Source organism: Sciurus carolinensis, assembly GCF_902686445.1.
Source record: "Sciurus carolinensis chromosome 14 unlocalized genomic scaffold, mSciCar1.2 scaffold_114_arrow_ctg1, whole genome shotgun sequence".
NCBI lineage: Eukaryota > Metazoa > Chordata > Mammalia > Rodentia > Sciuridae > Sciurus > Sciurus carolinensis.
Genome location: NW_025920106.1, coordinates 808,188 through 876,661, shown reverse-complemented (window position 1 = coordinate 876,661; position 68,474 = coordinate 808,188). Strand labels below are relative to the sequence as shown.

Here is a 68,474-nt window from a genome sequence, read left to right as displayed (position 1 = left end):
CAAGAAAAAATAAATTTTACTACTTGTAATTCTACTTCATAAAACTCATCCTTGAAATAAAACAATAAAAAAGGACATCAGAAAAAAAGAATAAAAGAAACAATTATGTGTACATACATATGTCCATGAACCAATTGACACAACACACACACACACACACACACACACACACACACAAAGAAATTCTTAATGAATGATTAAGGCATCGTTTCCACTGAGTTGGTCAAAATTGTCAGAATATATATTCACTGTAGTGCTCAGTGGTCTGCCTGGCAAGCAGATGCAGCAAGGCAGGCCTGCGTGAAACTCCCAGGTGTCACCTGGCTGTGGCAGGCAGGAGGAAGGCACTGGGTTTGCCTTGATGTCTGGCTCTAACCTTGGGCCTTGGGCTGCCTACAACCAGCACACCCTAGGACCTCACGGGGCTCCTTCCTGAGTGGTTGGACACAAAACACGCCTGCGGGGGAAGGCAAGGAGGAATGACAGCATCCCTAGCTACTATCCTAGCCAGTCATTGGTCCACTTGTCAGCTTGTTTGGCACCCATTGGCTTAATCTGTAGACTGCAAATTTTAACTGCTCAGCAATTGCCCCGATCATCCTTAGCCCAGGCAATTCAAGTACTTAAGCGAAGCTCCATCACCATGCTATCTCTTGCAGGCTCTCTCTCTCTCTTCAGGGCAGGCACTGTTAGTCTGCCTAATAAAATCTCTTGTGTGAGTTCCCATGTCTGGAGTGGTTTGTCTGCATGCCTTTTCATTTTTCATTCAGTGTCTATGTCCAACTGTCTTTCTTTCCATTTGTTCTTGAATGATGTACTGAGCATGAGCATAAGGGTAAAGTATTGTTTAAACCTTCCTCTTTTTGTGTTGCTCACCAAGTTACCAGTTGGAGTTCAAAAATTCTCTGCTTCCCTTCTCACCAGTAAAAGGTATGATGGGATGGGAAATCCTGTCAGCTGTAGTTCTGTCAGCACAGACCAGATTACTGCACTCTGAGGCATGGCTGCTACAGAGTTGTAAGAGTGGAGTTTCTGCAGCTGGGACTTAGGTCTAATCAGGTCTCAGGGGTGGTGACTGCTCTGGAGAAACTGGATCAACACGTAGGGCCCAGCACTTACCCTATCTCTGCTGGGAGACTGGATTCCAGGAGTCACCAATTGTGGGACAGGGTAACCAATCCTTCACCCCTCTGCTGCCCATGGACACAGCCTTTCCAGGCTTCTTGGGTTTGGTCCTTGAGTTTATCACCTATCTGTTCAAATTCCTGACCTGTTCTGCAAGCCACCAGACTCAAAGGGAAAAGTGAGTCAGGCTCCCCTTCACCTTTCCAGTATGAATTCCCCTGGGTAAAATATGCTCTGGGCCCCAAATCAAAGGGCAGGGTGCAGTTGTCTAATAGGAAAGCTAAAACAGACACACGGACAGAGAGGAAACCAACTGATAACAGTGAGGAGTGTGTAGACAGGGGAAGAGATAAGGAAAGGAGAAAATTCCAGAGACCATTAAAAAGAACAGTCCAAAACCCACCCAATGGATTCCCAGTTCTGGGGCCCCTTCTCTACAGAAAAATATATCTCTCTTACCTTTGGCAATAAACCTGCTTCTTGCTTGCTATCTCTATGTCCTATTCTTCAATTCTGTGTTGAACATAGACAACAAATCCAGCACCCCAGATAGTAACATAGCTGTGTTTGCTCCAATCTCCCAGCTCCTGCAGCAGGTGATGCTCCATAGCCACCTCAAGATGCCTCTCACCTCAGCTCTTTGGCACTAGCTGGTAAACATCATGTACAGTGCAGTCTCTGGATCATCTGCGGGCAGGCTGCTTTTCTAAACTCAGAATTTTTCTTACAAAATCTATTGAGTTTCTCTGCATTCTCCCTCCCTCTGTTGAACCAGCTCTGCAAAGTGATTGGCTCTAATGTAGTTTTTTTTTTTAAACTACTTATTTATTTTTTAACAGACTGCATTTTGATTCATTGTACACAAATGGGGTACATCATTTTGTTTCTGTGGTTGTGCACAATGTAGATTCATACCATTCATGTAATCATACATGTACATAGAGTAATGATGTCTATCCCATTCCACCATTTTCATACACATCCTCCCTCTCATTTCCCTCTACATAATCTTGTATCCAAATTTATGAGTCTCTAAGATACTTTGATGGCCCAATACTGTTTTAGTGAAATCCCTCTTTCACCAACCTCTCAAAGCAGTATTCCTGCTGCTCAAATCCCAGTTCATGGAACAACAAGAAATACAGCATTCCCCTAAACCACCATCTTGAATTCCCTGCATTTTTCATTTTTAAAAGCCTTTTTCAATATGCAATGGAGAAAAGATAGCCTCTTCAACAAATGGTACTGGGAAAACTGGAAATCCATATGCAACAGAATGAAATTAAACCCCTATCTCTCACCCTGCAAAAAACTCAACTCAATATGGATCAAGGACCTTGAAATCAGACCCGAGGCCCTGTATCTTATAGAAGAAAAAGTAGGTCCAAATCTTCAATTTCTTGGCTTAGGATTAGACTTCCTTAACAGGACTCCCATAGCACAAGAAAAAGAAAAAAAGCAAGAATCAACAACTGGGATAGATTCAAACTAAAAAGCTTTCTCTCAGCAAAGGAAACTATCAGTAATGTGAAGAGAGAGCCTGCAGAGTGGAAGAAAATCTTTGCCACTCATACTTCAGACAGAGCACTAATTTCCAGAATATATAAAGAACACAAAAAACTCTACACCAAGAATACAAATAATCCAATCAGCAAATGGGCTAAGGAAATGAGCAGACACTTCACAGAAGAAGATCTACAAGCAATCAACAGATATATGAAAAAATGTTCAACATCTCTAGTAATAAGAGAAATGTAAATCAAAACCACCCTAAGATTCCATATCACCCCAATTAGAATGGTGATTATCAAGAACAAAAGCAACAATAGGAGTTGGCAAGGATGAGGGGAAAAAGGTACACTCATACATTGCTGGTGGGGTTGCAAATTAGTGCAGCCACTCTGGAAAGCAGTATGGAGATTCCTCAGAAAGTTTGGAATGGAACCACCATTTGACCCAGCTATCCCACTCCTTGGCCTATACCCAAAGGACTTAAAATCAGCATACTACAGAGATATAGTCACATCAATGTTCATAGCTGCTCAATTCATAATAGCCAGATTGTGGAACCAACCTAGATTTCCTTCAATTGATGAATGGATAAAAAACTGTGGCATATATATATACAATGGCATATTACTCAGCCATAAAGAATGATAAAATTATGGCATTTGCAGGCAAATGGATGAAATTGGAGAATATCATGCTAAGTGAGATAAGCCAATCTCAAAAAACCAAAGGATGAATGATCTCACTGATAAGCGGATGATGACACATAATGGGGGGTGGGAGGGGTTAGTGTTAGTGTTAGGGTTAGGGTTAGGGAGGGGACAAGAATGGACAAAGGAATGACTGTATAGAGGGAAAAGAGGGGTGGGAGGGGTGGGGGGAGGGAAAAATGACAGAATGAATCAAACAACATTACCCTACGTAAATTTATGATTACACAAATGGTATGCCTTTACTCCATGTACAGAGAACCAACATGTATCCCATTTGTTTACAAAAAAAAATTTAAAAAAGACTTTTTCATTTGTTTCATTTTGAGTGGTTTGTACTGTTTTGCAATTGTTAGCACAAAAAGACTGGTGTGAACACAGACTTCACAGATCAGCTCTTTATTCAGGAATAAAGTCTTATGCAGGACTGGATGAGGGGTGGGAATGGGGTGACACCATTGGACTCACTCTCCTTGTGGAAAAGGGGCCACTGAATAAAGGAGAAGACTGGGTTTATAAAGGTTATGCTGAAAGGTGACTTAAGTAATAAGCATGTCTGCTCAGGCACTCAGAAATTTGGGGTCTGTCTTACTGGGGTGAAATGGGAGGAGGTCTGGAGTCAGCAGTTTGAGCACTCAGGAAACAACTTTGTGAAAATTTGAAAATTTATTTTTACTGGGCAGTATTTTTACTTGAAGAAGAATGGAAGGTCTGGGGTTGGTATTCAGTAATTTTCTCTTTCCCTTCAGGGTCCCATTGCACTGCCACTGAGAAAGGATTTATCTGGGGAAGGATCACTGCTTTGATTTCTTTCTATGGGATTGTTCTTTCATTAGGCAGGACTGCACTGGGAATTCATCAATGCTATTAATGTATGGCTTTCTTTTTCACTACCTTTTCTCAGGTCTTGCAATTTTAGGGCTTGTCATTTTCCATATCCAACAGCAATGTCTAATGTTTATCTAAGTATTTTTCCTCTCATGATTTTTAGTTCTAATCTCTTGAAGCTCAAGTGATATAAATATGTACATGTGTGGACATACAGTTAATCTTTTCAAATATGTAGAAAAAAATATGTCATTCAATATCTATTGTTGACTGTGTCTACACTCTAAGTTTTGAGTCAAATTCAATTATTTTTTTCTCATTATGGTTTAATTTTCCTACTTTTTGAATGCTTCATAATTTTCTATTGGATATCAGATATGGTAAATTTTATATTGCTCAGTGATAGGTATTTTTGTTTTCTATAAATATGTTTGAACTTTGTTCTTTGATGCAGATATGTTGAAGTAACTTGATCCCCTTGACTTGGCATTTTAAGATTTAGATTTTGCTTTAGTTTTTCTATGCCCACTGTGACAAATTACAGCAAATTCAGTGACTTAAAATAATACAAATTATCTTACACTTCTTTGGTTCCTAACTCCAAAATGAGTCTCTCTGAGTAAAAATTAAACCCTCTCTTTCCTGGAGGCTCTAGGAGAGAATCCATTTCCTTAATTTCTAGCTCCCAAGGGGTACCTACATGACTTGGTTCATTATTCTCTTTCTCAAACTTCAAAGTCAGCAAATAGGTCATGATATTTTCTGAGAGCTTCTTCAATTTATAATTGGGTCCAACTGAATAATCCATGGCAAACTCCCCATTTCAAGCTAACCTTAATTCCATCCATAATCTTAGTTACACTTTGACATATAAGTTAACCTAATCATAGATTCTGGGAATGAACACAAAGATATCTTTGGAGGGTCATTTTTATGCCTACTATCAGCATTCAGTCTTGAGAGAAATGTTCTCTACTACTAATGAAAAACCCTTCTGATCTGTATTCCATGTTCTCAACTTAGGAAGTTCAGTAGGCTGGAAAATCAAAACTTAGAAATTTCCAGTCATAACTCAGAAATAGTCTCAGAGTAGTAAGCTGAGGCAATCAATTAAAGGGTCCACCTCATTTGTGTACCATATTTCAGAGATCATCATTCTTCATTGCTTGGTATTTAATATCTATGGTAATTTGAAGGTATCTCCCAAAAAGTATGTTACAAAATTAAATTCCATTATAGTAAAATTAAGAGGTGAATAGGTCATGAAGATTCTGCATCATAGTGGACTAATGCTGTTACTGTGAGAGTGGGTTTATTATCATAGGAGTGAATTCCTTATAAAAGATTGAGTTCCATCCTCCACATGGGATGACATAGCACAAAGGCCCTAGTCAGATACTAGCCCCTTATTCTTGACTTCCCAGTCTCCAGAACTGTAATCAATAAATGTTTTATATGTGTATGTGTACTTATACATATATAGTGCATGTATGTGTGTGTGTGTGTGTGTGTGTGTGTGTGTGTGTGTACCTGGGATTGAATCTAGAGGTACTTAACCAGAGCCATTTACCACCATTTTTAAAATTTTTGAAACAGTTCTCACTAAGCTGTTCAGGACCTCACTAAGTTAGAGACAACTGGCCTTGAACTTGTGTTCTTCCTTCCTCAGCCTCAAGGGTTTCTGGAATTGCAGGTATGTATCACCATGCTTGACTTCTTGGCAAATTTCTGAATCTTCAGTATTCTGTTACTGCTATACAAATAGTCTAAGACAATGCCTGAAAACTATTTGTTCTTATAATGTGTGCAGAATGTTGTTTTTGGTGGCAGGGTAAATCTAGTTCATGTTATTCCATCTTGCCTAGAAGTCTTCCTAGTAATTTTTGATTGGTTGTCAATCATGGTAACTGTTTATCAAGTTGAGAGGTGGATATTTTTGATTCTGACAGGTATTCTTGAGTTTTGTTCTGGTATTCAGTTTGCTTCTTCAAAAACTTTTTGGGAAGCTCTTTATTATAATACTCTACCTTACATTAATACTTGGAAAATGATTTGGAACCATGTGCTTCAGTTGAGTCTCCTTGCTTTAGTTAGTCTTTATGACCTTAGTATCATACATCTTTATGAGATTTTACTCTGCTTCTTATAAGATTTTGTGGTGTCTCTCTACACTTCACATATAGTAAGAGTCCTTTGGGGGAAAACTGGCTGCATGTCTGAAGTCCCTCATGTTTCCAACTCACCCTCTATTAGCTCATACTGCTAGGAGCTTTATTACCTTAACAGATATCCTCTGACTAGTCAAAGGACATACACAGTCCAGACCCATAATCAGCAAATGGTCCCAGAGGATAAAATGACTATTGATCTCAGTTCACCATGGACAGTTCAACCTTTTCTCCTGAACTTTTAGTTCATCTAGTTGTAGTTGCTACCAGAGTTCTCTGCTGTATCAGAAAACAAGATGCTACCTTCAGAATCTTCTGAGCTCAGACTAGCTCTTGATCTGGTGGATCTCTGGATTGTCAATTCCTTTTATTTCATCTATAGATATTATAACTGTAAATCACTCTCCCAGACAATCTATAGAATGCCACCCTACTAACTGGGAAAGAGAAACACCACCTTCAGGTTATCACAAATATTTCCAAACATTTGTGTATTTAAAATGTCCTTAGCCTGTCCAAACTCCCTTTCTCTTATTTTATAAGGCCCTGTTAAGACAAAACCCATGCCATTATTCAGTTCTAACCCACAACTTGTGGTTAGGACCCAAAACTTCAATTTTATAATTGATAACAGAAATCCCTTGAAGTAAGAAGAGTTGTAGGGTCACAGTTCTGAGTTACCAATGGGAATGGAAGTCAGAATTGCCCCCCTTAAGATCTAGGTACACAGGCCTGCACTAATCTTGATTTATTCAGATACCCAATATCTTTACTTCATCTTCTCAAAAACTGTCACTATTAAGGACTTTGGAAGCAGTAGTGAAGGGAAATTAGATCCCAAGTAGTAGAGAAGTATGTGAAAAACTACTGGGGTCTTAAAGTGCATAGCATATTACCTTAGGCCTTCTGATTTCTGACAAAAGAAAAACTCAAGACAGGAGCTTCTTTCAGATTATGAATGAGTGTGTGAAAAGTGCTAACTTGACAGAAACATAATGCACTTCATCTTCAGTCAATTTAAGTGCCCTGGAGCCAGGGGATGTTAAGCAAAGGCACGTGGCACTTCAGAACTGCATATGTGCTGCTTGGATGGTTACCAGAGAGGCCAGAGGGAAAGGGGAAGAGAGATTCAGGATGTCCCTGAACCACCTCTGTCATTGGTCCTTGTCACTGCAGGAGAGTGGGGTGGGTGTAGAAGTGATAAAGCAAAAGGACACAAGTCAAGTAGACTAGAAAAAGATGCTTTAGAAAGCACAAGCCAATTCAAGTTTGGCCTAAATGGAATCATGGTATCATTTATTTCAGTAGCCAAAGAACCCAAGTCAATCTAATTTAGAAACCAATATATTTTCCTACCTTCCCCCCATACTGTATATTATCCATAATAAATGCATCTCAGGTTAACACTTTCACCAGAGTATGCTGACACATAGCCTAAATATGATAGAAGGTGGGTAAAAATTCAAATTAAGATTGGGCATGGTGGTGTATGCCTATAATACTAGTTCCTCAGGAGGCTAAGGCAAGTTCAAGCTCAGCCTGGACAACTTAGCAAGATCCTGTCTCAAATTAAATAAAAATGCTGAGGTGGAGCTCAGCACATGCCTAGCATTTACATGCCCTAGTAAAACACACCAGCACAAACAATCCCAGCAAAAATTTTGTAGAAATGAGAAGCAGGTCAAAGAAGGACCTATTTGGTATACCTGGCATGATGACACAAAGAATATAATATGGAATTAGGATAAGGAGACTGAACCTCAGCCCTTTCTGTTAATTGCTAGAAATTTGACCTTCTCTGAGCCTTAGTTTATCTATTAAACTGGGGTAAAAAAAAATAGCTCACAAGGTAATTATAAAAGTTAAATTCAAAAATATATTTCTAAATTTTCTAATATAACCATATAATCTATTACGGTCACTCTACCAATGATATCCCTAAGATAACTACACACATCTAAGAAATAAAAGCAGTGTGCCATGCATGGTGGTGCATGGTGATAATCTCAGTGACTTGGGAGGCTGAGGAAGGAGGATCGGAAGTTCAAAGACAGCCTTAGAAACTTAGTGAGACCCCATTTCAAAATGAAAATAACACAAAAGGGTTGGGATGTGCCTGGATCTCGATGTTCTTATTTGAAATCTTTGGAGATGGAGCCACTAAATCTGTATGCTCAAAACATTTCCCAGGTCATTGTGATCATGATTAGCTTAGTTTGACAATCACAGAGTTTTATAAGTTTATTATAACAGCCTAACCCCAGACATGACAAGATAGAACAGAACATAAATTTTCATCCCAGAATCTAAAATAGCACAGAAAGCAAGGAGGACTCTAGAGCTAGAGGGGACAGGGCAAGTCTGGTCACATTTCTCCTTTACCTTTTGTATAAGACAGAAGAAAGCATTGGGGTATATACAATAGTGGCACCCAAAAGTAGCTCAATTCCACACTTAAAATGGGAGAAAGAAGTCTTACTAGGAGAAAGAAGTCTTACTAACACATTCAAGTATTCTTTGAACTAGAAGCTAATCCTGACTTTCTGCAAATGATGTCTTACTGCTATGAACTCAAATAAGGAGGTGGCATAAATGTTCTAGCCACCCAAAAAGAAACTGGGAGATAAAATAGACCATTCAATCTCTGGACAAGTCAGTTAGCCAGAACATAGACACAGAGAATGAAATTAAAAACTAATGACCCACTGGCTAAAAAATAAGTTCTTCTTAACCATTACTGTCACCTTCAGGTAAAATGAAGTAGCTGAGCAAGTACCACTGCACAACATGTTACCCATAACCTTTCATATAGCTGAGATGTGAAGAACCAAGGACATCACTTGCCTTAATAGATAATGCATAGAGATGGTTCAGCATAACATGGGTGGGCTCAGGAAGTATGGTTGGATCACACTAAGATACAAAAAATAAAAAATAATTACATTAGTTGTATGGACAAACCATCAGCTTACTCTTTCTCAGAGCTTTCTGGGATTGTTAAAAACACCTTATCTTTATCTCCTTTCAATAGTGTATGTACTCCAGTATGTAACAATAATACATTCTTATTACAGAAAATTTGGAAAATTCTCAGTTTATGGCAGAAACCCTAAGCATCAAGATCTGCTAATATTAATAGAGCTAAAACAAAAATATTACCTACAACAACTATGGAAGATTTGCATTAAATGGCAAAAGTAATCTTAGTGAGAGTCAATGAGAATAAATACAGAAGTCAATTTTATGCAAGCAAAAATTGTAACTCTTTTGCATATCCCCAAATAATAAGTATTCCTTATCTCATGTTGGAATAGAAATCTCAGAAATTGGTTCTAGAATACACTGTGGTCCTGGTTATTTTCAGGAACAGAGACAACTATAAGCTTTGATTTTATTTCCTGAATAAGTTAACAAACCAGCCTTGATAAAAGGAGTCTATAGTGCTATTCCTATGTATATGATTTATAATCTCAATATACCTTTATAGTAATCCCAACCTCTAGAATTACTTAATTTTGGCCAAATTAATCCTACAGTTTCCCAGATCCTCCAGCAATATTCTCAGAATACTTACAGAAATATTAGTGTCCTTGTTAAGAATAACTTGGAGTAGGAGAGGAGGAAGGATGGGTGGAGTTTGATTCTCTCTTCAGATCAAAATACATATATTTCTTGACCATTAGGCCCAGGGGGTGAGCTGGAAAGATCTAAAAGATATTTCCACAAACATGAGAAAAAGTACAAAAATTAGGACAATGCATAGAAAAATACATGGTCACTAATATTAAATATAGAAGTCATGGATCATAACTTTTAACACATTGGGCCTACAAGTGTCAAGTAGTGCAAGGAAAAATTTGCCTAACATGGCAAAAAGATTCCATGAACAGAAGAGGGGTCATAGACTTGAGCTAAGGAAAGAGCTACCCTATTTATCAGCTTTACAACCTTGAAAAATGCCTTTACCACAATTTCCTCATCCATAAAAATAAAAAGAATCCTTGCCCTATTTCCAATGTTATTGAGGAAACTAAAGAGATAATGAATGTGAAGAGGCCTTGCAAACTTTCAAACAATGTTAAAAAATTAGATTTCATTTTTCCCCCCACCCAAGCAACACATAACAAGGTTACAAATTCTATGATTTCTGATACTACAATGACTGCAGCAATAAGAGCAAGAGCTATGTAATAGTCATTAGGAAAATGCAAATCAAAACCACAATAAGATGCCATTTCATACTCACTAGAATGGCTATAATTAAAATGACAAACTAATTAATACTGGCAAAGATGGAGAAGTTGGAACTTTCAAACTACAGTAGTCCCATTGCCAGTGGGAATCTACAATAGCATAGCCACTTCAAAGAGTTAAACAGAAAGTTACCACATGACCCAACAATTCCATTTCCAGGTATATATCCAAGATATATGTGCCCACATGAAAACTCATATGTTAATGTTTATAATACCAAAAAACAGAACAATGTCTATCAATAACATGAACAAAATGGTATGACTATACAATGGAATAATACTGTGTCATAAATAGATTCATGTTTCAATATGAATAAATCTGAAAACATTAAGCTAAGTGAAAGAGTCTCACAAAAAATACCATGAATAGACAAATCCATAAAGACAGAAAGTGGACTTGTGGTTGATAGTAGTATGAGAGAAAGAAATGGAAAGTGACTGCAAATGGGTACAGGGTTTCTTCTGGGGATAAAAATAGCTGCTCTGGAACTACTGGTAATGTAACACAACTCTGAATATACTAAAACTTATAAAACCATACAATTTAAAAGGATGAATTTGATGGTATGTAAATTATACTTCAAAAATGGAAAAAATAATGCATCTTAGAAGGAAAAATTTAACAATAAAGAAAACTGATTTTGTTTAAAGATTTAAAAAAACTTTTATAGTCTCCAGTGGAATATTATAATAGTTCATTTAAAGAACTGATTTCAGTTAAACATATATTAAGAAAAAGCAAAATTAATAAAAACAGTGATATTTTATAATATCTTAAAAACTTTCCAAAGCACATCCAGTTATTATGTCATGTAATTCACAAAACACTGCTGGGAAGTACACAGAATAGTTTTTTTTTTTTTTTAATTTCCTTATCATAATCATCATTCAAAAAAATACAAATTGGTTAAGTATCTGGCTACACTAAACTTAGTGCAAATTAAAACCTAATAAAAATGTATTCTAAGGCTTACCAGAATGGATTGGGAAATTAGGTGAAAGAGGGAAGTGAGAAATATCAAAAGTATACTGGTCTTCTCTCTATAGTTATGATTGACTATTATTGATTGGTTGCTTTGCCAGAATCAAATAATGAATGCAAAAATATAGTGGGCTGGGGAGATAGCTTAGTCGGAAGAGTGCTTGACTTGCAAGCACAAGGCCCTGAGTTTGATCCCCATCACTGCAAAAAACAAACAAACAAACAAGCAAAATTATAGTTAACAGTGGTCTCATAATTTAATTTGGTGTCTTTAAACCCTTTTAAATATCTGCCTGCCAGTCAAAGAGAATGTCTAGATTAACTTTCATAGCTTATATAATGAAAACATTATTATCAAAAATTTTCTAAATAATAATTATACTATGCAGTTTTAGAAACAACATGTCACCCTTATGCCCTGTGTTTATTAATATGTTCCACTTCAGGACTTGTGATTGATGAGAAACACTGAGTCCAACCCCTGATTTTACTGTTATGGAATACAGAACCAAAAGATTTGAGGGCCTTGTCCACAATGGTAAAACTACTTTGTAGCAGAGGCGGGTTTTGAACTCAAAGCGAGAAGAATACTCAGTGTAAATACAGCACACATTTCCTTAGACAGGCATGGCTCTTACTGTAAAGTAGCAAAACAGTAATTATGAATATGATTTGGAGAATATTTGCATTACTGACATAGTAAATTAAGTAGATATGAAGGTCTTGGAAAAAATAATATTATAGGAAATGAAAGGGGCTGAGGATATAGCTCAGCTGGTAAAGCAGCCTTGCAAGCACAAGACCCTGGGTTCAATCTTCAGCACTGCAAGGAAAAAAAGAAAAAGAAAGAAAAGTATATAGAGATCTTTTCCCATTCCAGGGAATTTTTTAAATCAAAAATTTACAAAATTTTGATTATATGCAAAGAATTGCCTGATATTTTGTGTGTGATTGTTTTTAAAGCTACTTTTCCCCAATGGCTACTCTACTTGTAGGGTCTCATAAAACTACAGAACTGCCAACCGATTTATTGAACTGGCAGATTAAGATGAAGCAGCTTAGTAAGACAAACCAGTCACATCTAGTCTCTCCTGGGTGATACCACCAAAGGTCAATGGAAAACTTGAAATATTACTAGAAAGAGTTTTCAACCAATAGGCTATAGTCCACAAATGGACTGTAAAAATACAATAGCAGCCACATGCTGTGGCATAAGCCTGTAATCCCAGTGACCCAAAAGGCTGAGGCAGGAGGATATCAAGTTCAAGGCAAGTCACAGCAACTTAATGAGACCCTGTTTCAAAATAAAAGGGGTTGTGGTTATGGCTCAGTTGGTAGAGGGTCTCTGAGTTTAATTTCAGTACCTAAATAAATAAATAAAAAATACTTTTAAAAAACAGAAAAGAATACATCACAGAGATTAAAGACAAACATTATACCATATATTACACTTCTGTATATCTGTTATGTGTGTATTGGGCTGCAATGCAAAATAAATGTCTTACTGTAGATACTTGGTTAAAAAGTTAAAGTACACTAGATTGAGACTTTTTGGTATAAAGAATAGGATCTAAATGTTTATATAAGAAATATGGGCACATATATAAAGGATTCAGAAGATTCCTGAGAAGAAATGGAAATAAAAAACAAAATTAAAAGATTACTTCAAGAAGGAAATTTAAAAACCACTTCTGGGTTACAAGAAAGACAAGGCAAAAGAGAGCAAATATTATAAAATTACCTTGACAAGATGTCTCAGATCTTTCCATAGAATCTAGTTTTAAAGCATCAAACACCTCAAAATCAGATTTCTTGACATGGGTCAAATTCCTAATCATGCCAAGTGGACTGATAACCATAGGTTGAAATAATAAGAAGAAAAATTCTTGAATTTCCTTTTCAAATCCCTCTCTTCCACCCATCCTCTCTGCATCTACTAAAAGTTACAAATGATCACACTCAGCATCTCCATCTTTTATCAAGAGGAATCCTTTAGGGTAAGGGAACTGCAACCATCAATTCAGAGAGCAATTATAGTTAAAATAAGGCTGCTATGTCATGGTGACCTTTGGAGATCAAAGCCTTACCTCTGATAGATCATGAACCACAGTCCAACCACAAAAATCTTGTATTGTTTCTCTCCCCACAGGGAGATCCGAGATGGCAATGAAGTCATTATGGCTGTAGAAGAAAACATAAGGTCAGTCAAGTTCCTTTAAGAAGACAGAATATGGTGATCCAAGATGGACTAGAGGGTGACTGCATCCCCAGTCACTCCAGAATCCAGGAGTCAAGAAGGGGAGGCACTGAGAGACTCTGACTAAAATAGAGCCTCGGGTGAGTCTGCCCACTGGGTAAAGCTCGGCCCGGGTGGCAGGCCCAGATAGAGGTGGCTTATCGGAGAAGGGCAGGGCAACTAGAGTCTTCCACAGGCAGCCCTATGCACTCCGGCGGTGGGCCCCTCCCACACAGCCAGCTTCTCCAGGTTCTTGGAGCAGGCCCCCTACTGAGAGCCTTTCTGATCAGAACAAGCTCCAAGTCCCAGAGCCAGCACGGCATGCTCAAGCCCGCAAGCAGCTTCAGGGACAAGGACAGGGCAGCCAGAGACTTCCCCAGGCAGCCCGGCCCCCTGCAGTGGGAGGTGCCTTTCAAGGCTAGCTTCTCAGAGCAGACCACCCAGTGAGAGCCTTTCTACACAAAGCCAGCCAAAGTCCCCGAGCCAACAGAGAGTTTTGATCCACAAGCAGCCTCGAAGATCAGGGCAGGGCATCCAGAGACTTCTCCAGGTGGCTCTGCCTACTTCGGCCACAGGCTCTTTCCATGGGGCTATCCATTTGGCGGCCTAGAGGGTGACTGCATCTCCAGTTGCTCCAGAACCCAGGACTCAAGAAGGGGAGGCATTGAGAGATTTGGACAAAAATAGAGTCACAGGGTGAGTCTCCCCCACTGGGCAAAACATGGCCTGGGCAGCAGGAACAGATTGGAGTGGCCTATCACAGCAGGGCAGGGCACCTAGAGTCTTCCCCAGGTAGCCTTCCACTCTCTGGTGGTGGACTCCTCCCACTCAGCCAGCTGCACGGTGCAGGCCCCCAGTGAGAGCCTTTTCGCACAGAGCCAGCTCCAAGCCCTGCAACTAGTAGGGGGGTAGGGGCAGCTTTCTTTGGAAAGCTTCCTCCAAGACTTCAGGCTACTGAAGACTGGGAGGGGATACACTGGAAATCTACCGGGACACTATAAGCCAATAGAGGAAATCTGCAATATCTCAGGGTCCCACTGACAGCTGACCAATATGAGAAAACAAGGGAAGAAAATGTCCCAAACAAACCTAGATACTACATCAATAAAATCCAATGACAGCACAGCAGAAGAAATGTCAGAAAGGCAGTTCAGAATGTACATAATTAAAACAATCAGGGAAGCAAATGAGGAGATGAAAGAGCAAATGCAGGCATTGAAGTAGGAGATGAAAGAGCAAATGCAGGCATTAAATGATCGCACCAATCAACAGTTAAAAGACCAAGTATGGGAAGCAAGAGATCATTTCAATAGAGAGTTAGAGATACTGAAAAAAAAAACCAAACTGAAATCCTTGAAATGAAGGAAACAATAAACCAAGTTAAAAACTCCATAGAGAGCATAACCAATAGGATAGAACACCTGGAAAACAGAACCTCAGACATTGAAGACAAAATATTTAACCTTGAAAACAAAGTTGAACAAACAGAGAATATGGTAAGAAATCATGAACAGAATCTCCAAGAACTATGGGATATCATGAAAAGGCCAAATTTAAGAATTATTGGGATTGAGGAAGGCTTAGAGAAACAAACCAAAAGAATGAACAATCTATTCAATGAAATAATATCAGAAAATTTCCCAAATCTGAAGAATGAAATGAAAAACCAAGTACAGGAGGCTTATAGGACTCCAAATATACAAAATTACAACAGACCCACACCAAGGCACATTATTATGAAAATACCTAACATACAAAATAAAGACAGAATTTAAAAGACCGTTAGACAAAAGAATCAAATTACATTCAGAGGGAAACCAATAAGAATATCAGCAGATTTTTCAATCCAGATCCTAAAAGCTAGAAGGACCTGGAACAACATTTATCAAGCCCTGAAAGAAAACGGATGCCAACCAAGAATCTTATACCCATCAAAACTTACCTTCAAATTTGATGATGAAATAAGATCCTTCCATGATAAACAAAAGCTAAAGGAATTTAGGAAAAGAAAGCCAGCATCACAGAACATTCTCAGCAAAATATTACATGAGGAAGAGATGAAAAACAATGATGAAAATCAGGATGTGCTAGCCTAAAGGAATAGCCAAATAAAGGAGAAACAAACTCATGTCAAAAAACAAATATGAGTCAAATGACTGGGAATACAAATCATATCACAATAATAACCCTGAATGTTAATGGCCTGAACTCATCTTTCAAAAGACATAGATTGGCAGATTGGATTAAAAAGAAAAGTCCAACAATATGCTACCTGCAAGAGACTCATCTCATAGAAAGAGATACCCATAGACTAAAGGTGAAAGGATGGGGAAAACATACCATGCACACGTACACAGCAAAAAAGCTGGAGTATCCATCCTCATTTCAGATAATGTGTACATCAAACCAAAACAAGTCAGAATGGATAAAGGACACTACATGCTGCTTAAGGCAAGCAAAAATCGGCAACACATAACAATCATAAATATCTATGCCCCGAACATTGGCTCATCCATGTATGTCAAACAAATCCTTCTCAATTCCAGAAATAAAATAGACCACAACACAATAATACTAGGCGATTTTAACACACCTCTGTCACCACTGGATAGATCTTCCAAACAAAAATTGATTGAAGAAACCATAGATCTCAATAAGACAATCAACAATTTAGACTTAACTGACATACACATAATATACAATCCAACCAAGAACGAATACACTTTCTTCTCAGCAGCACATGGATCCTTCTCTAAAATAGACCATATTTTATGCCACAAAGCTACTGTTAGCAAATACAAGAAGATAGAGATACTACCTTGTACTCTATCAGATCATAATGGATTGAAATTAGAAATAAATGACAGAATAAAAAAACAGAAACTTCTCCAAAACCTGGAGATAAAATAATACACTATTATATGATGAATGGATAACAGAAGACATCAGGTGGAAAATAAAAAAAATTCTTGGAAGTAAACGAGAACAAAGACACATCATATCAAAATCTCTGGCAACGATGAAAGCAGTACTTAGAGGACAATTTATTTCATGGAGCACATTCAACAAAAGTAGAAATTAACAAATAAACAACACTACAACTCAAAGCCCTAGAAAAAGAAGAGCAGACCAATACAAAAAGTAGTAGAAGATAGGAAATAGTTAAAATCAGAGCCGAAATCAACGAAATTGAAACAAAAGAAACAATTGGAAAGATTAACAAAATAAATAGTTGGTTCTTTGTAAACATAAACAAAATTGATAAACACTTAGCCACACTAACAAAGAGAAAGAGGGAGAAAACTCAAATTACTAAAATTCGGAATGAACAAGGAAATATCACAACAGACACGAGTGAAATATAAAACATAATTAGAAGCTATTTTGAAAATCTATACTCCAACTAAACAGAAAACCTTGAAGACATCAACAACTTTCTAGAGACATATGAATTACCTAAACTGAACGAGGAGGACATACACAACTTAAATAAATCAATTTCAAGCAATGAAATAGAAGAGGTCATCAAAAGCCTACCAACAAAGAAAAGTCCGGGACCAGATGGGTTCTCAGCCGAGTTCTACAAAATCTTTAAAGAAGAGCTCATTTCAATACTCCTCAAAGTATTCCATGAAATAGAAGAGGAGGAAACCCACCCAAACGCGTTCTATGAAGCCAATATCACCCTGATACCTAAAAGAGATACACATTGAAGAAAGAAAATTTCAGACCAATATCCTTAATGAACATCGACGCAAAAATTCTCAACAAAGTTTTAGCAAATCGCATACAATTATATATTAAAAAGATAGTGCACCATGATCAAGTGGGTTTTATCCCAGGGATGCAAGGTTGGTTCAACATTCAGAAATCAATAAATGTCATTCACCATATCAACAGACTTAAAGTTAAGAATCACATGATTATTTCAATAGATGCAGAAAAAGCATTCGATAAAATACAGCATCCCTTCATGCTCAAAACAATAGAAAAAATTGGGGTAATGGGAACATTCCTTAACATTATAAAGGCCATCTACGCTAAGCCCATGGCCAATATCATTCTAAATGTTGAAAAACTGAAAGCATTCCCCCTAATACTGGAACAAGGCAGGGATGGGCATCACCACTTCTATTCAACATTGTCCTTGAGACTCTAGCCAGAGCAATTACACAAACCAAAGAAATTAAAGGGATATGAATTGGAAAAGAAGAACTCAAACTATACCTGTTCGCTGATGACATGATTATATATTTATAGGAACCTGGAAATTCCACCAGAAAACTTTTAGAACTCATAAGTGAATTCAGTAAAGTAGCAGAATAGAAAATCAATGCACATATCCAATGCATTTTATACATAAGTGATGAATCTTCAGAAAGAGAAATTAGGAAAACTACCCCATTCACAATAGCATCAAAAAAAATAAAATACTTGGGAATCAATCTTACAAAAGAGGTGAAAGACCTCTACAATGAGAACTACAGAACACTAACGAAAAATTAAAGAAAACCTTAGAAGATGGAAATATCTCCCATGTTCCTGGATAGTCAGAATTAATATTCTCAAAATGTCCATACTACCTAAAGTGGTATATAGATTCAATACAATTCCAATTAAAATCCCAATGATGTACCTTTCAGAAATAGAGCAAGCAATTATGAAATTCATCTGGAAGAATAAAAAGCCTAGAATAGCTAACAAAATCCTCAGTAGCAAGAGTGAAGCAGGGGGTATCGCAATACCAGATCTTCAACACTACTACAATGCAATAGTAACAAAAATGGCATGGTATTGGTACCAAAATAGACAAGTAGACCAATGGTAGTAAATAGAGGACACAGCCACAAACCCAAATAAATGCAATTTTCTCATACTAGACAAAGGGCTCAAAAATATGCAATGGAGAAAAGATAGCCTCTTCAACAAATGGTTCCGGGAAAACTGGAAAACAATAATCAACAGAATGAAATTAAACCCCTATCTCTCACCCTACCCAAAACTCAACTCAAAATGGATCAATGACCTAGGAATCAGAGCAGAGACCCTGCATCTTATAGAACAAAAAGTAGGTCCAAATCTTCAACTTGTTGTCTTAGGATCAGACTTCCTTAACAGGACTCCCATAGCACAAGAAATAAAAGAAAGAATCAACAACTGGGATAGATTCAAACTAAAAAGCTTTCTCTCAGCAAAGGAAACTATCAGTAATGTGAAGAGAGAGTCTACAGAGTGGGAGAATACCTTTGCCACTCATACTTCAGATAGAGCGCTAATTTCCAGAATCTATAAAGAACTCAAAAAACTCTGCACCAAGACTACAAATAATCCAATCAACAAATGGGCTAAGGAAATGAACAGACACTTCACAGAAGATGTACAAGTAATCAACAGATATATAAAAAAATGTTCAACATCTCTAGTAATAAGGGAAATGCAAATCGAAACTACCCTAAGATTTCATCTCAACCCAATTAGAATGGTGATTATCAAGAACACAAACAACAATAGGTGTTGGTGAGGATGTGGTGAAAAAGGAACACTCATACATTGCTGGTGGGTTTGCAAATTAGTACAGCCACTCTGGAAAGCAGTATGGAGATTCCTCAGGTAGCTTGGAATGGAACCACCATTTGACCCAGCTATCCCACTCCTTGGCCTATACCCAAAGGACTTAAAATCAGCATACTACAGAGATACAGCCACATCAATGTTCATTGTTGCTTAATTCACCATATCCAGGTGTGGAACCAACCTAGATGCCCTTCAGTTGATGAATGGATAAAGAAACTGTGGCATACATATACAATGGAATATTACTCCACAATGAAGAATGATAAAATTATGGCATTTGCAGGCAAATGCATGAAATTAGAGAATATCATGCTAAGTGAGATAAGCCAATCTCAAGAAACTAAAGGACGAATGATCTTGCTGATAAGTGGATGAGGACATATAATGCAGAGTGGGAGGGGTTAGTATTAGGATTAGGGATAGTTTTAGGGTTAGGGATAAGGAGTGTGGTAAGAATGAAGAAAGAAGGACTGTATACAGGGAAAAGAGGGGTGGGAGGGGTGGGGGGAAAGGAAAAAAATAATAATAATGAATCAAACATCATTGCCCTATGTGAACATATGATTACACAAATGGTATTACTTGACTCCATGTACAAATAGAGAAACAACATGTATCCCATTTTATACAATAATAATAAATAAATAAATAAATAAATAAAGAAGACAGAATATAGAAAACCAAGTGGTAATTATAGTATTATAACAATGAATTCTCATATTTCTAAGCTACTGTGTCCCTTGTGTAAAAAATAATGTATTCATCCAATCTCTTTTTCTATAACATCTTGGACATATTTTTCCAATCCTTCCAACAACTTTGGTTCTTAAACCAATGCCTAGAAAAAAATAATCAATGATCTCCCAAAATTGTTCATCTTGGTATAAATATTTTGCTCCAGCAGAACAGATCCCTCAAAAGTATAAGTACCTTAGCAGATCTGGGATATAGGAGTTCTTAAGGTACTTTCCATATTTTGGTGAACCATTACTGTAAAATGACCTATCTGGTTATCTGGGCTATTCTTGTAGTCCGTTAATTCCTCATTGTTCTGCAAGTACTACATAACACTACCACCTTAAATTTTACGGTGCATTTTGCTTTAGTGCAGAAGTCACAGCAACAGATTCTGTCAGTTATAGGCTTCCTTCAAGCATAGAAAAGACCTGTGAAACACAATCCTAAAGAATACACTCACAAAGATATTATAAATTCCCTTGAGGTAATGATATTCTAAGTGGTAAAGCATCTGACACACAATGAGGTTAAAAACCAATGTCATAGATACTAAGTTGTCACAGAATAGGACATATTCCAAAGAAAGTTTCTAGTGGGTGGAGATGGAAGTCCAGCCTGTTTACTCTTATTAGAAAGGATAACAGGTCAGGCTCTATTCCTGGACCCCTCAGTCTTAACCAAAACACTTAACTTCACCTCTTAATCAGTAGAATCTTGGTGCTCCAGTTGTTGAAAGACCCAGAAATGAAGACCTCCTTGCCTCCCACAGACCAGCAGATAACAGTAGGGTGGGCCTGCTGGGTGGGCTTTATGGAGTCATTCAAATCCTGCTGCCGTGATACAAACTCTTTTTCACCAGGGAGCTGTAAGAAGGAGTAGGTTATCCCTAGAATAAATTGTGACCCAAGAATTCTTAAAAATATCATTTTCCTTCTTAGTAGAGAGGGGTGCTAGACTTCAGCTAAGGAAATAAGCCTTAAAATTAGAATAAATCAGATTTTTACAAGCCATAGAAAAAGAAATCATCTTGAACCCAAAATGGTCAAATGGCTTATGATCAAGTGTTGCATAAATCATAGTCTAACTTTTGAGTTTGCATATATTACTTACCCTTTTAGAGTCTAAAGATTGCCCTTTAAAAAGAAAAGAAAAGAAAAGAAAAAGAAAACCCTTCTCCCTACTGTCAGTTTAATTCATAGGCAGGCAATTATAACATGCTTCTGAGTACCTCTTATGAGAGAGAAAATAATAAAAACAAAAGATGGCTATATTTTTAAAAATTAAGTCAGATATATATTTTTCACAAGCAACTATAAACAGCCCTCAATTATCAACTGTAAATAAAGTTACAGATTCCAAACTTCATAAAAAGTTTATAAACTCTATTTTAGCTAATAAGTTGCACAAAGAAGGGACATTAAAAATTTAATATTAAAGGTCTGGGGAAGTAGCTCAGTGTCAGAGCACTTGCCTAGCCTATGTAAGGCCCTGGGTTCAAGCCCCAGAACCACACGATAATCGGTTAATTAATTAAAATAAAAAACAAGATCATTGATTTTATAAAATGGAGAAATAGTGGGTAGGAATGTAGCTTAGTGGTAGAGGACTTGGCTTAGCTAGTGAGAGGCAGTCCTAGAACAAAAAAGTGGTTATGAAATCATACTTGCTCACCTATGACAGGTTTATTCTATTTGAGGTATAGGAATGCAAATTTTGGCCCCTCAAACAGCAAAAGACAATAAAAGCATTTTCCTTTAACAAAAACAATTATACAATCAAATAAAGTTTGCAGGATTTTGAAAAATATTAACTTCTTAGTTTTTTTTTTTTTATTACCATCCCTTTAGACCAGTAGTTGGTAAACTGCAGCCAGTAAGCCAGGTGCTTTTATAAGGTTTTTACTGAAAAATAGCTACACTCATTTGTATGCCTATTATCTACAGTGTTTTCACATCACCATGGAAGCAGTTGTGAAAGATTGTATTATCCACATAGTCTAAATTATTTACTATGTGGTCCCTTACAGAAAATAATTGCTAAACCCTGACAAAAACTGGTAACAGGTAAAAAGAATTTTACACTGTTAAGTAAAGATATTACCAAACAAAATAAAGTGCATTAAAAAAAAAAGACTAGCTTATTTACTTAGAATTTTTGTGTGTGTGGTGGTGGTGGGAAATGGAAAAGTCTACTTTCTGTACCATCTCTTTCTATTCCTCAAAACTACAGTCTGAGAAACCAGGCACATAAACTAAAATAAAATTCAAGGTCTGGGGATGTAGCTTGGTGGTAGAGCACTTGCCTAGAAGACAAGAAGGCCTTGGGTTCCAGCCCCAGAAACACAGATTAATTACTTAATTAGCTAAAAGAAAGAAAAAATCTGGAAAAAGAAATCTGAAGAGGCTTTTATAAATATTACAAGGAATTAGCATAAGAGAAAAGCTAGTATCCATATTCTAAAAGCAATGCATTCTGTCTGACTGGCTGCATTAGACAGAAAGTTTTGCATATGTCTATGAATAACCTAAGATTCTGATTCAGACATAGGATCTGGGAATCTATTTTTAAAATCATCCCAGATAAGACTGTGATTATGTTAAAAGAGAGAAAAAAAAAAAACTCATCTTTTGAGGTACATCATAATTTGTTATAACATGGAATTTGCTTCAAAAAATTGGTGGAGGAATAGTAGATAAGGGTATGGATGATGTACATTCATTCATGCTTTGATCAATCTCTAAACTTGGTGAGAGGTACACAGAGTTCATTACACTGTTCTCCCTACTTTGTAAATGATTCAAATTTTCCATAAAGTATTTAAACAAATCTCAGGTGATTCCAATACATAAATAAGATTGAGAACCATTGAATTAGTCTGCTGAAAAAGACTGGCCTCCAATGGAGGCCCCATTGCCACTGTTTCTATCAATTATTTTACAACTTAGGATTTTTCATTTAGAATCTGAAAGTCAAAAACTATTAATGCTCCAACATTTGGAGCAAAGAACTTCCACTTGTGACATGTCATTTCTGTGGTAGTATTCAAATGCAGCTGACTAGAAAAAAGGTTGATTACTTTAAGAACACAGCAGAACCATTGATAAAAGAGAAGAAACAACAATTAAAATTACAGTTTGAAGAGGATTTAGTAAAATACAGAGGGAAGAAAAGGGTCAGTCAAAAACCCTTAAATTTGGGTGGGACCAAAAGAATTATATGAACCATTTTCTTGTTTTCCAAATGGCAAGATTGGAGTGAGGGGGATTTTCAAGATGGCGTACTAGAGGGCGGCTGCATTTCAGGTTGCTCCCGGATGCAGGATTCAAAAGAGGAGATAGTGAGAGACTCGGGATCAATTCAAAGCCGCCAGGTGAGTCTCTCCCGTTGGGGAGGCATCAAGATGGGGCAGTAGCCCCGGAACGCAGGGAACTTTGTGAAGTAGAGTTGCCCGGTGAAACGACCCTCCCCCCTGCTGGAGCGGTAAACACGGATCACTGGGAACATCGTAAAGGTGGCTGCTCAGCACAACGCTTGGACTCGCGCAACCACTGGGTATCCGGGCGGCTGCCTGAAGAGGAGCTGCGTGGTGAGCTGTTTGGACTCAGAGCAATCGCTTCGAACACCTGGAGGTTGCGCGGAGGAAGAGGAGAAGCAAGGCGGGTCAATTGGTCTAGGAGTGACTGCATCAGGGCTACAGGAGTTTGCCAGAGGAGGAGGCCAGTGGTGAGTTGTTTGGACCACTCCTGAACACCAGTGGCCTGCCTGGAGGAGGAGCGCTGTGGGTCACTTGGTCTCTGAGCGACCGCTCCTGAACACCCGGGGGGCTACACAGAGGAGGAGGAGGAACATGGTGGGTCACTAGGACTCAGAGTGACTGCCTAGACCTACCAGTGGTTGGCAGGAGGAGGAGACGCAAAGAGAGTTGCTTGGACTCCTAGTGACTGTGTCAGAACACCCGGCAGCTGTCAGGAGGAAAAGGTGTGTGGCGGGTCTCTGGGTCTCAGAGCTAATGTATGGGACTCCAGGTGGCGGCTCAGAGGAGGGGCCGCATAGCCAGACGATTAGGTGCAGAGCAGGGTCCCAGGACATAGGCGGGTTCTTGCTGGAAGAGCCGCACAGAGACACGCCTAGGGGCGGAGTGAAGTTTCCAGGACTGCGGGCAGATTCTCTGAGGAGAGGCAGCCTAAGGAGACTCGTCTGTGAAGGGTGAGGCTCCCAGGCCCAGGAGGTAGTTCTGGGCCCCTGGGAACGTTGCAGAGGAAGGCAACCTAGCCCAGTTGGTAGTTGTAGATTGAGGGGAACCTCTAGGAGGGGAACTGAACAAAGAGAACTCCCCACCGGGTGAGTCTTCCCTGCTGGGTGAGTTTTTCCCACAAGGATGGTAAAACCAGAGACACAGGCACAAATAGGCCTTGCCTCACACCTCAGCCTAGTTCCCTTTTGGATGACCATTGGTCAACAAGTGGAGGCACCTCTGCCCACTATCAGGGAATATACTCCACCTGAGGGTCACCAACCATAGAGAGGAAGGTTCCTTGTGGAACACAGCATTATCAAATTCCTCCAAGACTTCAGGCTACCGAAGGATAAGAGGGGATATACTAGCAATCTTCAGGGAAATTATAAGTCAATAGAGGAAATCTGCAATACCTTAATGACCCAATGATTCCTGAACAATATGAGAAAACAAGGGAAGAAAATGCCCCAAACAAGTCTAGATGTTACATCAATAAAATCCAATGACAGCATGGCAGAAGAAATGACAGAAAGGGAGTTCAGAATGTACATAATTAAATTGATCAGGAAGCAAATGATGAGATGAAAGAGCAAATGCAGGCATTGAATGATTGCACCAATCGACAGTCAAAAGAGCAAATACAGGAAGCAAAAGAGCATTTCAATAAAGAGTTAGAGATATTGAAAAAAACAAACAGAAATCCCTGAAATGAAGGAAACAATAAACCAATTTAAGAACTCCATAGAAAGCATAACCAATAGGATAGAACACCTGGAAGACAGAACCTCAGATATTGAAGAAAAAATATTTAACCTTGAAAACAAAGTTGAACAAACAGAGAAGATGGTCAGAAATCATGAACAGAATCTCCAAGAACTATGGGATATGATCGCCCACCGCCCGTGGGGACAATCACAACACGTACACTCTTGATCACAGGAACTAAAAAGCCGTTTATTCCACAAGTCTCAGACTTATATTGAGAACATCAGCCTATCAGAGAGTAGACTACCAGGAAAGTCAGCCTATCAAGAAAAAGTCTCCAGGCAGATACCAGGATCGCCTCACGTAAAACAGCCAGTCAGAGTAACTTCCTAAAACTTGTTTACGAGTGCAGCTATGTTTGGCAAGCTGCCAGGCACCATCTTAAAGATCAGGCCACAGTGCGGCTCTGGGGCCCTCATAGCCCGCCTCTGAAAATGGTATATCATGAAAAGGCCAAATTTGAGAATTATTGGGATTGAGGAAGGCTTAGAGAAACAAACCAAAGGAAAGAACAATCTATTCAATGAAATAATATCAGGAAATTTCCCAAATCTGATGAATGAAATGGAAAATCAAGTTCAAGAGGTTTATACGACACCAAATACACAAAATTAAACAGACCCACACCAAGGCACATTATAATGAAAATACCTAACATACAAAATAAAGACAGAATTTTAAAGGCTGTGAGAGAAAAGAACCAAATTACATTCAGCAGATTTTCCAATCCAGACACTAAAAGCTAGAAGGGCCTGCAACAACATTTTTCAAGCTCTGAAAGAAAATGGATGCCAACCAAGAATTTTATACCCAGCAAAACTTACCTTCAAATTTGATGATGAAATAAAATCATTCCATGATAAACAAAAGGTAAAAGAATTTACAAAAAGAAAGCCAGCATTACAGAACATTTTCAGCAAAATATTCCATGAGGAAGAGATAAAAAACAAAGAAGCAAATCAGCAAAGGGAGGAATTATCCTAAAGGAACTATCAAATAAAGGAGGAACCAAGTTGTGCCAAAAAATAAATAAAGAAATAAAATTAAAAAATGAACCAAATGACCGGGAATAGAAATCATATCTCAATAATAACCCTGAATGTTAATGGCCTGAATTCAGCAATCAAAAGACATAGACTGGTGGATTGGATTAAAAAGAAAGATCCAACAATATGTTGCCTGCAACAGACTCACCTCATAGAAAGAGATACCCATAGACTAAAGGCAAAAGGATGGGAAAAAACATACCACGCACATGGACTCAGCAAAAAAGCTGGAGTACCAATCCTCATTTAAGATAATGTGGACTTCAAGCCAAAGTTAGTCAGAAGGGATAAAGAAGGACATTTCATACTGCTTAAGGGAAGCATAAATCAGGAAGATATAACAATCATAAACATCTATGCCCCAAACAGTGGTTCATCCACGTATGTCAAACGAATCCTTCTCAATTTTAGAAACCAAATAGACCATAACACAATTATACTAGGTGATTTTAACATGCCTCTCTCACCACTGGACAGACCTTGCAAACAAAAATTGAACAAAGGAACCATAGATCTCAATAACACAATCAAAAATTAAGACTTGACAGACATTTATAGAATATACCATCCAACCAAGAGCAAATACTCTTTCTTCTCAGCAGCACATGAATCCTTCTCTAAAATAGACCATATATTATGCCACAAAGCTAATGTCAGCAAATACAAGAAGATAGAGACACTACCTTGTATTCTATCAGATCATAATGGATTGAAGTTAGAAATAAATGAAAGAGTAAAAAACAGAAACTACTCCAACACCTGGAGATTAAACAATATGCTATTACATGATGAATGAATAACAGAATATGTTTGGAAGGAAATTAAAAAATTCTTAGAGGTAAATGAGAACAAAGAAACATCAAATCAAAATCTCTGGGACACTATGAAAGCAGTACTTAGAGGAAAATTTATTTCATGGAGCGCATTTAATAAAAGAAGTAAAACTCAACAAATAAACGACTTAACACTACAGCTCAAAGCCCTAGAAAAAGAAGAACAGACCAACACCAAAAGTAGTAGAAGACAGGAAATAGTTATACTCAAAGCTGAAATCAACAAAATTGAAACAAAAGAAACAATACAAAAAATTAACAAAATAGTTGGTTCTTTGAAAAAATAAACAAAATTGATAAACCTTTAGCCACACTAACAAAGAGAAGACAAGAGAAAACCCACATTACTAAAATTTGGAATGATCAAGGAAATATCACAACAGACATGAGTGAAATAGAAAACACAATTAGAAGCTATTTTGAAAATCTATACTCCAACAAAATAGAAAATTTCGAAGACATCAACAGGTTTCTATAGACATATGAATTGCCTACACTGAATGAAGAGGACATACACAATTTAAATAGACCAATTTCAAGTAATGAAATAGAAGAAGTCATCAAAAGCCTACCAATAAAGAAATGTCCAGGACCAGATGGCTTCTCTGCCGAGTTCTACAAAACCTTTAAAGAACAGCTCATTCCAATACTTCTCAAAGTATTCCATAAAATAGAAGAGGATGGAACCATCCCAAACTCGTTCTATGAAGCCAATATAAGCCTGATACCTAAACCAGATGGAGACACATCGAGGAAAGAAAATTTCAGACCAATATCCTTAATGAACATCGACACAAAAATTCTAAACAAAATTTAACAAATTGCATACAAAAACATATTAAAAAGATAGTGCACCATGATCAAGTGGGTTTCATTCCAGGGATGCAAGGATGGTTCAACATCAGGAAATCTATAAATGTAATTCACCATATCAATAGACTTAAAGTTAAGAATCACATGATTATTTCAACAGATGCATAAAAAGCATTTGATAAAATATAGCACCCCTTCATGCTCAAAACACTAGAAAAAATAGGGATAGTCGGAACATTCATTAACATTGTAAAGGCCATCTATGCTAAGCCCATGGCTAATATCATTCTAAATGGTGAAAAACTGAAAGCATTCCCCTAAAAACTGGAACAAGGCAGGGATGTCCTCTTCCACCACTTCTTTTCAATATCATCCTTGAAACTCTAGCCAGAACAATTAGACAGACCAAAGAATTTAAAGGGATACAAATAGGAAAAGAAGAACTCAAACTATGCCTATTTGCTGATGATATGATTATATACTTAGAGGAACCAGGAACTTCCACCAGAAAACTTTTAGATCTCATAAGTGAATTCAGTAAATTAGCCAGATATAAGATCAATGCACATAAATCTAAGGCATTTTTATATATATGTGATGAATCTTCACAAAGAGAACTTAGGAAAACTACCCATTCACAATAGCATCGAAAAAATTAAAATACTTGGGAATTAATCTCACAAAAGAGGTGAAAGACCTCTACAATGAGAACTACAGAACACTAAAGAAAGAAATTAAAGAAAACCTTAGAAGATGGAAAGATCTCCCATGTTCTTGGATAGGAAGAATTAATATTGTCAAAATGGCCATACTACCAAAAGTGCTATACAGATTCAAAGCAATTCCAATTAAAATCCCAATGATGTACCTTACAGAAATAGAGGAAGCAATTATGAAATTCATCTGGCAGAATAAAAAACCCAGAATATCTAAAGCAATCCTTGGCAGAAAGAGTGAAGCAAGGGGTATCACAATATCAGAGCTTCAACTCTACTACAAAGCAATAGTAACAAAAACAGCATGGTATTGGTACCAAAATAGAAAGGTGGATCAATGGTACAGAATAGAGGACATGGGCACAAACCCAAATAAATACAATTTTCTCATACTAGACAAAGGGGCCAAAAATATGCAATGGAGAAAAGATAGCCTCTTCAACAAATGGTGCTGGGAGAATTGGAAATCCATATGCAACAGAATGAAACTAAACCCATATCTCTCACCATGCACGAAACTCAACTCAAAATGGATAAAGGACCCTGGAATCAGACCAGAGACCTTGCGTCTTATAGAAGAAAAAGTAGGTCCAGATCTTCAACATGTCGGCTAAGGACCAGACTTCCTCAAGAGGACTCCCATAGCAAAAGAAATAAAAGCAAGAATCAATAACTGGGATACATTCAAACTAAAAAGCTTTCTCTCAGCAAAGGAAACTATCAGCAATGCGAAGAAAGAGCCTACAGAGTGGGAGAAAATCTTTGCCAATCATACTTCAGATAGAGCACTAATCTCCAGAATGTATAAAGAACTCAAAAAACTCTACACCAAGAATGCAAATAGTCCAATTGACAAAAGGGCTAAGGAAATGAATAGACACTTCACAGAAGAAGATCTACAAGCAATCAACAAACATATGGAAAAATGTTCAACATTTCTAGTAATAAGAGAAATGTAAATCAAAACCACCCTAAGATTCCATCTCACCCCAATTAGAATGGCGATTATCAAGAATACAAGCAACAACAGGTTTTGGCGAGGATATGGGGAGAAAGGTCCACTCATACATTGCTGGTGGGCTGCATGTTAGTGCAGCCACCCTGGAAAGCACTGTGGAGACTCCTTAGAAAACTTGGAATGGAACCACCATTTGACCCAGCTATCCCACTCCTTGGCCTATACCCAAAGGACTTAAAATCAGCATATTACAGAGATACAGCCACGTCAATGTTCATAGCTGCTCAGTTCATAATAGCCAGATTGTGGAACCAACCTAGATGTCCTTCAATTGATGAATGGACAAAGATAATGTGGTATATAGATATACACAATGGAATATTACTCAGCCATAAAGAATGATAAGATTATGGCATTTGCAGGCAAATGGATGAAATTGGAGAATATCATGCTAAGTGAGATAAGCCAGTCTCAAAAACCAAAGGATGAATGATATCGCTAATAAGTGGATGATGACAAATAATCAGGGGTGGAAGGGGTTAGTGTTAGGGTTAGAGTTAGGGTTAGGGAGGGGGGCAAGAATGGTGGAAGGAAGGACTGTATAGAGGGAAAAGAGGTGTGGGAGAGGTGGGATGAAGGGAAAAATAACAGAATTAGTCAAACAACATTACCCTATGTAAATTCATGATTACACTAATGGTATGCCTTTACACCATGTACTAACAGAGAAACAACATGTATCGCATTTGTTTACAATTAAAAAAAAGATTGTAGTGAGGGAAACAATGATCCAGAATAGGCCCCAATTCACACAGAACAATTTGGCTTTAATTCAGGACACCAATGACTTCAGTCATGGTTTGAGAAATACAATGTACTTAAATCCTGAGTCATTGATGTAGGAAAAGTGGTAAAAATACATTGAAGTCGATAACCTTGGGAAATCTTTAAAGAAGTAAATATAGATGGCTGTGTAGACAGACCACATGATGAGGAAGAAGTTCTGAATTGCAAGAAGAAAGAAAGGAATGGAGAAAAAGCCCCATGAAATGCCCCTTTCAACCACTCTTATTTCTCCCTGTATGGTGATGTTCTCAATTGGGATCCAAAAAAAAAAAATAAATAAAACGTAGTATCCAAATTCCATGTACTACTGCTATGGAAATAAAACTAATTTTTCTCAAATCCTCAAACCTATCCCCCAAATCCCTCAATACTTCCATTTTTCTATTTCACCCCTGAATGGCCTACCAGAAAGAATTAAATGTATTTGTGCTGACACTTCTAAGTTATTAGAAACATTAGGATGGTAATCTCATTGCTGTCAGCTCCATCTCTTTTTTCTGTTAGGGGGGAAAAATTGACCTCTTCCTGTAACTCCTTCAATTGAAAGCAAGGTTTTCAGGGAAGCAATGAATTATTGCTTTTAGGTTAAGGAAAAACTTTGAAGAACTACTGTTTAGTGGAGCTATCTTGGAATCACTGGCTCTCCCACTTGAGAAGCTGGCCTGGAAGCACAGTCACCACAACTACAAAATATAGGACAAAAACTGAACAGTCAATTAAATGATGCCCTTTATTGATCTCCAAGTCTAGGCACAAGTATTCTAGTTAACAAGTGGTGGGTGCTCACAACCATGCCAAAGGGGAGAAGGATCCAAAGTGCAGAGTTCCTAAAAGAACAAAAAGGATCCAAACATAAAATTCCAGGAAAAAAATTTCACTTAGCCATTTCAAGGAAAATGTAAGCAACTGAGTTAGGACCAACAGCTCAAACAATCTACCCCCTCAAGTATTCCACCATAGCTTACAACCTATAAATTGTTAGAAGAAACAAGGATGGTGAGGGCAGGAGAGGTGTCTATGGTCCCTGCCCTAAATATGTGGCTCAAGGCTTGATCAAACCACCAAGAAAACAAGAAATCCACATGTGCCTTATATTGAGGTGGCACCACAAGAAGAATTTATGATCCAGCCTCCCTTCCTGTAATATCCCTTTAATTAAAAAAAAAATTCCCTTAACCCAGTTTAGTGTGATGAAGAGGAGCCAAGGAAAGGAGGAGGAGTCTGGAAGCCAAGCAGCAACTGCACCGCCACGGTATGGGGCATGGAGTCAAGTACCTTGGAGTCCAGCAGACTGAAGACACCTGGGTCGCTGGTGCTCCCCACCATGATCTTGTGCTCCTTGCCGGGGCATGGCCGCCATTGCCCTTCGCGCAAGCAGCCTAGGCGCCATGACACTCCCCGGACACCCAGTCGCTGGTGGTGTTTTCCATGGCTGCAGCTCTATTCAGGGGCCACTTGGTGCAGAGAGGTACACCTGGCGGTGAACAAACACCCCAGCGGCCTGCATCAGCCCCACCTTTGTGCCTGGGGACCCGGGAAGGGAATCCCCACTACAGAAAACTGTGCCCTGCTGGTCCCCAACCTCCCAGCCTACAGGGTCTCCCGCAACCCCCCCACCCCTGTCTCCCGCCGTCCCCACTCTGGAAACCCGCCCTTGGGATTCCCCCGCAGTACTGCACCCACTCCTGCACCCTGATCAACTCCAGCGAAGTGCTCCCTTTTCCGGGGACCATGAGCATGCTGGTCATTGGGCAGGAAAGGCCACCAACAAATTATTGAAATTGAAGCCGCACCCAGGGCCAGGGATCTGGGTTTCTTCCTAAAATGGCTACAAGGTCCGTGGCTCTAGGCCGCTCCTGTGCGATCCTGCCACCTGATACCGTGGCTCTCCAGCATGCCCACCTCTCTCTAGCTGTCTCTGGCGCCTTCAGCACTGCACAGGGTCACAGGACAGGGACCGCCCCATGGGTATGCCATGCCTGAAGCGCCAGAGCTGTAGCCTGTGCTGCATGGCGAGTTGACAGCTCGGAGGACACCAGGGGCTCAGTGCCAAAGGACCAGTGCAGCTTTCTCTATGGCTGCCTCACATGGCCTCAGGTGTGCCTAAACATTTTAAGAGTTCGTCTCTCTGAGCAGTGACCGGGAGAGGAATAATACCATGGATTTCACCTCCAGCAGAAGGAAGTAGAGGTCAAGGTTAGAAGCTGATACTGTGCAGAGCCACAGGAAGGACTGGTCAGTCCGAATTGGGGTCCTGGGGAATAATTCGAGATGGAGTGTCTAATAGTACATAGACCCTGACAGATTAGTGAACTGTTAGGAGAATGCTCTTATAAACTAAAAATTGCATTTTTGCAATGATTAACTCCAGAAGAAATAAATTCCAAAAGAAAGAGCAATTAAAAAAAAAAAAAAACATTAGAAGGCACACAAAGTGTATAAAAATGTCACAGACTGACGCCGTCCAGTGGAGTCAATTTGGTGCAGGAGACAAACAAGTAGCAAGGCTCTTGAATTCAGAACGGTTTATTGTGGATTCAGGAAACCCGGGACCCAGGACCCGGGGACCGGGGACCCTGGCGCTTGAGGAGAGCTGGCTTATATCCCGTCAGGAGGCGTAAGGTAGGGCTGATGCCAATTATGCGAATATTAGGCGAGGAGTTAGATGTCCAATCACGGTAAAGGTCAAAACAAGCAGGCAGTCAGGAGCACCCTGGAACACATATGCATGCATTGTGTATGAATACTTAATTGAATATGGCCAATGACAAAACACCTGAGTGTACTTATGTTAATTAACTTCCTCACCACCGATGTGATCAAAACAAGCTCTGGTTGGCTGTCAGGTGCCATCTTGACATAGTCCGCATGGCATAGCCTCCAACAACAGACAATTCTAGGTTTTGGAGGAGTCCAAGATTTTATGATAATGGAACTTATCATTTTCTATGAGAAACTTTTATTACTCAATATATGTTATATATACAGACCAGCAGCATTCATGTATCACCTGGGAGCTTGTTAGAATCTAAGCAGGATCCAAGGTCCCATCCTAATGTACAGAACCAGAATCTGCATTTTAACAAGTGTAATTTAAAGTGTGAGAATCACTGCTTTGACAGCTGATAACAGCATAGATACGGATTTGATCCCTTTTCATATTCTGCACACACCATGCAGATAATTAGCTTTCATTAAACATTTGCTGAGTGAAGAGTACAGGAATACTGCTAACTACATTTCTAACAAGATATGCCACTTAGGCATAGTGATGGGGAAGGCAGCCAAAGCTGGGGAACTCAAGTCACACAGGCCATGGTTTCTGAGTGAGTGGCACTGTTTGTTGTAAAGTTCGTTCTTGCATTATGGAGATGAAAAATCTACTTAATATATACTGCACCCCCCATTCTTTACTCTGTTTCTTTATGAACTCATCTTCTTTGCTTCATCATAAACAGTTTAAGGGAAGAGGTGCAATTTTACCACAACTGCTTGCTCACCCCTCCAAATTCTTGACTGCCTGAATACCTCCTTTTGGTTATCCTTACTTTTTCCCTCTTAACTCCAATTCCTTTGTCTTTCCCCAGGTACTCACTGGGGATTGAACCCAGGACTTATGTGTATTTGAGGCAAGCACTCTACCAACTGAACTATATCCTGAGCCTTGCTTCTTTTCTCTTAGAGAAAGAAAAGCAGCAGCAAGATGATTAGCTGACTGAGGAGAGGAGACAAGTATTTGAAGTTTGAACAGGTAGGAGGTGTGAAATAATCAACTAGAAGAGTAGGATAGAGAATTGACTAGAAAACCTAAGTGTGAACGGCAGATTGTACTGAAGGTCTAGGAATGTTTGGTGGCTATGAATTTAAGACAAGCCAATCCACCATAGTGGTATTTTTGTCTTACCACATTTAGCTTTTTGTGTGCAGGCATATACCAAAGGTAAAGTTTATACAAGCAGGTATGGAGAAGGGCAACAAAGGAGAGTGCATAGCAGGGTGGGATTATAATGCTGGGTGGTGGATTTTAAACCTGTTGGTCTGGGAAAAGAAGAGCAGATTGATGGAGGGCCAGTGGAATCAAAGAACTGACTGATGGCAGTAAGTACCAGAGGGAATGAGCTTAGTAGGTAAGAGATGGTTTGAAGAGTAGGAATTTGACATTGATATTTCAGTGATGTTGCAGTTATTAGCATTGTCTTAGATATGACCATAGGTATAGCTAGGTGAGGTGAGATGGATCATAAAATCTTTGGAACAAGGTTACATAACTGAAAAATTAGATGACAGAGTGTTAAAGACCCACTTCAACATTCATTTCCTCTTCCTTTTCAATAACCTTGGTATGTTGCCTTTCTGTATAAATACACATTTCTTAGCTTCCCAGGTAGCTAGATATGTGATTACATTCTTCCAGTGAGATCTAAGTGGAAATTCTATACGGAACTTCTGTTAAATCTCCTTAAAAGAAAGGGTGTGCCCTTACATTTCTCCTCCATTCTATGTGACTGTTCAAATAATGGCTGAAATCCAGCAGTCATCTTGGACCATGAAGTAGCTGACAATAGTACAGCAGAAAAAAAAAAAAAAAAAAAAAAACTACGGAGCTGTTATGTATCAGTCTACCTCTGGACTTTTTTATGAGAAGAAAATAAGTTTCAGTCTTGTTTACATCATTTTTTGGGGCTTCTCAATTATATATAACCAAACCTAATTCTAACTAATATGTTGGATTGATGAAAGTTATTACCTAGATACTAAAGTCAACTGTAGGAGCAGTTATGTTTACAGAGAAAGGCTCAAAGCTTGATACTAAAATATTTACAGAATGATGGGGAGTGAATGGGTTTGAAAATAACTACAATGAGGAGAAGTTGTGGCCAGTACTTCAAAGGAGCAGGAGGAATTGAGAAAGTAAAGAGAAACAGCAATGAGGAACTCTAGGCAGCATGAGGAATGAAAATGACATATACCCCACTTTGATTTTTTATATTGATCCTGACTTTTTAAAAGACCTATTTCATTAAGTAAATAAGTTACAGACACTTGTGTTTCAAACCACAACAGAATATTAGATACTGACTCAGATCAGTGATCTATTCCAGGATATCTCCTGAAAGAACGTTTGCCCACAGATATTTCAAAATGTTAAGCACCCCTGATCACCTTAATGTTTTCTCAAAGTGTTCACTATTTAAGTCTTTAAAAACTCAATTACATTTTTATGATCCCATGTTACATGTATTCATTCAGTTAATTAATCTATGCACACTTCACGGTGTTCCAGGCACTACACTAGGCACTAGGAACACATAAATTGATTGCAAATTGTCTGCCTTCCAAGAGTTTACTAATTGAAAGAGAAAACATGTGAGAGAACTGTTATGAAGTAGCTTGATAAGGATATTCAACAGGTGTAGTAAAAGCACAAAGGAGCCCAGTGTTTCATATTGGGGTTCAGTGAAGAGAAAAAAGATGAATTGAATCTTGAAGATGATGGAGGTATTATTTAGCTGGAGAATTTACTGAAAGTACAGAATATACAGAAGCTTGGAAAATCATGCACTTTGGGAACCTCCAAGTAGTTAGTCTAGATTACTGCATTACTATTAGCCACAGTAACAAGGTGGGCCAAGTATTAAGTAATATTATCTTAGTTATGTATGTAGTTGCCCTTAATATAAATGTCATTTGTGGGGACTGCTGACTTCATGTTCTCAGATACAAGAAAACTTATCTAAGTGAATTGAAGAAAGTGTCTTTTGACTTTGTATCACCATTTCTCAGTTAATAAAATTACAGTCAATACTTACTCAGCAAAGGAGGCAACATTTTCTGAGGTAAGGTACATTTTGTTTTATTAGATCAACTTAATTTGAGAGTAATCAGGTAAACACATAGTAATATATATGAATGGTATTGTTAATGTTCTTCCTCTAAGAAAATTTTACTAGACTGTAGGTCTGGGTCAAATCCTGAATCAATTAAATACACTTCTTTTTTAAAGTAATTTTTAGTTTTGAAATAGTTTATGATTTAAGAAATGTTGCAAAAATATTTCAGAGTTCTTGGATATACCACACCTAGTTTTCCTTAATGTTGACACAATATTATGGTACATGTGTCACAACTCATAAACTAACATTGACATATTATTATTAATCAAAATGCCAACTTTATTTGTATTCACCTACTTTTTAAATTGATCCTCTCTTTATTCCAGAATACCCATTACATTTATAGGACAGATCTCCTTAGGCTCCTGTGTACTGTGACAGTTGCTAAAAATTTACTTGTTTTTGATGACCTTGAAAGTTTCGAAGTGGTCAGGTAGTTTGTAGAATATTCCTCAACTTGAGATTATTGATACTTTTATCATGGTTAAACTGGGTTATATTTTAGGGGAGGAATACCACAGAAGTAAGTGACCACCTTGTCATATCATTTCAAGGGTACATACCTTCAGGATGACTTATCACTGTTGATGTTAATATTGATCACCTAGCCTCAGTGGTATTTGTCAAATTTTTCCACTGCAGTCACTTTTTCCCCTTTCCATACTGCAATTTTTGGAGGAAAGTCAATCTATGCAGCACATTTAAAAAGTAGAAAATTGTGTTCCATCCCTTGAGAAGAAACTATCTATATAAATTCACAATTCTTTGTATGGGAGAGTTGTCTGGTACATATCATTAACTGTTTAATTTATTTATTTTATCATTTATTTATATCACTATAGAATCATGTATTTTTATGTCTTATATTCTAATACTATGTTATTTATTTTATTTTTCAAATTTTCCTCTATATGATGGCTCTGGTGTCCCTTTGACATACGCTTATTCAGTTTCTATTTTGAGCACTTTCTTACTCTCTGGCATTACAAGAATGCATTTTACTTTGGTAACCAGATTTAATACAATTGGAAAAATTTTACATATATATGTATACATGTATATGATCTTAATATAAAGAGCAAAATATGTAAGTAGAATATGAGTATATATGCATCAATAACTAAGGCTTTGCATCTTGAGATGTTTTGAGTGCAATATCCTATTCACATCTTGCTTTCAGCTTGGTTGAAAAAATAAATGATGATTTCTTTTTTGGTAGTCTTACATCATAGAAATCAAACCAATTTAAAAATAAACACTTTAAAGAGGAAATTGGGGTGTTATTAGTAATAATTAGGAATTATTAGAGGATTATTAATTCAATACATTTACATTCTAAAAGAGGCAAGTTTATATTATAAAAGGAGAAAATTTAAGAGACCTTCAATTTACTTTTGAACAAGAGTAATCTGCAAATCAAAAAATACTAGTTCTACTTTAATAGATTACAAATCCCCTGTGTCATAAATGTTAGAGAAGGAAAAAGACCTAAGAAATAATATCAACTTTCAGTACTTTAGTTCTTGAAAAGGTGAAATGAGAGCCAGCTGTCCAAATGATTATGTGATTAAGAAGTTTTAGCTCTCACATTTCTAATTCTCTTATGTTCATTTGTATTTCTTGGTGTCCTTTTAGTTGGTTATTAATCCTGTAATTTATCCTGTAAATTTATCCTGTAGTTAAGAAATTGGTAGCAATCCAAACTTATAAACATATTGCAAAACAGCTGTTAATTAACATACACTTGACTGGTACTTTCAGCACCTTTCCCTATGAAGTTCATTGTGCTTGACAGCTGAAATTTTCTCATGAACTAGAACAAAGCAAAACTTCAACAGATGAGAAAAAGAATCAGCAACAGCACTGGATGTAAACCCAAGTTCCTGCTTTCTGTTTCTTTGCTCTGTTTTTGAGAACTACACTGTATGACATAATAAAAAGAGGTTTTAGAAAAATATTTCTATGTTTTAGACATAACCTCTTTGAATTCTTATTACTTAGAATCTACTTGAAGGAATGGGAGAAAATTAGAGTAGGAGGAGACAAAACACATTTGTAGTTCACATTACAATAGTTGGCAGCTACTTATTTCCTAAAGTAAAACTCTGATTAGGTTCAATCTGGGAACTAAGAGATCAAAAAAGATAGGACAACTACTTAAAAAAAATCCCAATTTTCTCAACCAAGTTGAACCCATGGGTTTATGCTAAATTATTAAAACAACCTATGAGCCTAGAAAGTTGAAAGTAATTTCTTCATTAATAAAATAAAGACATGTTGCTTAGGGAGAGGAGCAAAAATGACCATTTATCAGGTACAGTAGTAAATAGTAAGTAAAACAAAATATCTTATCATAGACAACTGTTTTAAGAACATCATTTCTTTTATCTCTCAGAAGACATATATTTAGCTATAATATTAAAAACAAACAAATTTAGCTTTTAATAGAAAATCAAATCCTATCCGAAGAATTACATGGAGTCAGCCATTTTTAGAGATGCTTATTTAGGGTCCCCACCATAATATTTGATAATCAGCATGCCTAAAGACATAATATAAAAATTATTAAAGGAGTCTGTGAGCTCACAGTCTAGAAATTATTGGAAGAAAAAAGTGACAGATTACAAGAGTAAGGGGGGATGAATCAACACAGATGAAAACCCAGGATTTCATTGTAGAAAAAAGCAGAAAGGGGATCAATGCTTTGAAAGAGAAGTAAAGGTAATTTCTGGATAATATGAAGCTGAGAGTTGTTCCTTCTTGTTAGGTTTGGAAGTCATCTCTAGATTGAGCTTCCCAATGAAACCCAGGGTATTGACAATGAGACATCTAAAAATAAGTCATAATCACCTCAAAGAAAATAACAACTAGCATAAACCTGCCCATTGTCTTTGTTGAAGGTATGGAATTACTCTTTTCAATTACTCCTGTCTCCATAGGCTTCCTGACATAATCATCTGTGGTTAAGATGGTTTTTCAAAACCCATTCCACTTTCCAGGGACCTGTAGATGAAACTGGAGTGGAGTACAGGGTCCCAAAAGTAACTGTAATGCTAACTTGGCCAGTGAAGGCCAGAGACAGTAGATTAGGCTTGACTCCCACCAAATCAGCAATCCCTTTCATGCTATCAATGTAGTCTCCCTGAATGGTATGACATTGGCTCTCCACATACCTAAAAGTAGAAAAGATAGAAGCCATGGCCTATCAACAAGGCACTCAATTAGATGATCAATCAATCAGTGATTTCTGAGTGCTGCTATTGATTTTATAATGGACTATTAGCTGTAGTAAATAGGGAAAAAAAGATATTTGTCACCATCCTTAAAGATCTTACAAATTTACTAGTAAGAGATAAGATAGGTATACACCTACAGAATTCAAGGGTTTTGCTAAATATTGTGGGTTTTATTGTTAAATGGAAATAAAAAAGGGCACTTAAAAGAGGATATACTAGGCCCTTGAAAGAAAGATGTGAAAGATATAGATAAGATGAGAACAAAGAAGAGGATTAAAATCAGGGAACATCAGCAAAGTGAAAGAATAAAGCAGGAATGGGTCAAAGAATATTTATGGTCATTGCCTACATTAGTAGAAAACAAGAATGGACAGCATTCCAGATTCATAAGATTGATGCAAAAGGGGGAACTCACCACAAAAGTCCTCAAACATGAGATTCTCAATTATTTTATGAGGGCAGTGGTGGTGGGGTAGTGAGTGTCCACAGATCAGGGTTTTCCAGGGAAAATGTTAAATTGGAATCCTGAAAGGATGAGGGAGGGTGACTTATACTATAAAAGGAAGTGGCCCTCCAGATGGAACCAGATGAAATGATTATACCAAGTGCAGATTTGGAGAGTTAAAAAGACTTTTTAGTGGGAAAATGTGGTGAACAGTAAAATATGTGGAAGAAGTGTGACTAGGAGACTTTCACTTGCTACTTTCTATAATAAAAAGAAAGAACAATGAAACACAAAGGAAATAAGAGTAAAGTCAAATTAAGCTGATTTAGGGATCCAAAAATGAGGACAGGAAAAAATGATTAGAAAATAAATTTTAGGAAGAATTCTTCAGATGGAATTCTGAAGGAACTGATAGATGGTCAAGTAGTACTTTATCAAAATGGGGCTGGAGTTTTGAGATGAATTAGGAAAGAATTTGAGAGCTTTGCTTTCTGGAGATGATATTAACTCAGGTGTTTGCATGCATGCATTTATTTATCTTACAGCAGTAGGTCAAGAGCTGGAGATTTCATGAAGGTTTCACAAAAGGATTCACTAGTTCCAGCCTTGCAGGATTGTTATGAGGATTAAATAAGCTCCATGTACATATGAAAGGCTGAATGTAACTGTCAACCCTTAATAAAGTTCAAATTATATCCTTGGGGACTGCTCATAGTCAGAAGGTGGTGGGACAAGAATAAGTCAAAGGAAAGAAAGCAGAAAAGTCCAAATAAAAGAGTTTAGTGCCAGAAAAGAAGGGAAAGAAAGCACTCCAAGGAAAAATGTTTAAAAATGCCAAGCTCAGTAGTGAGAGTTGGAATCTAGTCATGGATGACCTCCAAGGGAACAGTGGCAGGAGTAAGGAGCTGAATTAAAATACAGGGACTCCAGGGAACAAGGGGAGAGGCCTGAGAGCATAGGATGTAGAAATTTAGATATTTTGACAATGAAAGAGGGGAAGAAAATAGGAGAGGACCTGGTAAGGATGAGATTAAATAATAAATTGCTTTCGCTTTCTCCAAGATAGGGGAGTTATTCTAGTATAGTCAGTTGCAGAAAATAATTTTTTGGGGGACTTCAACAATCAATTTCCACTTTTTATGAATAAAAACAACCCTAGGATTGAGCTCAAGTTCAGATTTCTGAATCATCGTGTTCACCACAGCATTAAGCAGCCAGCTGATGTTATCACCTTACCAAGACACATGGACTTTTTATGCTCCAAGCCACTGTAACCTTCATGTGCTATTCACCTGATGATAGCCAGCAAAGCACTCACTTCAGATTTGTAAATCTACTTAACAGATGTAAAATTATTATTCATTCACATTCTCTTCCCTCCTTTCGCACCTTTATTACTGCTTCAAGTAATTCCTCCCAAAATAACATACCTAACTTTCTTCTCCATGAGTTTTTTTCTACCTAACTTTTCTTTTAAGATCTAAACATATCCTTTATAACCTTTTCTTGAGTTTTCTCTCCTTTCTCATCCATATTGAAAGTGTTAGTAATATTTCCCCATTCAGTTGTCACAAATATTGTTCCCTTTTTAATCAGAATTCTCAAATTAACAAGAGGAAACTGAAATGTAGTAAAATATTGTTTGTATTAAGAAATAAGTAGAAAAAGTTACCATACAACATCCTGGGAGAATTTCTTATCTTTTTGCAATTTCCTCTTGAGTTTATTTATACCTGCCATCATTTCACATTGTGAGAAAAATTTATTTAGCCCTAAAGAAAAAAATTTAAAGATTGAATGTAAATTACCTCAGTAAAACAATGATCCTATTAACAGTTACTGTGTTATGAGAAACTCAAAGAAATACAGGATAATTTTCTGTACTCAAAGAGATTATAGTTTGCCTGATTTCCTTATCCTTCCACCATCAAAATATAATAAGTAGAGCATACCTAATAGGAATAACAGAAATCTGAAATGTTCCAAGCCCAATATTCTTTGAACATTCACAAGATGCCACAAGTAGAAAATTCAGCACTTGACCTCATGTGACAGCTCACAGTAAAAAAACAGGTACATAATAACTATTGTATAAAATTACCTTGTGGTAATAAGGTACATATGTGGTATAAGGAACATATGAAAAATAAGTGAATTTTATTTTTAGATTTGGGTTCCATCTCCAAGATAGGCCATTATGTATATGCAAATATTTCAAACTCTAAAAATATGTGAAGTTCCAAACACCTCTAGTCCTAAGCATTTCGGATAAAGAATATTCACCTGTATCAATATGGATATCTTACTTCATTCTGCTTTGTCTTAAAATGTTTACTGTACTCTGCTTTTCAACAAATACCTGCCTCCTCCCTAACATAATTTTTGAATTGGTAAATGAAATATGGACACATGGAAATGACAACTGGTCTTAAAAGCACAAGGAAAATGAGATACAAGGTCAAAAGGCAAGTTGGATGTGGTGACACAACCTGCAGTCCCAATACTTGGGAAGCAGAAGTAGGAGGATAATTTGAGTCCAGGGGTTCAATCAACCTAAGCAATGCAATAAAACACCATCTCAAAAAAGGAGGGGACTGGAGAAATGCACTTACACAGGTATCTTAATAAAAATGATATTTTATACAATGGAGAGTAAACAAAGTAAACATAAATTCTCAATCACATTTTATGCTAAAGTCGTATGGAAGATAAGACTCACCTTCTAACCTCTTTTGTTAGATAGAAGTTTGTGTGGGGGGTAAGGCCAAGGGTAACTCATAATACCCAATCTTGACAAGTAAATTTAAGCATTAATATACAAACAGCTCCTGTACTAGGATCTAACACCAAGTATATGGCTAGACAAAGGCAGAATCACATTTAAGTTCATATAAACAACTCTAACTCAAACAATTAGCCTTTTGCAAGATATATAGCCTTATGACCAGATATATAGGCACTATGCCATGTAGAAAATTTAAGCCACAATCCTAAAGTGTTACTCTATAAAATTCTGGAATGTAGAATTTCAGTACAGGAATGTGTCTTACTCAGTCCAATCCTTCTTTCTACAATACAATATCAAGTGATCATCTCATTCCTCCTCAAAAGTCTCTGGTCTTGGAGATCTCACCACCATCTAAGGAGATGATATAATTGATTGCTGTAGTTGCTGGAACATTATTTTTTGTACTGATCCCCAAATCTACTTTTATTCTACTTGCATCATTGAAACTAGCTCTTCCTTCTGGAGCCACAGAATTGAATTTTAACACCTGACTGGTCTTAGAATATGTGAAAAGCACCTGCCATAACTACTTTAATCTTCTCATTTTCTGATTAACCAGCACAGATTTTTTATATAACAGGTTTTATGCTCTCTGCCATTCTAGTTGCCCTTTTCTGGGCACACTCCATTAACTACCCTGATATGCGCCTCCTGAAACACAGAAGTCAGAAGTTCAATACTCAGAGTTTACTGTGTTTTTTGACGGTTTTCTCATTTTAGCTACAGAAATTTTTACTTATAAATCAATAAGGAAGAATGGGAATATTTCCTTTGAAATTAATCACAGGTCTTTTAGGATGCTAAAGAAATACTTTTTGAGAGCTTATTTCCAATTACTGCTTATAGGGTATTCATAGAAGTGATATCAAGAAAGTTCTTGGCTGCCATGCAAGAAATTTGTATTTTATGTAGGCTATAGAGAATGACTGAAGAATTTTGATTGGGAGAGAACTCAAATACCAACATTCTCAATTACTTGTAATACCCAGAATTCAATTTACTGTCATTTTGCCCTAACTTTATATAAATACTGGTGATTTCCCCATTCATATATCAAAATTTCCTTTTTCCTTTTAGTATATAGCCATGGTAGAATTGGGTACTTGTTACACACTGTTCCCATATTTGCAATTTAGAATACATGTCAGAGGGAGTAAATAAATGCAAGTAAATCTTGCATTTATTAGCTTGAAACTTTATGGAGGAGGAGGGGGTAGAGATCTATTTCTTGGTGGTGACAGTTCATAAACAACAATAACAAAAATCTCTTAAGATTTGATGGACCAAAATATTTACAACATTTGTGATGCAGTTCTCTTTGAATTCATTAACTTTCAGTATTATCTTATTTAGACACATACTGTATCATATTTCTTATATCCCTTCAAATCTTGCTCCCATTTTTATATTCCTAGTTTACAATAATGACCACAGCACCTGGGAAGATTCTTTTCTCTCTTATCCCCAGCACATATTCTGCCACCAAATCCTTTTTTAAAGTTCCTATGAAGTTTCATTCAAGTTTGTTACCTCCTATTCATTTAATTGCCATTACTTTGGTTTAAAGACTTCATGAGGTCTTACTTGGACTGATATTCCCATTTTACTCCCTCTAACATGTATTCTAAATTGCAAATCTGATTTGAGTTCTCCTCTTCCAGTTAAAATCTTTCAGTGGTTCTCTATAGCATACACTTATAAAAAAAACTTCTTGCATGGCAGCCAAGTACTTTCTTGATATCATCTCTATGAATACCCCTGACTTCATTTTTCTTAATTCCTATAACATTATTTCCCAACATTCTCAATTACTTGTAATACCCAGAATTCAATTTACTCTCATTTTGCCCTAACTCTATATAAATATTGGTGATTTTCCTATTCATATATCAAAATTTCCTTTTTTCTTTTAGTATGTAGCCATTGTAGAATTGGGTACTTGTTGCACACTGTTCCCATATTAGCTCCTCTACATTGTTACTAGATCATCTGCTTAGGATACAGTAAATATCTGTGAAGTGAATGAACACATTAAATGTTTGTTTCTTGTCTATCTTCCTTCTATGGCTCTGAGTTCCATGAAGATAGGGATTTTCTGTTTTTCTGTTTTTTTTCTGCACTAGGAGATCATATATACTGAGAGATCAGTAAATATTTGCTGCATAATGTTGTTGAAGAACATTGAGGAATTGAAGTTTATTTTCCTAGGGTCCCATGACAATGTGAGAATAAAAAGAGTCTAAATTAAGCCCTATGGTAATGGGTCTTTCAAGGTCTACTCTCAGGAGTAAGGCATACTGTATTTGTGTAATCCTGACTTTCTGAAATCCTGACTTGCCCTGCACATTTTGGTATAATGTTACAAGAGAAAAGAGATATGGGTGCCATACCAGTCTTCCAGACTAGTTCAGCCTTTTAACATGAAGAGAAATTGGTCAAGGCACTTGATAAGCTGAGATCTTATGAAGTTTCTACTACAGAATTCAGAACTTCATTTGCTTGAAGGCCATACTGTATTCACTAGAAGTGACATTTATTAGATATCTTCTATGTGCTAGGCATTGGTCCAGCCTTGGAATAGAAAGGTAAACAAACATGATTATTTAAAGAGTTTTCAATATACTAATAAATGGGGGAGGAAATGTGCATAGGTTTGTTCTGTATAAACAGAAAGTAAAGGGAGGGCATACTAAGAAAAGAACATCAGAAACAAAAGTTCTCGGTACAAGGATATCTGCTATATTGTTGCTTAGTGAGTAAGTCATCAGTGCTTCTAGAAGACTTGTTGTGTGGTAAAGACTAGTAAAAGATGAACCTGAAAAAGCAGGTTATACCAATGTGTGGTGGAACCTAAATGTCACCCTATGACATTATACCTTCTGGTAATACAAAGAATTGGTATAACTTGATATTTTTTTCAAGGAAAGAAAGTTGCTGAATGAAAGAACCCTTGTGAGACTGACAAAACAGGCAAAGAACAAAGAAACTTGTTTTTATTTATGGCCAGAATGTGGGTTCAGTGTTATGGAAAAGGATGGAATATTTCCCTTGACAAGAGGGCAATAATTCCAGGGAATGAAGGAAGAAGAAAAATGGCATTTGGTAGAAGGAAGACAGACCAAAGAAGAGTACAGACTGAGCTGGGTAGGCTTGAAAGACTAGGAGAAACTAGGTCAAAATGAACTAGTGAAGATAAAATTCAGGGATGAGAAAGACAAGAATTTGGTAGGTAGACAGGTAAGCCATGGCTAGAATGAAAAACTCAGGGTTCCTATTGGAAGTTTGGTAAAGTCAGGGATTCTTCTGAAGATTTCTTCTTTGCAAAAACTGGAAGAATGTGTGCTAGACTTCTGCTACCATAAGAAGTTGAATTTTTTGTACATTGTTCTTCAGATCACCTACTCTCATACCCATAATGCAGATTCTTCCAAATACTCATGTTTCTAATTTTATTTAGCAAGTTACTTGGGCATGGAATAAGAGTCCCATTTTCTTCAAGCATACTAATATGCTCTGACCTATGTTAATGAATTTTTCTCCCCTTATTTAATTGATCTAATTAAAATATCCATTTAATATGACTAAAATTAAGCCAACCATTGGTTACTTGAATTTGGTGGTCCAGTGCTATTAAAAAGTAAATGAACTACTGCATAGGCTGTAAGAAATTAAGAAATGTCAGACATTTGGAAAGATGTTTTTTACCTATTAACTTTATAGCACTATATTTTTCCCTCTGACATCATGAGGTTCTCACTAGAAAACAGTAAGCTATAATTCCAATGAAAACATTGAATAGTTTTAATTAAATACTACTAATTATAACAAATTTCATTATAATAATTATAGGATCAAAGAATTTCTTCTTTAGTAAGAAACTTCAAAGTCATCTGGCTTCTCTCTATTCTGAGGCTTAACTCTCCTCCATTCACCTCTGTTCAAGTGGCCATCTAGGCATGTGACATTCTTTTGCTATTATGTTTGGATTTTTCACAATTTCAGAGGCTGCCCAAGAAAAGGTCTTGTTGATCTAGGCATTAGACTAAAAACCCTGCCCGTATTAGAAGAAAAAGTAGGCCCAACTCTCTATTATGTTGGCACAGGAACCGACACCCTACTTAAGACTCCTAAAGCAGAAGTAAAATTAAGAATCAATAAATGGGATGGTATCAAATAAAAATCTTCTTCACAGAAAAGGAAGCAATCAAAAGAGCTCTCAGAATGGTAGAAAATCTTTACCATCTACACCTCAGAGCATTAATCTCAAGGATATACAAAGAGCTCAAAAAACTTAATACCAAAAATCCTCCAAATCTCAATCAATAAATGGGCAAAGGAACCAAACAGGCACCTCAGAGAAGAAATGGAAATGGTAAAAAAATATGAAAAAATGGTCAACATCTCTAGTCATGAGAGAAATGCAAATTAAAACTATATGAGAGTTCATCTCAGTTAGAAATATATCAAGAATACAAGTAACAGTAAATGTTGGCAAGGATGTAGGGGAAAATGCTCACTCATACATTGCTGGTGGATTGCAAACTTTTGCAACCACTGTAGAAATCAGTATGGAGATTCCTCAGAAAACTTGGATTGGAACTGCCAATTGACCCAGTTATCCCACTCCTTGGTTTATACCCAAAAGGTCTTAAAATCAGCAGACTACAGTGACACAACCACATCAATGTTTATAGCACTCAATTCATGATAGCAATGCTATGGAACCAACCTAGGTGCCCTTCAACAGATGAATATATATAGAAAATGTGATATATATATATATATATATATATATATATGGAATATTACTCAGCCATAAAAAAGAATGAAATTTTGCCATTTGCCAGTAAATGGATAGAACTTGAGAATATCATGCTAAGTGAAATAAATCAGGAAAAGTGTTGTGGTTCAATGTTTGAGTGCTTGGTTATCATGTGTGAGGTCCTGGGTTTGATTCTGATCACCAAATAAAAAATGAATAATATAAATGTATTATGTCCATCTACACCAAAAAATATTTTAAAAAAGAAAGTAACCAGTCCCAAGAAATAAAAGGCCAAAGTACTCTCCGATATATGGATGATAACTTATAACAGGGGAGGGTAGGGAGGAAAAGTATGGATGCTCATTGGATTAGACAAGGGGAATGAAGGGAAAGGAGGAGGGATGAGAATGGGAAAGACAGTAGAATGAATTAGATATAACATTCCTGTCCTTATATATGAATACAAGACCAGTGTAGCTCCACATGTTGTTCAACCACAAGAATGGGATGCAAATTGGAATGGGTTGCACTCCCTGTATGTATAATATGTCAAAATACACCTTAGTGTCATGTATATCTAAAAACAACAAATTAAGAATAAACCTTTATATGGACAAAAAAGGAAAAGGTCTTGTCTTTTTTATTTTTTAATGTTAAGCTTGTATTATGCAACCCTCAAGATTTCACTCCTTGTTTCTAGTTTGACTCTTTGCCCTACTAAGTAGGTTATTCCTCCAAATATTTGAAGGGAACTCTCAGATCTCCCCCAGATCTTAACTTCTTTTGCTTAATCTTCTCCAGCAAATTCATCTATATTTCAAATGATATGTTTTCACATTCCTTAAATCATTCTTATCTCTCTCCTCATTCAATGATTTCAAGTTTCACTTTTATAATGTTTTCAGGTGGTAGTCTGATCAGTTTAGAGAACAATTATATGTTCTGGGACATAATAATTTTTTATGATGCTAGATTTAATCATGCCTTTTAGAAGGCTTATCATCTGCTGACTCATATTGAGCCCACTATCCCAAACCTCAAAAAAATTTTTTTTCTAGTACTCCTAGCCAAAACTGTAATGCAGTCTTAATTTCTGAATTTTAAGTCAGTGGACTCTGTCAGTGCTCATTCCATTATCTTTCTGGCCTAGCCTCAGAAATAGTGTATGGTTTACAACTATCCTTGATTTCTTGAATTTAATTTGCTTTGATTCTAACCTTTAGGAAGATTCTTTTCTGCATCCCAACCTCATGATTTCAATTTTCTTTCTAAATCTATTCCCTCTCACTAGCAGTACCACCATTTACATAGATGGCCAAGTCACAAAACTGTCTCATATCTGCTTACCAAGTCTATGCTCTTTATCCCTTAAAAATGAAGATTACCCAGAATAGTTTTGTTTCCTCCCTATCTCCCCTGAACTATTAGAGTTGTCTTTAAGGCTCCCTTCCTATCTGTCTTCTATACCATTTGCCTTAGAATAGAAAGGCAAGTAAACATGATTTTAGGATTCTCAATTTAGAAAAAAAATAAAAAGCTAGAAAGAATATTATTGGGTCAGGTGCTGTGGTCATTCTACAATACTTTTATTACAGATTTATTATTATGTCACTCACTTGCTTAAATTCTAGGCAAGTGCTCTGCCACTGAGCTTAATCCCCAACCCACAAACTTTTTATTTAGCAGGGCATACAAAAAATTTCTTATCTGATAACCTAGAGATATATTCAACTACTCTTCTACCTTTGCCATATAGTCTAGATATATCAGATTATGTGCAGGTCTCAGGCTATAATGTGCCTTTTGCTATTATAAGATATTATACTTAGAATGCTACATGCAGACACTATTTACCTACCTCTTATTATTCCATAACACCTCAATTTGTTTTGCAACTACAAAAGATATTCATGCTTAAATAACTAAATGAAAAATTTGTTGTTAAACACAGCAACCAAGTATCATCTCACTAATTAAATTCAAATTGCTGAGGCAATTTAGCAAGGCCCTAAGCAACTTATGAGACACTACCTAAAAAAATACAAAGGGCTGGGAATGTAAGTCAGTGGTAATGTAACTCTGGGTTCAAACCCTAATACCCATAGAAAAAAGAAAAGAATGTTATTGGGACATCTGTGGAAAATAGATAATGTATTTTATCAATGTTAGATTTCACAAATGTGATAATTGTATTATGGTATATAACGGAGTGCCCTTTTTCTTAGGTATATATTAATGATTTTGACTTTTAAAAAATATTCTTAAGTATGTATGTATACTACATATTGTTTGAATCTTCCTATCTTCTAAAAGGGAAAACAGAAAAAGCAAATATGGCCATATTTGATAGGTGAATCTAGGTAAAAGATATATGAATGTAGAATGTATTTATTATTGAACTGCTTTTCTGTAGATCTGAACATTTTCAAAAATGAGAAATTAGAAAAAAATCATTTAAAGTCAGTATATGAAAATGATTTCACAATGGTCCTCCTGGCTGTATGAGAACCTCATTCTTTATACTCTGCATTCTATGCATTTCTTTGTCATATCCTGTTGTCTGTCTTCTCATTTATATTTTTAAGGTAAGATCCATTCTGAAGTCTTCCATTTGTTACTCAAGTTTTCCTTGAGCAAATTATTTAGTTTATCTTAGTTTCAATTTTTTAAATCTGTAAAATGGACATAAAAAAATACAGAACCCCAGGGCCATTTGTGAGGGTTAAATGAGATAATACATATAATTCATCACTGTGCTTGTCTTTAAAAACTCTTCAAAAAAGGAAAGGTATTTATTTGTATTATCATATCTTTTCTCTCTGTATTTCATGCCCAATATAATGCCTTTCTCACAACAGGTGCCCCATATTTGTTCACTGAATGAATGATACACTGCCCTGTACTACCTTTTTGTTGTTGTTGGGCACAATATTAAAAGAACTGATACCTGACAGAATAAGAATATTGTTAATGCCAATGAGAATAAGTGACAGATATACTTTAGACCAACAGATCTTGTTCTTCTGTGGTTGATAAGGTAAAAATTGAATTTCAGATTCTCTGGATTTTCTTAATATATGGGTAGAGATAGCTCTGTTAGCCCGTGTGAACAATCCTTGTTCTTGGATCTTAGCCAATATCAACTCCATTCCCTTCCTGAGAACATATCTGTGTTTAGGCTTCAGTACAAACATTTCATAATCAAATCTTTGATTCATACTTTTTTCCAAAAATGTATTTGTTAATGCTCGGCCACATATATTTGATGTAAGATGTTTAAGCTGAGAAAAGTGTACCATATCAAAAGAATATCCATCATCCCCTGCACAATTCAGGATCCAAGCCCCACTCCTGGTGCTGAGGAATACCTAAGGCATGGAAAATATTGTTTACTTTTATCATTCTGGCTCACAATCTGAAAGCACTCCCACTTTATTCAAGATTAAGTTCAAACTCACTAGTGTGGCATTTTAGTTCTGTACAATCTTTTTAAAAAATTTCCTGCCATTTTCCTTCCCAAACACTGTCCAAGAATATATCTCACTGTGATCCACGACTATGTTTCTGTGTAAAGTTAATGTGCTTGAAAAGTTCTCCTCTTTTAAATTCTCCTCAGTCCATTCATTTTTAAGATTCAGAACAAGTTGGCTTCCTCTATGAGAACATCACTGACCTTTCAGGCTGAGAATTCTCTCTCCATCCTCTGCACTTCACTAGCACTTACCACCTATAGGATTCATTAAAAATCATGGAATAGGCTGGACTCAGTGGTGCATGCCTATAATCCCAGTGGCTCCAGAGGCTGAGGCTGGAGGATCACAAGTTCAAATCCAGCCTCAGCCATTTAGCAATGCCCTAATCAACTCAGTGAGACCCTGTCTCTAAATAAAATATAAAAAGGACTAGGGAAGTGGCTCAGTGGGTAAGTGCTGATATCAATATGTTTTTGGAAAGATTAGATTGCTTCCTTTTTTTTCCATTTAAGTGGCAAAAAGGAAACTCACCCACCATTCTGTTAAGTAAAAGTTTTTAATTATCAAAATGTGCCTTCCTTTATATGAAAACATGGCATTTCTTCTGGCCAATGGACAATTCATACTCTCATTATTGCATTTACACAATCTCTTTCAGCAAATACCTGGTCTTCATCAAAGCCAGGGAGAGGCTAACTAGGATTCTTTAAAAAAATTTTGTAGTTGTAAATGGACAGTACGCCTTTGTTTTATTTGTTTATTTTTCTGTGGTGCTAAGGATGGAACCCAGTGCCTCACACATGTCAGGCCTGCACTTTGTCACTGAGCTACAGTCCCAGCCCTAACTGGGATTCTGAGTGCAGCCTGAAACAGTGAACTTATTCCTTAGTATAAAGCCAACTGAAGAGTGGAATTCTAATCAGTAACCATGCCCCTCCATTAGCATCAATCATGATGCCAATTGAGGCAATGAAACCAAGCCCCATATTTGCCACTTGTACTGATGGGCAATGTGCAGCCATCCATAATCTGTTGGGTCTACCTTCTTGATAATACTAAAGATAGAATGAAGCAAAGTAAATCATTGACTCAAACCTGCTTGACTGTGTAGCTAATTGCTACAGCCAGATCTCCTCCAGAATTTCCAAAAATTATAAAGACTCTTTTTTCAGCAATCCCTCTGGATTTTTATAGTCTTGACTATGGAAGTACTGTCCTTTGAACTTCTCAATTCCTGCAAGAGAACATAAAATAATTTTGGATGATAGTTTATAAGATGGATATCATTTGTAAAATCATTCTTTTGTAGAATTTAAAGTTGAAGCACACATTCTTCATATGATCTCCCTTTTTTCAGCTATTCTTGTCATTCTGAATACATTTGCTTATTTTTCTTCCATAGCCCCAGAATAGTAACTTGTGATTCCTTTATTGTATGTAGTTTGTATTTTGAATTTGCAGACTCACAAATCCAAACTGCCTCAGAAAACTGTCATTCTCTGTTGTCTTTTCATTCCCTTAGATACATACTCCCATTTCAACTAGAGTATATATGTTTCTGTATACTCTAGGGTATACTTAAAGTGCACTTTTTAGAAAAAGAAAGTTCAGGCCCCAAACAAACTAAATTATTCAAGCTTTCATTTAACCCTTAGAAACTCAATATTTGTTTGTTTTCTCCATCACTAAAAAATTCCAGATCTGAACGAATGCTGTGTAAGCATTCCACAGTCTTCCTTTTTGATCCTTACAAAGACCAAAGTCATTGTGAAACTAAATACAATCATGTTCTACTTGTCAGAAATACATACATTCTCAAAAATTTGCTGTAAGTTGGTTTCATTATTGTGAAAACATCACAGAAGTACTTACATAAGCATAAATTGTTTAGGACAGTCACTTGATGTAGCCTCCTGATGCAATCAAGATCCACAATAAACATGAGACATGTGAGGCTACTTGGTGTAATATGGCAGTCTGCTTTACAGTAAATGTTTCTTTAAGTAGAAGCAGTATACTCTACACTAAATGTAGTACATAAACCAGTAACATGGTTGTTTAATATTATTATGTACCACATACATAATTGTGTGAGCTATAATTTTATACAACTGACAATGCAGATGGGTTTGTACATCAACATCACCATGATATTATAATGGTTATGATACTACTCAGTCAATAGGAATTTTTCAGTCTGCAATTATAATCTTATTGGATCACCATTCTGAATGTATTCCAGCCTTGACTGAAATGGCATTATGTGGTAGCATGATTGTTCACAGACCTCTAAACACTAAAATTACCATTGCCCAAATGGCAATAATACAAATTATACCATTTTCAAGGGAACATGCACAATTAGGGTAAGCCTTATTTCTCCCCAAAGTAAAAATCACTCAGACCACAACCTTCTATTCCTCAGTGTCAAAGGCATGGCTAAAGGGTCAACTTCTTTTCTGGTAGGTCACTCACCTGGAAAGCTTTCCAGGGGTAAGTGAGCATTAGTGTGATGGCCAGTGCAAACCATGACTCCATCAAAGATATAAGCCTCCTTTTTCCCTTCACACTCAGTGACCACCTCCCTTTGGCCTGAAGTAGAGAAATCAGGCCTCTTCTTCATACCTTACACAGTGATCTGAAAGAAAAGTAACATACACAGGGGACTGTAACCATAGCCAGTACAGTGTATATCTTCCTAGACATGACTTATCCTGCAAAATGTTACACAAAAGGTTGATACTGCAGGTACCATCACATCATTAGGGTCCTTGCAAGTATATTTGATTTTCACACTCCATAAAGAACAGTTTTGTTTGAGGTTGTGGTCCAAATGATAAGACTTCCATAAGGCACATAAAGTAAAATGGAGTTGACAGAATAATGTACTCTCCTGTACCTCTAGAAAAGTAAGATTTGTGAGGATTTTTAGTCTCTGCCTTAAGGCATTGTAGCACCTGAATAAATCCTGAATTTATCCTGTACTTCTGTGACACTCTGTACACTAAACACATATTCCTCCACTAACCCCAGACATCCCCAAACTCTCTGATGTCTTCTGACACCAAATCCTATTCTCTTTGACTAACCTCAAACATGTGACTATGAGGCTCCCTTTCATGTTAGAGCAGGAAAATATTTCAGTGGTTCTTATTGTTTTAAAAGGAATCTCTCTTTGCTTTTTACATATGCCCACTTTACAAGTAATTATAGAGAAAGAGGCAGTGAGATAGGGAAATCAGTGGTATAATTTTTAGTTTTTAAAAAAAAGTAGTAAATATGGGTTACTCTGCCAGCCTAAGGAAACATCAAGAATGTATTCCAGTGAGCTTTTAGGGCCTTGGCTATAATGTCTTGGTTGAATAATAGAGACACTAAGCCTTAACCATCCTGTACTATTTATAGATCCTGTTATGTGTTTTAACACAAGCTGGTGCTTCTACTTGGAACATCCTTTTATTCCTTCTTAATTTGGTAGACTACTTTCTAATCAAGACTCAGCTTGGACACTGTCTTCTCTAAAAATCTTTCCTGCAACTTGATTCCTCTTCCATGCTGGGTTAAACATCCCTCTTCTGAGCTGCAATGTATAGATCTCTATAGCACTTATCACTTGGTTTATTACTTATATGTATAATAATTATTTTCTTCATTTTCTGTGTCTTTAAACATAGTTACTTAGTTAAGTTCCTTATTTTTTTTGTCTTTGCATCATCACTGCTTAGTACAGTAGCAAACTTGTTCATGAACTGTCACTTAAACAGGTCAGAGATGTACCACTAGGCTGTAAATGACTGGCTTTAGAAATTGTCACCAGATATAACCATTTTATTATTGTTGCTAAACAGAAAAAGGTGGAAGGTTTGGGCTTTAAGCCAGGTGATATATCTGTTTATGGTCATAATTACAAATTATAGGAAAATCAGAGCAGACTTTAGAGAAGGAAGGAACCAAAAGTCATACAGTACAATCATCTTCTTTTACATAAAAAGAAAATTATGATAAATTCAAGTTGAGAAAGTAACTCATCTCAGTTCACAAATTAATTAGTTGTAAGAACAAGGGACAGAATTCAGGGTTTTGTTTCCTAATTCAGTGTTCTACTCTCTCCACCAGATTTAACTACTTTGCTTCCTCAGTAACTTCCCAGTCACTAAGTACTTCACCAGTTTGTTTTGGTAATCACATGAAATAATATAATGAAAAGTGCCTCAGAAAGTATAAAAGAATAAAGCAATAGTGGAAAAGTTGTGGAACCAGAAAGATTTAAAATTCCCATACCTATTCATTTCCCTCATTTCCTTTATTATAAGCAGAGTGTGAAATAAAGACAATGAAAATACTGGTGGCAGTTATCTTTCTGTATCTGCAGCCAAAATATATGAGAGACTTTCCAAGGGCTATTTTAGAGAGAGAACAAAGAGTGGAGTTTTTGTACTTGAGCATATCAAGCTAATATTTACACATAAGCACTGGTAATGAAGCCACATTATTCATTTACTTGATGAAGAACTTCAAACACAAAGACACTCACAAAACTGCCTACCTTGAACTGGACATACTTTAAAAGGTTGAAATCTTTGGCATACATCCTGAAATACTCGAGGAACTGGCAAATGTATGTAAAGTTAAGATAATGATCTGTGATGGTGTAGTCACTGAAGCACATTATCTCCTTTTAAGTATTGATGATCACCAATTTGTAAATACTGACTCTCCCTTCTTCAGGATTTTCCTGCAGTAAATTAGAAGTATTCATGGCAACTTGAGAACTAATTTAATGATTTACAAATAGCCAGTGAACAGTTGAAAATTTTCCTGAAATAAATGTCAATTCAAACAAATGACACACATACACCACCTCCACACATCTCCCAGTACTTGTGCCTGTGTAGTTCCTTCCACTTGAATGTCAGTATCTTTATGACTTGCTTTTGACCAACAGTATACAGTTGAAATGGCACTGAATGACTTTCAATACTAAGTAAAAATTAGCCTTGCAGCTTCCACCTGGGTGTCTTAGAAGGCTCACTTTGGTGGAACCCAGCAGCCATGTAAGAAGTTTGCTTTTGTAGCTGTGACCCAAATACCTGACAATGAGAAAGAATTCTTTTGGCTCATGGATTCAGAGGTTTCAGTTCCACTGCTTTTGGTTTCAGGCAAGGCAGAAAATCATGGTGGAAGGGTATGGCAGAGGAAAGCTTCTCAGCTCATGGTAGCCAGAAAGCAGGGGTTGGGGGAAGAGGCCCAGGACAAGATACAGCCCCCAAGGGTAACCCCCACTGACCATAACCTGCTTTTCAACCATGTGCCACCTCCTACAATTTCTACCACTGTCTAGTTACCCATTCAGCTGTCAATGAATCAATCCACTGATGATGTCAGAACCCTAATGGATGAATCACTTTCCAAAAGACCCACTGCTGGACAATGCTGCATTGGATACCAAGACTTGAACACCTGGGCTTTTGGGGCATATTCTAAATCTTTACTATAAAAACTCCAACTACATTGAGACCACAATACTGTTAGGAAGCCCAACCTAGGCACATGGAAGAAAATATCTAGGATAGAGAAATATTCAAATAGCCCCCAGAAATTCTAGCTATCCCACCTAAAGTACTAAACATGTGAACAAAGTAGTCACATCAAATTCAGTCTTAGCACTCATTGGATGGCAATCACAAGAAATTTCAAGTGAGAATTTCCCAGCTAAATGAATAAGTCTCAAGAATTTTCATATATACTGAGGCATTGATCTCAAGAAAATATACTAAGTCTCTTTCTAGTATAAATTGTTATTTACCCCATTGTTACTATTGTTGGGTAACAGTCATTTAAATGAGTAAAAATGGGTTAGATCAAAACATACTAGAGAGAGTATAAGTTAGTACAGTATTTTCTGAGCAATTTTTCAATGTATATAAAAATTCTTGAAATTTATATGGCCTTTTAAAGAAATATTCATATTTGAAAACAAAGATTATTGTTAAAGGATGTTACTGTCAGCATTATTCATAAAATAAAAATAAACAACTTAAATGCTTAAGAAAAAATAACTGAAATTTGAAAACCACTGTTCTAGATCCTTGCTACCCAAAGTATGGTCTGTGAACCAGCACAAAGGGGATCCCTAGGGGCATTGTTAGAAATACAGAATTTTAGGCCCCTACCTAGACTTACTGAATCAAAAATAACATAACAAAATCCTCAAGTGATTCAGATGCACATGAAAACAGAAGCACTGGTTCAGATGACATTAATCCCTAATTCAGTGTCTTCTTCCTACAACAAACTTATTGCTTCTTCAAAAATTTCCAGTTAATTACTTCAAGGGGTTAAGGTGGTAATCCAATAAAATAATACAATATAAATCCAGCCTATTATTCTGTCACTGAAATGTCACAAACCACAGGTTTTCAAATCTATTATGGTTAAATTCTTTTTGATTATAGAAAATCAGTTTAACCAATTTGGACCCTCTGCTTCCTTTGTATTACAGAAATGAATAAATATTAGGAGAGTGGGTATTACAAAACATTAAATATCCACAAAACAGAGTGTTGGATTTGTCCACATTCAGGTTTATTTTCCTTCCAATTCTTATTAAATAATTATTTAGTCTAGGAATCCAAAATTGATCATACTCATTTGTCTGCCCTATAATTATTTCCTTTTGACTGATAATAAGACTTTCAGACTTTTTTTCAAGTTTTTTCTTATTTATTTTACCTATTTCAACCAAAGTATTCATTTAAGGTGTGGTTGTGACTATATCTCTGCCCTAATTAACAATTTAGCTATTTACTTTTCCTATATTACCTAGCAGAGAACTTTATTGGGACTCTAGATCAACACAACCAGAATCTCTTGAATGGGCTGACATCATTTTTTGCTAATGTTCTCCCAGTGATTAATTCTTAAATATGTAGCAAAAGTGGACAATTACACACTTTTAAGTGTTTTTCAATCCATTTTTTGTCTTATTCTTTTTTGCCATTTTTTTGAGGAAGGAAGAGTTATGAAATTTATGTTTTTTTAAAAAATAATTCATTAAAGGGTGTATATTATTTAATTTTCTGATTAAAAAGTAACAATAACATTTTATATTATATTGTGCCCACAGGCATCTATTTGTCTGTCTATACTTGAAAACGTTACTATATGAAATAGTTGTCTGCTCATCAGCATAAATATCACTTAGGGCTTGTCAGAAATGGAGAATTTTGGAAAATCCAAACTAATTCATGAGAATCTACAGTAATTTATGTGTACATTAAAGTTTGAAAAGCACAGTTTAGCATGCTTTAATAATTTTTAGATACGCAGTTTGACTAAAAAAATCAAGATTATTTTATAGCATTGAGTACTTATTGAATCCTTAGCATTTTGAAAGAAATTTATTAACTTTTCAAGTAATTTCATTGATAAGCTAACGTCAAAGTAAACTGATAAATATATGAATATATATATCACAACCTACTTTATTTTTTATGATAATAAATGAATAATTGAATTTAATTTAACTTATAATTTTTACCTGAAATTACCATGGAAAAAGAATTATTTTTTAAAATTTTTTATTTAATTATTTTTAATGTAAACAAATGGGATACATGTTGTTTCTCTGTTTGTACATGGCGTAAAGGCATACCATTTGTGTAATCATAAATTTACATAGGGTAATGTCTGATTCATTCTGTTATTTTTTCCCTTCCACCCACCCCTCCCACTGCACTTTTCCCTCTATATAGTCCTTCCTTCCTCCATTCTTGCCCCCCTCCCTAACCCTAACTCTAACCCTAACACTAACCCCTCCAACGCCACATTATATGTCATCATCCACTTATTAGCGATATCATTCGTCCTTTGGTTTTTTGAGATTGGCTTATCTCACTTAGCATGATATTCTCCAATTTCATCCATTTGCCTGCAAATGCCATAATTTTATCATTCTTTATGGCTGAGTAATATTCCATTGTGTATATATATACCACAGTTTCTTTATCCATTCATCAATTGAAGGACATCTAGGTTGGTTACACAATCTGGCTATTGTGAACTGAGCAGCTATGAACATTGATGTGGCTATATCTCTGTAATATGCTGATTTTAAGTCCTTTGGGTATAGGCCAAGGAGTGGGATAGCTGGGTCAAATGGTGGTTCAATTCCAAGTTTTCTAAGGAGTCTCCACACTGCTTTCCAGGGTGGCTGCACTAACATGCAGCCCCACCAGAAATGTATGAGTGTACCTTTCTCCCCACATCCTCGCCAACACCTGTTGTTGCTTGTATTCTTGATAATCGCCATTCTAATTGGGGTGAGATGGAATCTTAGGGTGATTTTGATTTACATTTCTCTTATTACTAGAAATGTTGAACATTTTTCCATATGTTTGTTGATTGCTTGTATATCTTCTTCTGTGAAGTGTCTATTCTTTCCTTAGCCCATTTGTCGATTGGATTATTTGCATTCTTGGTGTAGAGTTTTTGAGTTCTTTATAGATTCTGGAGCTTAGTGCTCTGTCTGAAGTATGATTGGCAAAGATTTTCTTCCACTCTGTAGGCTCTTTCTTTACATTGTTGATAGTTTCCTTTGCTGAGAGAAAGCTTTTTAGTTTGAATGTATCCCAGTTATTGATTCTTGCTTTTATTTCTTTTGCTATGGGAGTCCTGTTAAGGGAGTCTGGTCCTTAGCCGACATGTCGAAGATCTGGACCTACCTTTTCTTCTATAAGATGCAAGGTCTCTGGTCTGATTCCGAGGTCCTTTATCCATTTTGAGTTTGGTTTCATGCATGGTGAGAGATATGGGTTTAGTTTCATTCTGTTGCATATGGATTTCCAATTCTCCCAGCACCATTTGTTGAAGAGGCTATCTTTTCTCCATTGCATATTTTTGGCCCCTTTGTCTAGTATGAGAAAATTGTATTTATTTGGGTTTGTGCCCATGTCCTCTATTCTGTACCATTAATCCACCTTTCTATTTTGGTACCAATACCATGCCGTTTTTGTTACTATTGCTTTGTAGTAGAGTGGAAGATCTGGTATTGCGATACCCCCTGCTTCACTCTTTCTGCCAAGGATGGCTTTAGCAATTCTGGGTTTTTATTCATTGAGATAAATTTCATAATTGCTTGCTCTATTTCTGTAAGGTATATCATCGGGATTTTAATTGGAATTGCATTGAATCTGTACAGCACTTTTGGTAGTATAGCCATTTTGATAGTATTAATTGTTCCCATCCAAGAACATGGGATATATTTCCATCTTCTAAGATCTTCTTTAATTTCTTTCTTTAGTGTTCTGTAGTTCTCATTGTAGAGGTCGTTCACCTCTTTTGTGAGATTGATTCCAAGTATTTTATTTTTTTCAATGCTATTGTGAATTTTTTCCAGCGTTTATGGAATAAAGGGATGCTGTATTTTATTGAATGATTTTTCTGCATATATTGAAATAATCATGTGATTCTTGACTTTAAGTCTATTGATATGTTGAATTACATTTATTGATTTCCTGATGTTGAACCAACCTTGCATCCCTGGGATGAAACCCACTTGATCATGTTGCACTATCTTTTTAATATGTTTTTGTATGTGATTTGCTAAAATTTTGTTGAGAATTTTTGCGTGGATATTCATTAAGGATATTGGTCTGAAATTTTCTTTCCTTGATGTGTCTCTGTCTGGTTTAGGTACCAGGGTAATTTTGGCTTCATAGAATGAATTTGGGAGAGTTCCCTCCTCTTCTATTTTATGGTATACTTTGAGAAGTATTGGGATGAGCTCTTCTTTCAAGGTTTTGTAGAACTCGGCTGAGAACCCATCTGGTCCTGGACTTTTCTTTGTTGGTAGGCTTTTGATAAATTCTTCTATTTCGTTACTTGAAATTGGTCTACTTAAATTGTGTATGTCCGCTTCATTTAGTTTAGTCAATTCGTATGGCTCTAGAAACTTGTTGATGTCTTAGAAATTTTCTATTTTGTTGGAGTATAGATTTTCAAAATAGCTTCTAATTATGTTTTGTATTTCACACGTGTCTGTTGTGATATTTCCTTGATCATTCTGAATTTTAGTGATTTGGGTTTTCTCTTTTCTTCTCTTTGTTAGTGTGGCTAAAGGTTTATCAATTTTGTTTATTTTTTCAAAGAACCAACTATTTATTTTGTCAATTTTTGTATTGTTTCTTTTGCTTCAATTTCGTTGATTTCAGCTCTGAGTTTAACTATTTTCTCTCTTCTACTACTTTTGGTGTTGGTCTGTTCTTCTTTTTCTAGGGCTTTGAGCTGTAGTGTTAGGTCATTTATTTGTTGAGTTTTACTTCTTCATTAAAGGCACTCCATGAAATAAATTTTCCTCTAAGTACTGCTTTCATAGTGTCCCAGAGATTTTGATACGATATTTCTTTGTTTTCATTTACCTCTAAGAATTTTTAATTTCCTTCCTAATATCTTCTGTTATCCATTCATCATATAATAGCATATTTTTTAATCTCCAGGTGTTGGAGTAGTTTCTGTTTTTTACTCTTTCATTTATTTCTAACTTCAATCCATTATGATCTGATAGAATACATGGTAGTGTCTCTATCTTCTTGTATTTGCTAACATTAGCTTTGTGATATAATATATGGTCTGTTTTAGAGAAGGATCCATGTGCTGCTGAGAAGAAAGTGTATTCGCTCTTGGTTGGATGGTATATTCTATAAATGTCTGATAGGTCGAAATTATTAACTGTGTTATTGAGATCTATGGTTTCTTTGTTCAATTTTTGTTTGGAAACTCTGTCCAGTGGTGAGAGAGGTGTATTAAAATCACCTAGTGTTATTGTGTTATGGAGTATTTGGTTTCTAAAATTGAGAAGGATTCGTTTGACATACATGGATTAGCCACTGTTTGGGGCATAGATATTTATGATTCTTATATCTTGCTGACTTATGCTTCCCTTAAGCAGTATGAAATGTCCTTCTTTATCCCTTCTTACTAAATGTTCTTGAAGCTCACTTTATCTGATATAAGGTTGGATACTCAGCTTTTTTGCTGAGTCCATGTGCATGGTATGTTTTTCCCCATCCTTTCACCTTCAGTCAATGGGTATCTCTTTCTATGAGGTGAGTCTCTTGCAGGAAACATATTGTTGGATCTTTCTTTTTATTCCAATCTGCCAGCCCATGACTTTTGATTGATGAATTCAGGCCATTAACATTCAGGGTTACTATTGAGATATGATTTGTATACCCGTTCATTTGGTTCATTTTTTAAATTTTATTTATTTATTTACTTTTTTGACACGACTTGGTTCCTTCTTTATTTGACAGTTCCATTTGGATAATTCCTCTCTTTGCTGACTTGCTTCTTTGTTTTTTAACACTTCCTCATGGAATATTTTGCTGAGAATGTTCTGTAATGCTGGCTTTCCTTTTGTAAATTCTTTTAGCTTTTGTTTATCATGGAATGATTTTATTTCATCATCAAATTTGAAGGTAAGTTTTGCTGAGTATATGATTCTTGGTTGGCATCCATTTTCTTTCAGAGCTTGAAAAATGTTGTTGCAGGCCCTTCCAACTTTTAGGGTCTGGATTGGAAAATCTGCTGATATCCGTATTGGTTTCCCCCTGAATGTAATTTGGTTCTTTTCTCTCACAGCCTTTAAAATTCTGTCTTTATTTTTTATGTTAGGTATTTTCATTATAATGTGCCTTGGTGTGGGTCTGTTGTAATTTTGTGTATTTGGAGTCCTATAAGCCTCTTGAACTTGATTTTCCATTTCATTCTTCAGATTTGGGAAATTTTCTGATACTATTTCATTGAATAGGAATAGTTCATTCCTTTGGTTTGTTTCTCTAAGCCTTCCTCAATCCCAATAATTCTCAAATTTGGCCTTTTCATGATATCCCATAGTTCTTGGAGATTCTGTTCATGATTTCTTACCATATTCTCTGTTTGTTCAACTTTGTTTTCAAGGTTAAATATTTTGTCTTCAATATCTGAGGTTCTGTCTTCCAGGTGTTCTATCCTATTGGTTATACTTTCTATGGAGTTCTTAATTTGGTTTATTTTTTCCTTCATTTCAAGGATTTCTGTTTGTTTTCTTTTTCAATATCTCTAACTCTTTATTGAAATAATCTCTTGCTTCCCGTATTTGATCTTTTAACTGTCGATTGGTGTGATCATTCAATGCCTGCGTTTGCTCTTTCATCTCATCCTTTACCTTCCTGATCATTTTAATTATGTACATTCTGAACTCCCTTTCTGTCATTTCTTCTGTCATGCTGTCATTGGATTTTATTGATGTAACATCTAGACTTGTTTGGGGCATTTTCTTTCCTTGTTTTCTCATATTGTTCAGGAATCAGTGGGTCATTAAGATATTACAGATTTCCTCTATTGACTTATAATGTCCCTGAAGATTTCTAGTATATCCCCTCTAAGCCTTCAGTAGCCTGACGTCACGGAGGAAATTGATAATGCGGTGCTCCTCAAGGAAGCTGCCTCTCTAGGGGTGGTGACCCTCTGGTGGGGTATATTCCCTGATAGTGGGCAAAGGTGCCTCCACTTGATGACCAATAGTCATCCAAAAGGGAACTAGACTGCAGGCTGAGGCAAGGCCTATTTGTGCCTGTGTCTCTGGTTTTACCATCCCTTTTACTCACCCGGCAGGGAAGACTCACCCGGTGGGGAGTTCTCGCTGGTCAGTTCCCCTCCTAGAGGTTCCCCTCAATCTACATCTACCACCTGGGCTAGACTGCCTTCCTCTGCAACGTTCCCAGGGTCCCAGACCTACCTCCTGGGCCTGGGAGCCTCTCCCTTTGCAGATGAGTCTCCTTAAGCTGCCTTTCCTCAGAGAATCTTCCTGTAGTCCTGGAAACTTTGCTCTGCCCCTAAGCGTGTCTCTGTGCATCTCTTCCACCAAGAAGCCACCTAGGTCCTGGGACCCTGCTCTGCACCTAATCGCCTGCCTATGCGGCCCCTCCTCTGAGCAGCCACCTGGAGCTCTGCACAGTCACTTGGAGTCGCAGTGACCCACCACATGCCTCTTCCTCTGGACAGCTGCCCAGTGTTCCAACACAGTACTAGGAGTCCAAGCAACTCACTTCGTGTCACCTCCTCCCACCAACCACCTGTAGGCCTAGGCAGTCACTCTGCATCCAAGTGATCCACTCTGTTCCTCCTCCTCCTCAGGGTAGCCCCCTGGGTGTTCAGGAGCGGTCACTCTGAGACCAAGCAACCCACCGTGCTCCTCCTCCAGGCAGGTCACCAGTGTTCAGGAGCAGTCACTTTGAGTCCAAACAACTCACCACTTGCCTCCTCTTCTGAGCAGCCACCCGTAGCTCTGATGCAGTCACTCCTAGACCAAGCAATCTGCCACTTTTTTCCTCTTCCTCCGGGCAGCCCCCTGGTGTTCAGAAGCGGTCATTCTGAGTCTAAACAGCTCGCCACACAGCTCTTCCTCTGGAAACCACCTGTAGCTCTGGTGTAGTCCCTCCAAGACCAAGTGACCCACCTCACTCCTCCTCTTCCTCCAGGCAGCCCCCCGGTGTTCAGAAGCTATCACTCTGTGTCCGAACAGCTTGCCATACAGCTCCTCCTCAGGCAGCTGCCCAGAGCACCAATGGTTGCTCCGAGTCCAAGCGCTGTGCTGAGCGGCCTCCTCTACGATGCTCCCAGTTGTCCGAGTTCACTGCTCCAGTGGGGGGAGGGGCGTCTCACCGAGAAACTCTACTTCACAAAATTTCCTGCGTTCCGGGACTACCGCTCCATCTGGGAAACCTCCCCAACAGGAGAGACTCACCTGGCGGCTTTGAGTTGGTCCCAAGTCTCTCACTATCTCCTCTTTTGAATCCTGCATCCTGGAGCAACATGAAATGCAGCCGCCCTCTAGTCCGCCATCTTGAAACCCTTCACAACCTACTTTCTACCATCAATATTACTTAATGTTAATGAAGAGATTAAGAATTGATTGAAAATAATGTCTTGAAAGCTAATATAATTATTATTAGAACACTTTCAGTTGTACAAGGAGAAGACAATACCAGTTTGGTAGGTAGAACATGATTAGAAAATAAAAATGGTGGTGCCTGAGAAAACACTTGTTTGGCAGATAGAAAAATGAAAGAGGAATTACAATAGGGAAGTGCAAGTGGTACTACCTGAGAAGAAAATAAAAATATACTGAATCCCAGAAAACTGTCACAGAAAAAGAGAAAATAGAAACCCTGAATTCCCAGTGTTCTTATTGGACACCTACCAGTGGAGGTGGAATTTCAAAGTGCTTACATCAATTCTACATATGAAACCTCTAACAAATTATAAAAAAAAAATTGGGGGGGATGGAAGGACAACTAGACTCCAAATAATGATCATGGGACTGATAGAGAAGTATATCTTAGGAAAAAGTTCTCAAGGTAGCCACCAGCAACATGCAAAATATGTTCAGTCCATTAAAGGACATTTATAATATCTTAGTCTCCACAGCTACATAACTGAAAAATGAGCAAAGGAGGGTCTATAGCTCCATAAACATTCTTAGCAGCCACTTAGGACAGCTTCCTTCTCAGAAATCTACATATTAAACAAATATATTGGGTAGGAAATATATGCCAGGCATCATTCTTGATTCTAGAATATAAAAGTGAACCATATAGGTATGTCTGTGTTAAGAAAAGTCAGAGAAGTCAGAGAATTATGATGAAAGTTTATTTTTTTTATGGAAGTGGTTCATAGTGTGTTGAAATTTTGCCCAGAGGATAATATACATGTTGTATATTCAGCAGATTTTAACTTCAAATCCATTTAGAGTTTAAAAACCACAAAACTGATAATCAGGCAGAATAATGGCTACCCTCCCAAAATCATCCCTGCCTCAATTGATTTCACTGCTGTTCAGTAATTGCCAAACCTGGCTAGGATGCTTAAGGAGACGCAAAATGTGGGGTCTCACTCTAGGCATGAATAATAACTGACATGTAACTATATGCAGAGCTGTCACTTTTATAAGTGATTGGTGTAATTTTTCTTTCACTTACTCCTATGATCACTGTACAAAGGGGGTATTACTATTTTCCCTTCCTAAAGATTAAAAAACAGTGGGCAGAGAGGTTTAATGATTCGCCCAAGGCCATACTTCTTGTAAATGACAGTCTTTGAATCTAAAAGAGTGTTCTTAACCTCTAAACTAGGGTGTGACTGGATTTCAAGAGTAGAATTTTCTGTTACTAAAAACAAATTAACAGGGTTTTCAGCCCACATCTGATTATGATAAAGGTATAGGGATTTGCTGAGGGGATTCAGTTTAGATATGAATAAGACCATAGTCAGAATTAGTTCCCAAAATGGAGTCAAGAAACAACACATTTGTTCAACTAAGAAATGTCATAAGGTCACTTTTAAGCAGCTGGCCAACACTGTGCTTGTTTTTATGATGTGAGATATACCTGTGACACCTCAATTTCATTTGCTTGTTCAGAAAATTAGTTTAAAAGTAAACCAAGTTAGAGATCAATGAAGGTGACTGATAATTTTTGGCACTTAATAAGCATGCCATTTAAATAGATGGTATTGTCAATGGTTACTAACATATTGCAGGGTTGGATGTGCATATTAAAACAATTTAACTTTAAAACTGAGTATGTGTAAGGACAAGAAAACCCATTGCAGATGCCCTTTACCCTCTTCTGGAAGACAAAGGACTTTGAACTTCTCAAAACAAGAAGTTTACAGCAAACAATACTATCAAATTTTATACCTTATTCAAGGAAAATAAATGTCAGAAAACTACTTGGATTTTTAATAGAAAAAGTAATGTTGAAGATTAGAGGTGGGTATTCCTGGAAGGAGTTGTTAGCAAGTTATTCTAGCTCATTTGCCTTTTAGACATATCAGAAGCAACCACTCTACATTTTCTAAACCCTTTGTACTTTCTAGTATATGTTGTTCTGTTACTCATCCTTCCTGCTTCACCAGATTGTTTCCCTCTTCTGAAAAATAGAAAAGCTAATGAAATGAAAATATTGTCTGTGGTTTTCATAGACAGTAGAAAAGGAAAAAAAAGGGACATCTGCAATGCATTTTGCAGCCAACAGAGGGAGAGAGAAACCCTCATAAAATGTAGGGTGGGGGAATGTTAAGAAGTTAACAGGCAGAATTTTATCAGGTTTAGCCACTATGAAGCTCTCTTATTACCTAACATGAGATAAAATGTTGCATGCACCCATCTGCAGGGAGGGCTTCAAGTATTAAGGGACAAGGAGATTTACCTGATACTTACTCAGTCCTCCAATATCATCAGTTCTTTCAAAGCAAACAGATTCCAAGTCTTCATCCAGGCACCACTTGACAGAAGAGAGCCCACAGTCTTCACTCCCAATCACAGCAATTCTTTTCTTGGTCATGGTCTCCAGAGGTCTTCACCTGGATATGGCAATGTCACTTTTCCTAAAGAAAGAATGACAAGAGACAGAAAACACAAATCTGTCAACAGTTTTTATGAAAGAAAGTTGCCATGACACTCAAATAAATGCTGTAACAAAAGGTGACTTAGGGAAAGCCAGATTTGGTTGCCCTCTTCAGAAGGAATCTCCTGCACAGGGTAGGGCAGCCCGGTTGCCTGCAGGACCCAGAGCTGAGAAGCTCCATAGTGTTATCTTACTGTTTCCAGAAGCATCAGACTGATTCTTCAGCTGCAATCTGGAAATTAATCTGATTTTCTGCTGTAATAAAAGAAATATAAACTACAGAAGTACAAACAGTAGCAACAGTTGATGGGGAGCTGTTCTGCCCCACCTCCTTTCAGCCAACACCCCACACACTCATTGGCAGCAATTCTTCCTCTCTTAATGGGAAGAAAATGTGGAGTGAATCTGCTTTGGGCAGGAAATAAGAAAACAAATATATCATCTACAACTTCTGTAGTTTTCAGCTGCTGTTATAGGCATTGCCCTTTTACTCCCTCTGGAGGCAGAATGGTCCTCTAATCTCTTTTGCTCCCCTCCTCTCCGCATTCACTTTTAACTTCCTGCTTTTCCCTTAAAGTGACAAACTCCTACTAAAACAAAACTGTCAACAACTTCCAAGCAAGCTTGATAGAAATGCCAAAATACAGAACACTTTCCTTGCAGGAAATCTGTTCAAACAGGTGATCCTACCCTTTTCTGTCCCTCCTCCCCACCTCATGAACTGGATCTTCCGATCTACACTACTGGTAGAATTTACTTTAAAATCCCCATGCATGCTTTAAACTACTTTTAGATGAACTATTACTGCTTTCATTTCGACTACTTTTAAATAGATCTTTGGCTTGGAGAATTATTTTACTCCATCAGGATGATGCCTGTCTTAGACCGATATATCGTCTGAATTATATAAAAATATAGGAAGCACACAGTGCGAAACACATAATGTCCATGTCACCTAATGGGAGAATTAAAGAAAAGAGGATGAAAGGTGGAGTTGTGTGTGTGTGCATAAATATGTATATATACACACATATTTATATATGTATGTATATATGTAATAAAAAGGAATGCTTTCCCTTTGGCTG

The 68,474-nt window shown here is 37.0% G+C and overlaps 2 pseudogenes; both read right to left on the bottom strand.

Annotated features, from left to right (window-relative positions):
• Window positions 1-9,130: 9,130 nt before the first annotated feature.
• On the bottom strand, window positions 9,131-31,770 carry LOC124973252 (5'-AMP-activated protein kinase subunit beta-2-like; annotated as a pseudogene).
• Window positions 31,771-50,341: 18,571 nt separating this feature from the next.
• LOC124973251 (flavin-containing monooxygenase 5-like) lies at window positions 50,342-67,612 on the bottom strand (annotated as a pseudogene).
• Window positions 67,613-68,474: the final 862 nt, after the last annotated feature.